At 39.6% G+C, this 71,805-nt stretch overlaps 3 protein-coding genes across 4 annotated transcripts in view; 2 read left to right on the top strand and 1 right to left on the bottom strand.

Moving 5' to 3' along the window:
- Window positions 1-11,635: 11,635 nt before the first annotated feature.
- Window positions 11,636-23,654, bottom strand: XKR9 (XK related 9). Its single transcript, XM_074847217.1, has 3 exons — window positions 23,224-23,654; window positions 13,696-13,919; window positions 11,636-12,632 (listed from the first exon to the last, which is right to left on the bottom strand). Exons 1-3 carry the CDS (start codon window positions 23,496-23,498, stop codon window positions 11,989-11,991), a joined length of 1,143 nt encoding a protein of 380 aa, XP_074703318.1. The 5' UTR covers window positions 23,499-23,654; the 3' UTR covers window positions 11,636-11,988.
- A 10,632-nt stretch (window positions 23,655-34,286) lies between these two features.
- LACTB2 (lactamase beta 2) lies at window positions 34,287-50,646 on the top strand. Of its 2 annotated transcripts, none has more exons than XM_074817547.1 (7): window positions 34,287-34,547; window positions 35,098-35,261; window positions 36,548-36,671; window positions 40,611-40,789; window positions 45,043-45,191; window positions 46,754-46,835; window positions 49,485-50,646. In XM_074817547.1, the coding sequence occupies exons 1-7, from the start codon at window positions 34,426-34,428 to the stop codon at window positions 49,526-49,528; spliced, it is 864 nt and encodes a 287-aa protein (XP_074673648.1). In that variant the 5' UTR covers window positions 34,287-34,425; the 3' UTR covers window positions 49,529-50,646. The 2 variants fall into 2 exon arrangements, with proteins under 2 accessions (XP_074673648.1, XP_074673657.1); XM_074817556.1 differs by having other exon boundaries at window positions 46,754-46,831.
- Window positions 50,647-54,591: 3,945 nt separating this feature from the next.
- TRAM1 (translocation associated membrane protein 1) overlaps window positions 54,592-71,805 on the top strand; it is a 23,145-nt gene continuing 5,931 nt past the window's right edge. The window contains exons 1-11 of the mRNA XM_074817570.1: window positions 54,592-54,858; window positions 57,879-57,942; window positions 58,533-58,654; window positions 58,826-58,942; window positions 59,821-59,879; window positions 60,272-60,356; window positions 64,100-64,170; window positions 66,357-66,461; window positions 67,077-67,220; window positions 68,200-68,360; window positions 71,510-71,805. The exon at window positions 71,510-71,805 is cut by the window's right edge and continues 5,931 nt beyond it. Coding sequence (XP_074673671.1) covers window positions 54,736-54,858; window positions 57,879-57,942; window positions 58,533-58,654; window positions 58,826-58,942; window positions 59,821-59,879; window positions 60,272-60,356; window positions 64,100-64,170; window positions 66,357-66,461; window positions 67,077-67,220; window positions 68,200-68,360; window positions 71,510-71,583 — 1,125 coding nt within the window. The 5' untranslated portion in view covers window positions 54,592-54,735 and the 3' untranslated portion in view covers window positions 71,584-71,805. The remainder of the gene's footprint in view (window positions 54,859-57,878; window positions 57,943-58,532; window positions 58,655-58,825; window positions 58,943-59,820; window positions 59,880-60,271; window positions 60,357-64,099; window positions 64,171-66,356; window positions 66,462-67,076; window positions 67,221-68,199; window positions 68,361-71,509) is intronic.

Consider the following 71,805-nt stretch of genomic DNA (forward strand, 5'->3'; position numbering starts at 1 on the left):
CTAGTCTGAAGAGTTTTGATATAATTTATACTTTTCTGTGAAGGTAGTGAAGTAGCTTTGATCGTGCTTGTCTCCCTATAGGTATCTTTTGTAATCATACTACATTCTTTTTCTGAGATGAGGAAATAAGAACTGCATACAGTATTTGAGGTCAGCACGTTGTGAAGTTGTAGAATGGCATAATATTGCTGTAAAAACAATCCCTTCACAAAAGTGTTGAGAAAAAAATGTTATCTCAGTTTGGAGTTCAACTGCAACTCTTTTGGTTTAAAGAGAGGCCAGGCCCACAGATCATTTACAAAGGCAAGTGATTTACTCAGTAACACAACGAATCTTAAACAACTTAAACTGCCATTACTTAAATTATTATCCCATTCAATCAAACCACTGATCAACCCTTGATCTGTTTGACTAAGCCTTGGGTAATAGGGGTTGAAATAATCTTCTGTAATAATCCAGAGATTCCTACATAATCCTAGGATAATTATAATTCTTCAGGTAAATCCAAGCTCTCAGCCTGTATTTATGTACCTAACCTTCACTGCTTAGATATGGAGGTGCTCAAACCTATGAGTTGAGTACCTCACTAGAATCTTTCTGGCTAATTGCCAGCTCCACTGAAGTTCTCATCTGGGGGAACTAGGGCAGTATAACCACAGAATCAAAACAAAAGAAGCTAACAATTTCTTATCCCACACTCTAACTGACATAAGTAGCACCAATGACACTTCTACCTGGCAACATTTTTAAAAATTTAAAGTTCCTGCTACCTGACCTTTTTCAGGCTGACACGGGTTAACCCGACTTAATAGGACAAGGTGGGTTTAAAGCATGCCATTACCCGTGTTGTAAATTTTTTTTGGATAAAAACAGAAATTCTGCCGCTGGTGCTATCAACCTCCCATCTTTGTAAACCAAGGGAAAAAGAAAACCTTGACAGTTAGAGGGGGAGTAGGGAGTAGAATGGAGTGATACAAAGTGTTGCTAAAAAATTTAGCTTGTGAAATTATTTTTGTCTCTGTATTACATTACTTTCTTTAATAATCACTTAGGCAATTAAATCTCAGAAATGGAGAATGCTTTCTTCACAAACTGAACTTCTGACATTATTACCATGCAATGAAATCATCATACCATGCCCTGATGCCTATTTGAAAGATTGCAAAGCCTTACTAAAGTAATTCCACTAAGAATGTGTTTCTAATGGAAACTGTTTTCCAAATGAAAATAGTGCCTAGATAAAGACAATCAATTGCATGATGAATGCTAGAACTGCTGATTAATAGTTTATGCATGAAGCAGATTAGTTGGTAGGTAACAGACCAAGGATGTCAAGGAAGGATTAGGAAAATGAAAAGCAGCCCCCACACTTATGGTTGCTTATACAGTAAACAGTTACTGCCCCTCACAGCACAGCAACAACCATCTGTTTTCATTATATATGTTAAAGTTTTGTGGCGCTTCTTGCTATTTTTGTTAGTATCATGTTTGCTCTGCTTGTTACACCAGAAGACATCATTGGAAGAGATGTTCTTTTTGTAGTTGGCTATATTGCCTAAAGTAATAGAGGTAGAATACTTAAGATGAAACAAATGCAGACCATACAGATGTATATAAGCCAGGCCATAGGAACATACAGTTAAGTTAAAAAGAAGAGATGTCAGACTCTGGAGTCCTGGAGTTACTGATCCAAACCAGCCCATTCGTGTGGATCAGTGAAGCACTGTAGGAATATTTTGGCTGAAGCCCAGAGGCCCTTACTCACTCTTGCACAGCACCATATCCACACTAACAAACTCTCTGGGCCCCAGGGGCTCACTAAGCAGCTCTCTATAGTACACCTCTTAAAACCTCCCTTCACAAGGGGTTTACAGCTGGTCGCTGTGCCCCTGCCTTCACAGCATGGTCAGTCTGCAGCTTGTGTGGACACCCACAAACAATGAAGATGTGACTATTTGCCTTCACTCTATAGGAAGTTAGGAGAATAGCAACCTTAGAAAGGGTCCTGTGGTATTGGAACAATATGTAGGCTGAGATTTTTCACAAACCATATAAATGAGGAAGACTACACCAGGGTTTTCTACTAATTATTTAGGTCTTGAAAGCCTTGTGAAAGCTACAGCTGTTTCTGGCAATTGGGTCCATGTTATGTTTCCAAATTTTACTTAGAAACATTGAGTACTGTGGCCTGCTTGTGTGTTGCAATGCCATTTCAGGATCTGCAGGCTTTTCATGGTGTGCTTCCTTTTTCAGGTTCTCCCAGCCCAAAACTCCAAACTATATTTATCATGTGATGAACTTCGGCAATAATGAAATATAGACAGAAATTGCATTTCTTACCTCATTTTCACTAGTTATTCAAGATATTATGTGATAGGAATGATTTTTTCCAAAGACTTTTGATTGCTGCTTTTCTATAGTACAGAAATTCCCCAAATGCAGTCCTGCTACAGCTGCAACATACAGCAGTGTTCCTGGCTTGGAAGCCAAGTTGCTATCTGAAAATATTTCTTCTTCAGTTATTACCAGTACCCTTTCAAGATTATTACTGCCAAAATCAGGGGTTTTTAAATGTTCCTATTTTTGTATTGTTTGCTGACCTGCAGATGACTTGACACCGCTTCTGTCTGTCCAGATGTACTATAGTAACTTCTAAATGTCGCAGCTGACTTTTCCCTGAAGTTCAGATGACATGAACCCCTTTTAGCTGGGGAAATTTGGATGGATATGAAAGAAGGTGAAAGGGCAAGTGAAGATCTTTGCATCTGTTCAGATAAGCCACTAATTCAAACACATTTGCAATTGATTATAGATCAAAGAATGGTCAGCAGAACTCACATGTTCCAGCATAGTATGTCTTCTTATCTTATCTTACTAACACCCCAGCTGGCCTTAGGTGGCCCTGCTTGAGCATGAGGGTTGGACCAGATGACCTCCAGAGGTCTCTTCCAACCTCAGCTGTTCTGTGATTGTGACACAGCTGGACAGAAACAGAAGAAATCATAAATGAGTAACAAAATTATGTCAGGGCCAGAAGTACAGCAATGGCATTGCTGTAGGCATTGGAGGATTGAGAAAGGACATGAAAGCATGAAGGAGCAGGACAAGACCTGGGAAAATAAGTGCACAGAAACAGTAAAATGGCTGAGATGGGAGACCAAGAGACTGCCCTAGATAGGAAGGATGGATGCAAAACACACTGGAAAAAAGTTCCTGAAAAAGGTGTTACAGAGCCTCTGGTGTAGAGAGAGGTGAACTATACAACATTACTCATCTGAACGAAGAGGGGAGGCTGCATGGCATTATAATGTGTGGATGGGACACTGACACACAAAGGAAAAAAGATGTGGAAAAGTAGTCTGTATATGTACAATAATCAGGCCTGCAGGAGCAAGGGAACCATGCAACACTCAAATTATCTTTAGATTAGTAGCAGGGTTGAGGTGCAGCAGAAGAGCCTCACTTTGGGGCACTCCTCTGGCTGATGAGCCAGGCTCTGCCCCTTTCCTTCTGAGCAGGAGCTGGGCTCCTGTCCTCTCCACAGACCAGTGGACACTGAGCTGAAAAAGGGGCTCTATGATAGAACAGGGCAGGGACTAACCTTCCTCTTCTCTCCCCCCCACCTTTGTCCCACTTATGTTGTATGCAATATCCTGTTGCCATTTGGCCTCCCCATGCACAGACTGCCTGGGTGTTATGACAAACGCTTATCAGCATGAAGAGCAGAAGCAGAGCTAACTCCTGAAGAAGGACCAGGTAGGCCTTGACAGAAAATGAGGGAGTGAGAGGGACAAGGTATGGGCAAGTCTCTTCTGAAATTATTTTCTAATTGTGATTTCAATATATACCAGGATAGAAGGTGGATGTTGTGTGTGCTGTCTTCTCAAGATGTGCTCTGACTGCCAGATGATAGAGCAATGGTGAATTGCACTTGCTGAGAACCTGCTCAGTAGGTAGCAGGAGAATCCAGTCTTCTGAAATTTATTAATCAAGTGGGGTTTTTTTAGCATGGTACCATATTGAATTGATCAATTTCTTTCCCTGAGCAACACCCATCAACTTCCTGAGATCAGCTACAGCAAACTGTATCAGTAACCACAGATTCTCTCTAATCTACTGCTGAGAAAACCATTTTTTTGAAAGAAAAATTGAGATGGGGGTCTTAAATCATGTAGAATTCTTGGCTCAGTGTATGGCTGTCTGACACATACATGAGATATCACTGACACAATATCATTGGAACTTTTGTAAACAGAAAATAAATTGTTGTTTTGACAGTCGCTCATTTACATGTTTTATTGATAAATGGAAACTGGAAGTGGAAGTCTTAATATTTTAGTGGGATTCTGTTGTTTTCTTCCTAAGTGGTTGACCTGAAAACTCATGCCCTCCTTTCTCAAAACATTCAAGCGTAAGTAGCCATTAACCAGCAAACAAGGGGTCGGTCACCCACCTTACATGTAGAGTTTGGCAACTGCTGAGCCATGAGGTCCAGCCCACTTTGGTGTGGTGAAAACAATTATTGCCCATGACAAGGCCTGCAAGTTTTCATTTCTATTCTCCCATGCACAATCCTTCATTAGCAAAAAAAACCCCACCCTTGTGTTTTTGTTTTTCCTTCTGAGGATGGCCACACACAGGTGCTTTAATTATACTTCTAAATACATGCATGTAAACATTGTCTTTGTCTGGGAGAACATACGTGAGAGGAAGGCTTTTTGGGTTTTCATTTCTTTTTTTCAAAGGAAGGCATAAATTATTTACTGATAGCTACAATTGTTGCTCAAGTCTGATTATAATTATAGACATTAAATCACTAAATATAATTTTATATTCATTTTCTCACACAATAGTCATTCTTATTTGAAACTGCCATGCTTATTTCTTTTCATAAAATTCCCCAGCCTGTTTAACAGAACACAGTAGAAATGGACATGCAACTTCAAAAATAACATTGTTTGTATTATGCTTTCTTGAAAAGCTGTTGATTACGATAACTGTTTGCCAAAGCGCAAGCTCATTAGCCTATGCAAATTCTGATAGTGTCATTTAAGAAGTTGTTTATAAGGGACTTCTGCCATGTTATGTGGCCTAGCCTGTTTTCCCTTGTGTTTATGTAACTATGCCATGCAGCTTTGCAGACTACAAGGTCACACTCAGTTAAGATCACGTAGTCAATGCCGTGGTAGAGAACCCAGGGAGAATTCACCAGGGGTGAGTTCCTTCCACTTTTTTTCTCAAGTGAGAAAATCTTATCGAGTCCTACTAGCAATTTTCACCAAAACAAAACCTACTACAAGTTGATATACATTTAACTTTAAAATACTTGAGATGGTTGTTTACTACACCAAAGACACTAAGTTTCAGAGGAAGTCTTTAATAAGGCTCTCTGAAATGCTAAATGTAAGCCATTATGCAGAAGCAAATGAGATTTGAAAGATCTCAGCACCTCAGAGAAGTCCATGTCTATAGGAGAAAGAAGCGTTCCCACCATTTGGTTTTTAGCTTTTCAATGTTTGAAATAGCCAACTAATATCCCTGTGTTCCCTATATAGATAATCTGAAGAAAGATTCCTACTGATAATTTACTGGGGTTCTGTTACATGTAATAGAATTACTATGCAAAGGGTCAATTATATCACCTAATTTTACCTACCTACACTGCATCCTGTTGACGTTCTTTCTGAAGTCAATGGGAAAGGGCACCTCTAAGGGAGGATTCATCACATCCAAAATCGGTGGCAGGGTAGACAGGATGACAGTCCTCTGGGTGTAATTTTTTTTCCCCTCTGTTGATTGTAGAGGACCCTATGCAACTTAACATCCAATTTGAATTAATTGTGTATGGCAGAAAACTGAGATAAATACCAACCTACAAGGGTACCAATACCAGTCAGATAACACTGCCACACACTAGTGAGTGTGGCAAAGCAGCACAGAGCTACATGAGGTACTGTTTTGCTGCTTTGGAATGCTGACAAAAACAACTGACAGATGTATAAGACTTATCTTTTTAAATCCAAGTTTAGCAATGACTATAGGCCAGCAAAACAAAGCCCAAAACAGCTTGGAAGACACCTGTAGAATGTAATCTTTCTGTGTTGTTGTACCTATTGTATGACACCATTTTCTGGAGACCAGATTATAAAAATATTTTTTTGTCACTCTACCTTTTCATCCAATTCAAACAGTATAACAAAGACCTGATGGTTTACAAAGCCATCAACAGCACACATTCTCCATCATGTCAGGGGCATGTATCCCCACCCAGCATAACTTCAACCAAGCAAATGCATTTCTTGTCTCAGTTGAATAATACAATGTTCATTAAAGATGCATGTCTTTATGTAGGACATAGTTTTGGAAAACCCCAAGTAGAATGATAAAAAACCAACGGTGTTTTTCTGAAGTCTCAAACTTTTATGTGAACTCCCAGCCAAATTCTGATGACTAAACATTTGCTGTTGAAGAACAAAAGCTGTTTTCTAGACCATGGGCAGAATATTCATGGAAACAAATCTCTGAAGGAAGCCAGGCCCTAAAGAAGGTGGGAGCTGAACTTTATCTTACAGTGAAAACCAAAGGGGAAGAACAGATAAGACAATGCTTCTGCACAAAAATATTTGCGCCACAGTACATTGAACATGAGTCACTGAAAGTCATGATGTCATAAAAAAGACAAAAACTGTAATTATGATTTAAAAATAGGATTATAGCCTGTGGACAGAAGAAGTAATCCATCTGATCATCAGTCTAGAAAGCAAGATATACATGATTAAGTGGCTTCATGTGTTTGGCGTTCAGAGAAGTCAGAGAACATGATAATGATCTTCAAATATATAAAATACTGCTTCACAGAAGAAGGAAACCATCTGCTCTGCAAGGCAGGGAGGACAACAAGGGACTCAAACTGCAGTAAAGAGGCTGAACATAGGAGGTTTCTGACTGAAAAGACTCTGTAGATGTGGGGGATATCTAGGGGAGATTACCCTGGGATGTTGTGTTTTTCAGAAACAGAAAACTTCTGCCAGGAATGGCACAAGCACAGTGGTCCTGCTGTAGGACAAACTACAAAATTATATTTGAGGTCCCTTTCTGCTCTACTACAGTATAACATGCTTCAAGTTTGACTGAATGTGTGGAGTATGCTATGTGGAAAATGGCTGAAAAACACCAGCTCCCACTATTTGCTATGCCTTCCTCTCCATACCTTTGTCTTTGCAAGAGACCTTCAAGCACGTAGCTTTGTCATTTATTTTCTCACAGCAGTGGGGAACTGTCCAGGGACATTTAGCCCTTGATTTTCAGTGGTTGCCCTACCCCCCGCAATACAAAGTGGGTAATCATCTCTTTTCCAAGATGTCTGTAGGCTCCCATTAAAAAATACCTGTGCTTAATCAGAAAGACTTAAGATCACTTACAAGTGCTGAGCAGACAAAGCATAACAGAACTTTACTGCCAACTTTTTGTTGCATTCCGGTTGCAACTGATCTATATTCTTCAAAGTATCATCATCCTAGGTACCTGGACAAAATGCCAGTAGTAGTAACAATGGTAACGATGATGAAGATTTTGTACTGAGATTAGTAAAATCACACTAGAGTTTCTGAGGCACGAATGTGTGCTTGACACCCTTCCTATGTTTTCTCAGTTATTTACAGTTGTGTTCCCTGTCAGAAATAAAAAAAGTATACTATAAACAGAAACATATATGGAAAACAGCATACAATCATAGGAAGGCCAGTGTAGTTTGTGGTTTCAACAGGTATTAGCAGGCTAAAGGAAGTTTGGAGCATCACTCCCCATCCCACCAAGGTCTACATTTTACTAAGCTAATGAATGTAAGACTCACATAGTGGGAATCTTCAGTGTGATTTGCCTTTGTTATGTGTTAGCTAATTGGAGGTAAAAGAATAAAACTTTTTTATGAAGGTGGATTCCAAGGGGTTATCTGCACTCCATTCAAATATTGATTGTACAGCCCATCTATTTTGCTACTCTTCTATTAGAAATCTGTAAAATGAAACTAAAGTGCTAGGAAGTAAAGAGCATGAGGAGGTAGAACACAAAAATTCTTCAGCTGGAATGAATGACAAGTACATGTGTTGCCTCAGGTTCAGACAAGATAAGTTGTTTAACCTCTCGAAGCTTATCTTTTTTTGAAAGAATATACACATGGTCAAAACTGGGCAGAATGTAGGTAAGCCTAAAACCAGCTACCTTTCAGCTGTGTGCATGTTTCTACACTGCATAATAAAAAGGAGAGAAGTTAGTTCTGAATCTGTCTTTGAGATGTAGGTCTGTGGTAGAAAAAAGAGCTGGTACTTTAATGTCTAAAAATACAATGGTTAATGTTTGGGCTTGGGGCTTTTAGAAATAAATATGTATAGTACCAGTAACAAGCAAGCGGTGGAACTCAGCACTCTGAAGGGTTAAAGTGAACTTTAATCTTCCACTGATCACCCGCTGGTACTGTGTCTTCATAAATTTCCCCCGTTTATGGAGTGTTTTTGATGGGAGGCAATTCTTTGTTGAAAGTTAAGTGCTCTTTTATATGAATAAATAAAGAAGGCTTTGGTTTGAATGAATACATTATTTTGACAAATGTTTATTGGAAACCCAATTATGGCTTCATAAATCAGTGCTATCTGTGGTACATCAGGTGAGCTCACCCATGCCATCAAATGGCACGTTGAATATTAGTAGGATAATTAAAACAATTCTGTTGAATGTTGTCCCTCTTACCCAAGTCTGACAGTAGTCAAAACAGGAAGAAACTGTTTATTATTTTTATTTAACTTATTAAAATACTTCTTGTAAGATGTAATGGACATACTTAATAAAAAAGAAAAAAACATTTGTTTTCAATTTGCAGTTAGATTAAAATGACAAGGTCTGGCATGATGCACGAACTGAGTGGCAGCTGAATTTTAAGAGTAGTCAGGGAACAGAAGGGATTTGTATGAAGTCTATTGTTTGAACTTTACACCTAGGTGAAGTGGGGCATTGTTTGTTTTGTCTGAAGTGGTCACTGATGATATGAAACGTGTCTACAGTGAATTCACATTCTTCCTTGTCTTCCCTGCTACAGTGATTCTGAGTTAGAATGACCAAATGAATGTGAAGCCATTTTCATAACTATGAAAATGAAGGGAATCAAGTGAAAATCTTGAACTCAAAGTCAAGAAGGAAGGAGGAGGTTAAAGTTAAAAATAAATAAATGTAGACAGAAGACAAGCTAACAGGATTTCCCATCTCTTGAGGCCCTCTGACTGGTGGCAGCAAAATGGAGACATTTACAGTATCTGTGGCAGGACAAGATCCATTTAAGCTTTAAGAAAAGAATCTGCATGATTTCCCAAAGGATCATTTCCCAGTTTTAGGATATGGCTAAATTTATATCCACTAGGACTTGCAAGCATAATATAGGGATTGAAACTTAAGTAACTGGGTTTGGCGTGTATTTGAATTAGTGTGATACAAATAGCCACCTAGATGCCTTTCTTACCAATTCAACTTCAGTGTAACATTCTTCTCAGTGGCACAGAAGAGGGAACAAGGAGACATAAGGAGAACAGAAGACAGCACAGCCTTCTGCTTTTCTCCCACGAAAGAAAATACGTGTTAGGAGTTGGCCAGAGAGATAGCAATGAAATACTTTTATTTGTCAGTTCCCTGAAAGGAAAAAAAAAGAATCACCAAGACAATTTTTTTTTGTTTCACCAGAAACTAACCTTCCTCCAGAGCAACTCAGGCTCCAGATTTCTGGCAGGATGCAGACTACCTGGAGGCCTCAGGGGTGAACCTCCCACAGCAGGACTTCGCAAAAGCTCATATTTCCCCTGAAATCTGCCTCTCAGATAATGTACAAAGTTTGAGGTCTTCTTCCAAATAATGGTTAAACAAAATTTTGTCATTTTCTGCAAGATGAAATAATATTCTCCCTTTTCCACCCTACCCTTCTCAGGATTTCAGATGAACAAACAATAAAGTGTGGGAAGCAATATGGGGATAGTCTTCACTGTTTAGGATCCTATTTTTTCATAGCAAAGTAAGAGCACATTCAGCCTAAAACCAGGCATACATTTTGCTGCCAAGGGGATCATCACCAGTAATAAATACCCTGTTAGATAAAGGAGACAGAACGTAGGTCAATCATGGTGCATGAAGCAGGATGGAGCCTTGGGCTGCTTCTCTTACCTAAGCAGCTGTTCCAGGGCAAACAGATCTGGAAATCTCTTTTCCAATGTAGAGAGAAGTGAAGGTACTGTTTTATATATTTGTTTTGGGAAAACTATTGCTTAAGTCTCATGGATTGTGCTTTTTTAAGTCTTAACTTCTGGACCCACATTCTAGTTAACCCTAAGTGGAAATGAGGGATTTTAGAAATAAACTCTTCTTACTACGCTGCCTTTTCATGCGTATCCTCAGAGAGGCAGACCATTCAGTCCAAGCTATGCACCTAGAAATTAAATTCCTTGAATAGGATTAAGGAGATGTAAGTAGTTGGCCTGGTAAAAGAAAACTGTGAAAATGGAAGAGGAAAGAAACACATTTAGAAACTTCCCTGAGCTCTGCTGAGGCTGGAAGTATAACAAGAAAAAGGCAGTCTGCAGTCCATGGACTTGACATAAAAGGTGCAAGACACAGCTCTTCAGCACCCTAATTATCAGCCAAAGCATCAGCCCTTCCTCCAAAGTTTTAGATGTTTGCTGTCAATCAATAATGCTAACAGATTTGGTTCCTGGCAAAGTTTATCATTTTTTCTTATCTCTGGTCTCTTTTCTCAAACCTTGTTTCCTCCCCTTGCCTGTGGCTACTCTAACTGCAAATGTGAATTATTGGAAGGGGAAAGGAGGGGAGAGAAAGAGCCACAGTTTTCATAATTCAGATTTAAAACACAGCAGATCTGAAAGACTTCCCTTTAGATTTTATTTCAGAAGAAGCTGTGGCTATCAACCTTATTTCCTTTGTTGTTGATTTAGCATTTGAACACAGGACTGAAATGTTGTCTAATTTCACCCTGTCTTCTACCAAAAAATCTTGATGGACAAGCTGGTTATTCCATCATTTCCCAGCCCCTGTGAGTGCAATGCATCAGAACAGTTGCTTCTCTTCTCTTCAGTGACAAAGATAAAAGAATGCACCACTGCATACCTTGCATAGCCTCCTCTTTCAGTGGAAATCAGCATTCAAAATATTACATCTTAGAGCTCAAAGGAGAGAAAAGCTTCAAGGAAGACAGTTCTTCCTTTATATGCAAGACTCCTGTTGCCATCCATAAATCACTCAGGCTGCTATTATAATCCAGAACAACAAGCTGGCATCACCCCTAAATACAGAAGGTTGTGTGAAAGATTAGCAGAACAAAAACAATAAAGGAGTCATTAAAACACCTAGAAGATAAAATGCTTGACAATATCTCCCAAATTTCCTTGTGGCAAGACAGTGATTGAGCCATAAATCAAAGCTGTTCTTCTTCAGGGGATATTTAGGGAGAAGCAGTACAGTTTGTAACTATGCACATCTAAAGAACTGCAGCTCATACACTAATGGGGCAAAGCAGATAATGATCACCGCCTTCAATTATTTCAAATGCACTCCTCTTTCAGCAACAGAAGAAAAGCAAGCCCTGTTTTTAACAGAATCAACATAAATGAATAGAATATGGTTTTAATGCTAGCTTTCATTTGATTAACTTTTAGCTTTTTGTATGTTTTATTTGCATTGCTGAAAACTACAACAATGAATTGTTTTGGATAGATAGATTAAATTGCTTCTTTTTCAAAAGTAACTTTGACCAGCACATAGAGAAATATTCATGTTATAAAGGCTTTGTACAGCATCACAGAAAACAATAGTTATTCAGAGCCAATAACTCTGGTCCATTACATACTACTCAGTGATGATACACAAGAAACAATGACAGAGAAATAGACCGTCCAGCAAGTATTTGCTTTGAAGTCTGCACAAAAAAACCTATACTGTTCATTGCATTATGAAATTTTGAAATCTACCAGTTTTCACTCTATCTTTTTGTCCTGCCTCTCCATCAACTTCATCTGGACATGCCTGTGGTCTGCAATAAGCAGTGGGATGAAAACACCTGTAGTAAACAACAAGAAAAATAATACCTAACACTAGACTAAGAACAGTTAGGATGCTCACTATTGTAAAATGTATTTCCTTGATAATGGCAGGTTTCCAGAACATATATAGAAATAAAATACCCAGAGTTACAACAGTGTGAGTAGCATAATAAATAGAAATGCAAACTTTTGTTTTTCTCCCCTTTATGTTAAAAAAGGTAAAAATTAGAATGATTCCAACAACAGTTCTGTACAGATATTCCATCTTCTTAGATTTGCAAAATGTCGTATGTTGTTTCAAAGTCCAGCTGAAGCCACAGATCCAAAGAAATACCAGCAGAATTACAGAACTTCTAACACTTAGTAAAGTGATCAGTGAAATACTGAGTATCCAAGAAGTGATGGTGAGCAGTTTATAGAAAAGATACACTAACTTGGGAAGCACACGAAATTCATCTTTATCAGGCAGAGATTTTCGTAATGATATCTGATAATCAACTGTTGAAAAGGAGATACCACAAAAAGACACAATAATGGCAGCATCTAAACAAAACACAAGGAAGAATGTTAAATTGAAGAAAAATATACTTATTTTACATTATAATTTCTGGATAAACTTTCAGACAAATTCATGCTTTCTCAGCACTTTCTTTATACCAATTTTATATTTCTTCTGTGCTCCTGAACAAGTCACCTTAATTTTAAGGCTCAGTTTAGTTACCTAAATCTAGGCATCTAATGCTGTTTGGTATGCCTATGTTATCCTGCCCGGACTCTGGCTGTTAATGGTCTCACCAAAGTTCTGTGTCATATTTGCCATCTCCATACACAGATGACTTAGTCCCAAAGTATTGCAAATAGCCCATAAAAACTTAAGTTTCAGCAACTAATACTGTCTCTGGGTTGTCTATAACGTAGAAATCTATAACTAAGACTTGACCCTTCGCATGGTCATATCTGAGATTCGTCTGACCATTTTGTCTGAGTACCTATTGACTCCATGGACTATGAAGGAACACTAGACAGCAGTGCAGGTCTCTCCATTTGGTTAGATAAATTCCATCCCTGAGTAAGTCAATGTCTTGCCAATAATCCTACTAGTTTTAGAGCTGAAAATGGTACTGAGGGTTGAGTCAGTATCTCTTAATCATACTGCATTCTGTGATGCCGACATATCCTTAGTTTTTTTCTGACTCTGTCATTCATCTGTAACGTGGATGATGGTAGTGACAGCGCACAGGGCTGCTCTAAATACATTACTGATTTCAAGATGCCCAGTTAGCAGTTTTAAATGAAACTGTAAGCAAAAAGACATAAAACAAACTACTCTGCAAATTATATACTAATTGTATTCAATACCTTATTTTCAAGTGATGTATCATTATGTTTCTATTAGATATTATGGTTTGTTAGAGTGAAATCTTCCTTCTCATGGATTTAGCAGAACAAACCATCTACTAGACAGAAATTATAACTAAATGCAGAGTAATTATACAGTGGAGTGTATGTTTTTCAAGGTACATTTAAAATATTATCCAATTACATGAGTTATCCTTTTAGGTAAAATGGTACTCAACTTGCAAATTAACAAGAAAGACAGACTCACACTGACAGAAATTATCTTTGCTATGTTCCATGAGGATGTAAATCTGGACAAAAAGTTGTGGTGTGGTCTCAAGAAAAGTGTTGAATACCCTGAGCATGTTAATATCAGTCACTACATCAATGGCTTGTTTTTGAATGAAGTTGGGAGGGTCAGTTTCTGATGCATCTCCACTGCTTTTTTGTTTAAACGCAGCTTGGCAGCCATACTTCAAAGCAAACCAATACCTATAAAAAAAGGAGACTTGATTAGACAGCGTTGTTTAGAAGCACAACTCAATAAAATCATATAGGGTAACAACAATTTTTCCCATTTCATTCTCCATTCACATTATATTTTTGACTGTAATCCATCACCTTCTACTAAGAGAAAATTTTGTCCAATATCTATCTGGTATCACTGATATCAGATAGTAATTTAAGCCCAGAGATACCGATGTAATGTAAAAACTACTAGAACAGAATGAGACTTGGCTGAATAAAGATTACAAGCTTTATTTTGTTAGGTTCTTATTTCTTTAAAAGTACAGCATTTCTGAAAATTCCCTTAGCATCTCTCCTCAGTTTCTCTTTGAGATACTCATTCACTTTCTTTGGATCTTTTTAAGGGTATTAGTGAATATCCTACATCTATAGGATATTATACTTATATAGGTGTACATCCACATCTATATAAGTATAATATAGATCCATAAGCCCCAACAATAATAGCTGATGAATTGCAAACATACAACAGACTTTTAAAAAAAATCACTACAGTGTTATTTTCTAAATACTCAGGAAGGTATTCATTTCAGAAATTGATTTTCAAGACACATGGATTCCTGGGTTGACAAATTCTATTAATAATCTGAGTGGTTTTACATGAAGAAGCCATTTGCCTTGGCGAATGAGTGCACCTGAATGACTTCTAGAACAGTTCTGGCTTATTTTCAATTAAGCCTAAATGAACACCTCCTCTAAAAGAGCAGTAAATGCAAAGATACATGGAATTAGTTAGTCACGACTGGTGTACATCCTCTGTTGTAAAGAACATGTTCTGTTCAGAATATCTCTAACACTTTGCTTAGAGATAAATAAAACGTAGCTGTTATTCCCATTTTCTAGACCTTTGTCTCAGGCCTGGAGGTGGACATAGCACCTCAGAGGGGAGAGAAAGCATAAGTTTTAATCAATAACAATTCTGATAATTAAGGGAGGAACCTGCTATTGTACACTGTAATCTTTACAGCTCTGTTTGGGAAAACAGGATAGTGGCTACAACCTGATGTAGGACCAGAGCTCCAGCTGCTGGAAGTTACAGTATTTCCACTGTCCCTAATGAACTCACACACACATACATGGCCCTGGTGAATGACCTGACTCATTGCAGTAGCTCTTTGGAAACCAAGCAAGGTAGGTAAGGCTATAATAAATGAAATGAGACAATTCCAGAGAAGGGGTTTTCACAGCTTAAGACCTCTTTCCAGTTGAACTGTTCAACAGCAAAGAAAAAATCTTTTGGAACTAGTTAACAAATGAAAGCAGGAGAAGTATCCTCGTAAGTATGCATGTAGATCCTATCTTAAAGCAAAGCAGTGCTTGCTCCCTTCTGTTGTTTACTTGATTTCAAGTGGTCAGTAACACTGACTGTGCAGATTGTAGACAATGCCTTGTAATTCTGCAGTACTGTAGTAGGCACTGTCGTTGCTAGTAACACAGCATAAGCTTTGCAAGGCCTCAGGACTCAGGCTTGCCAGGCTTGCTCTGTTTGAAGTTTTCATGACCTGTCTGTGACTTTGTTTTACTTGGTTTAGCTTGGATTTTCTACAGAAAAATTGGTGATTTCTTCCAATTGACCAGGTGGTTAATTTGGTTTACTTTTGTTTCTTTTTGTGTGGTACAGCTGTAGTTTTATATAGGTAACAGTAACAAGCAGATATTCTATATTGAATGAGATATTTATGACAGACATGATGTAGAATAGAGAAATATAGTCCTGGTATGATAACAGAGGTCCTGAGATGCGGAGGCACCAGATCCAGTGTAGAAGAGTACATGCATAAGTTGATAAGCAATGGCTTGACACTGGAGACTCCACGGCTATAAACAAATCACCAGTGGTCAGTTATAGAAATGCAGACCCGGAGCTGGATGAAACCAGTTTTAGGGGTAACAAAGAGAAAAAAGAAATAGTATCTAACATGCATAAAAGGCACCATAGATACTAAGTTTGGATGTGATGTGAAGCTGCAGAGAAATTAAGAGAAAGCAAAGTCTAAAAGCATGTTAGAAAACATACAAAAAAGACCCAAAGTGGATCCTAAGGGTGAAGAAAAAGAAACCATCAACGTGAACATCATGTTCCTCCCAGCAAGACTCCAGACACTGGTAACACCCCCACGCACCAGAATGAAACTACTGACCTTAAGATCCAGAGGAGCAGAGGAAAGGTGAGCAAAACACAAGGAAAAGGGATAGCAACTAAGAAACACATGTAACAATTTTAACCATATTATTATTACTGAAACTTTTTATGCATAGAAGTATTCTTTCTTTTCCTATAATAAATACATCTAGACTAATAATGACTCTTAGAATTAACTGTTACAATTTCACTTATATTAATAATAAATTCTTGGTTTTATCAGTATATAAATCCTGTGTGTTTTCTCATAAGCGGAATTTTGAGCATAACAGCCTTCAGACATCACTTTCAAGCCTATTTCTGCCTATTCAGTTCCCAGATATCTTGAGCTCCCAATATTCTTCTCCAGTGAACCCATTTTGACTCTAACTGGCAGGCAAGGACAGCAAAAACAGTCCCTTTTCAAGAAAACTCACTGTTATTCAGCCAGTTTTTCTCGCATTATAAACATTGCTAAAAGCTTTCCCCCTCAAGAGAAGAATTTAGTCATCTGGATTATGAAGATTACATCATTCATTCAGATCTATTTTCTTGAGAAATCAAGCGGAACACCACAGACCATCACTTGGTTATCTCACACAGCTGTATAAGCCCGCTAACATGCATGCATGAGAAAGGCAAGGTCCTATGCCTTGGCTTGCCTCCTACTTTCATTCCCTAAGGCTGAATCTGAGATGATTTCAAGATTTATGCTAAAGTGCCACAGGTTCCAGATTCCCTGATCATCCACAGGATCATACGCACTACGGACCCCATGAAACCCATGCAGTTTCATTTCCATTACATAGAAAACAGGGGTCACAAAAATCAGGTGTCATTAGACACCCAGATCTCACAGAATTATCTCATCCCAATATGACATTGGAGCACAGTCACCTTCTGCTTACAAAGGGAGCTAGGAAGAATTCCTGGCTCTTCCAGGTGTCCTCACCATCTTTAAAGACCAAATCCTTTGACCACAGGGGAGACAGTATCAGGGGATCTTCCACAGCTACAAGCGAGACAGCCAGGATTTGCAGGTCCTGGGTTAAGTGCATGCTAGAGGAATCATGACTTATTCCCTGGTATGTTAAAGCATGTCAACCATACAAGTGAGAATTGCAATCTGGAAGCATCAGTAGTAGGTGTAGAGCAGCTACGTTACTACTGAGGAGCCTTAGGGGAAGATCCTTTGCTCTTCTCCTTGCAGAGACTCATAGACTGCAGCCCCCATTCAGGCCATACGTTGATTCTGTGAGCTGGCTCTAGATCCATTATTTACTCCCAAAGGAAACTGTTTTCTGCTTTTATGTTTTTGTGTATTTATCTTACTGTTCTTTGAATAATAGCTCATAAGCAAAGAACTGAACTGTTTGGCAAGGCATCTATAGCTTTTTCAGTTTATAGAACAATTAGTATTACAAAACATCTGGTTCTTGCATCCGAGATGTAAACAGCTGTAGAGTTTGTAATGTTTCCAAGAAAAAACAATCGGGTAGACTGATCTATTAGTTGTCCATGGACTCATTCACCAGAGCCTGTGTTTGCCCAAGCAGGAAGAAGTGGAAACCAGCTGCACAAATTTCGAGCAGCAGAGCTCACAGCTGAGAAGGCAAATGACACACAAGGCAAGAGCCAGGAAAACCAAGAACCTAGTAAAAGGACTATTTCAGCTGGATGCACACCTGAAATCACTTGTCAGTTTTCAGAAGCATATTCATCTGAGTATGGTATACTAGGTTTATATTGTTGCAGGATGGTATGCTATAGTATTTTTCACTAGTTGTAGCAATTTCAGTTAGTCCACATCTGACTTTGAATATTGTATAAAATACATTGTTTTTTCTAGAAAAGTCCAAATACTTCCATTGCTCTCTGACTATGTATTAGGTGAGGTGGTGTTCCCTGAGCTCCACTTGCCTATGTCATTTACTGTAGTTCATGTGACACGTCCTTTATCCCTTAAGAGTATTTTGAGTTTACACTCCCATTCCCATCTGCCCATTTGGCATGCAGTATTCAGACATTTTTGGAAGGGCCCATAGCCAACTTTTAGGCCTAACATTGGACAACTGCATTCACAGCCAAAGGCAAAGTTCAATCTGTACTAAGGGATAGAACAGACTCAAATTTTCTCCTTTATCATGCCCACAGCTCACCTAAACACTGTGCCTGCTATGAATCTATCATAATTATATTCCTATATTAATATATCAATATATCTATTGTCATAGCAGCTCCATGTTTCAGTCTTCATAAACAGAAAAAAAGACTCTAATAAAAATACATTAATTAAAAGTATTGGATTGGTTATGTATTTTAAGTAGACATACATCTTAAACTGAAGGTGAAACGGGTATGTGTAGTGCGTCATTGATACAGACAAATGCAGGATTGCCATTTACTTTTTCTCCTTCTAAATTCATTAAAGAGGATATTTTTTTCATTAATCCAAGGTATATAAGCTACTTGGAAGCCAATAGAGTAAAAAAATCACGATTTCTTTACAGCTGGAATTGTCATATGTGAGCAGTAAAGAATTATCAGTGTTTCTAAATATCATATTCACTTTGATGGGAAAAAAAAAGGTTTCTGCCTTTGTAGTGTTGCCTTGTGGAGAACACATGATAGCACTCCTACTTGTTATAAACAGCTCCACTGTCTCTCTGTTCTTGAGAAGCTCCTACATTTTCATCATTTCATAAGGGTTGAAGTTTGCTTCTGGTCTTCTGTTAAATTAGGAAGGCTTTGGCTCTCCAAGCATGACTGGGAATTCACAGAGGTGACAGATACTTGGTTTTGTTGCTTCACAGCCTTCACATGTCATGGGCAAACTGCCTTGCCAGTGCTTCTGTGTCACCTGCTTCCTCTCAGATTTCTACTGAGGACCTTTCACTACAATCCCAGTACTACACTTCACATCCTGTCTCATCAAACTACACTGATAAAGATTTGGGTGCTGCTTAGAAATTCATGGAGAGAGAGTGTGAGAGAGACCTGGCAGCAGCGAATTCCAAATTCTGGTCATGCAGGCACAGTTTGCAGCATCATATAAATCCTTAATCAAAGGAAAATTATTCTCTGCTGCATGTTAAAATTAATCTTCTAACTATCAAAAGACTTGGATTAAGTCCATGAAACTGATTCAACTAAATAAATACTTAGGACAGTAAATTTATATTAAGAAAATGTGATCAAGCACATATTATTATGTAACCTCTAACTCACTTAAAGTATCATTACAAACTTTCCACTTTTAATTGACTGTACCTCACTGACTTGGTATCTTAAATACCTTTCTATTTATTTTGTCCTGTGGAACTTCTTGTTATACACATAAATTGCTAGAGGCGTGTTGCCAGCTTCGGTCCTTATTTTTGATCCATTCTTGGTTTGGGTGTGACTTAACAGGTGTTAAATCTATACCCATATAAACTGAACATCACCTATCTTGACTAAATTTTTCTCATCACATTTTAAAAACCTGTAATGAAATAGTCCCAGGCTCAGTGAAGCACTCACATTTACTCTGAAGTCTCATGGATTTAGAATTCATCTTTGCAAAAAAGTCTTTTTCATCTGCTCTGTAGGAGTCTGAGCCGCGCTGGGAGAAAGTTAGTGCAGACAGAAGAATGCAAGGACGAAGACAAGGCCAGCAAAATAAGGCTGGCAAAAACACACAAGATAGCAGATAAGTGAGAAACACCTGTGGTCAGCAAAAGCACACAAGTCTGAGCAAAACAGGGTATGAGATAAGGGAGTTTTGGCAAGTTTTGGGCTTTGCGTGCTAATTGCAATTAACCAATGCAAATGCTTGTAGAGGTGCGTGAACAGCGCGTGTAGATGACCTGTAGCCTATTAGAAGATAGATGAGTGCGTGTATGGAACTTAGTAGAATATAAATGTAACCAGAAAAGGAATAATAAAAAAAAAAGATGGACGACCTGATCATCACATTGGTGTTGCGTCGTTTCTGTTCCCGCATGGAGAAATAAGGACCCCGGCTAATGGTGACCCCGACACTGCTCCTGTTCAAAGGTACAAGGCATCTTGAGCCTACCTTTAAGCATCAAGAGACACAACAGCAGCTGCCAATATCACAATGGCTGCTGCCTGTATGGCCGCCTATTCTGACAGTGAAGGTTATTAACTGCTAAAATTTAGTCTTCCGCAGGTGTCCTTGACTGATGCTGCAAACTGCTACACATCAGTGGACTCCAGAATTCATATGGTGCCCCAGGGAAATGTCCCCTTTTTCCACATTCACTGACTGTATTACTGTCTTAATGTTGACTGTTATGCCACAGTCTGTTCTCAATTCTACCAACATCTGTGTGACCCATTTAAAGGGGTCGGGCTGAAAATAATTTTAGTCACCATAGCTAATATATACTTTACCAACTAAATTTTGCTCCTTGCAGAGAATAACATTTCATATGAAATATAATTACAGGTCTACATTCCTTCCAATGAAAGCCTCATTACATATGAAATAATTTTAAATTCATTTTTTCTCTATTTTTAATAGTTATATGTACATAAGTGTATACGCACATATTATTTCCATATTTATTACTTAGCATTGGCAACTAGACTGATTCCCATTGTGCTGTGCACTGTACAGACATAACAACATGAAGTTGCCTGTTTCAAAGATGGAACAAGAGGTATAAAAGACACAGGAGAGAGGGAAGAAGGAAAGAAAGAAAGGAAGAAATGAAGGAAGATAATTTGGTAGGATGTATTCACATCTTATAATTTCAGGCATCCTACGTTCACTGGTGAAATCATATTTACTGACTAGGCCCCTATTTTCCTCTGTAGTGAATGAAGAATATAGGTTCGTGCCCCAGATGACCTTCTGGAGAAAATCAACAAGTATGACCTGACTCCTCACAACATTTTTATCTATTGACTATAGAGATAAGCCTGAGAGACTCATTGTCTAAATTAACTGGATAAATCAGATGACTAAGAACTAGCACAGGAGGGACTTGTACATGGATAATGTAAAAAAACTGTATATAATAGTTGACCACAAAGGTACAAGCCGGATGACAGCTTGCTGTTATCAGTTTATACTTTACAGTATGCATTATCACACTGCTGAATTTTGAGGAGTGGCTGAAAGAACTTTGTAATTTATACATATCAACTTGGAAACTTTTTCTAAGTGTAAGTGGAAGCACAGGAAAGACTATCATTTGTGCAACAGAGAACAGGTGACCAAGTTGACAACACCGTCAGTGCAAAGGGCAAAATCGTGTTTACTAGATAATAAGCCACTCAGAAAAGATGGCACTAATTCTGGGAAGGAAGCTTTGAAAATTATAGAAATTCATGGTAAGAGGTATTCATTCAAAAGGGTATGAGTTCAGCTAAATCCAAGAGTTTCATGGATTACTTTAGAGTTAAGGTAATCCATTAAGATTTGCCTGTAAAAGCAGCATTTTGAATAGATACAAGAGCTGAGTCAAGATTACAGTATCTAGAGTTGTAGATGATCAGAGCTTGGATCTGAATTCTGAAAGTCTGTGTTGAAAGGTGACTTCTTAGCAGTAGGCACTAATCAGCAAGAAATTTTAGGGGCAATCTGGGAGCATAAAACCAAGCCAAAGGTGAAACCAGAATTACAGTCCTGAACAGATTACAGAGAATGAGGTCATGGAAGAGAAAGGGGAAGAAGGGAGGGTTTTGGCCAGACATTAGAAAAGCGGCTTCTGCCATTCTACACCACAACTACTGGCTTAATATTTATCATCAGTTATCAGAAAGAGAGGTCATGGCTTTAATTTCCTTTGGAAGAAACATACTCAGAGCGGCAGGTTTGTAAGTCATGAATACAAGAATGGCACTTCCAGCCATGCTGAAGATGAAAAGTCTTGGGGACAGACAAAAGGGAGAGTACCACAGTGGTCCCCGAGACATCCCCTCTAAAAGGCAGAACCTGGTAGAGTCCCTGTGGCCAGGTCTTGGGATATCTCACATGAACCAACTCATGTCCATGGATCTGGTTAGCAAATGAGAAACTGTCCAGAGAAATTGAAGATAAATTTTCTTTTTCTTCCAGATGTAGTATTTCTAAGTTTTTCTAATACCTGACACCAGAAAAATTAAACCTGTCAGTAAATAGTCCTCTGTGAAGTCTAAAACTTCAGGATTGTAAGAGGGGAAGAAGGAAAGTAAAGCTGATGAACAAAAGGAAAAAGAATATTGAGAGGCAGAAGTTAATTGTGACACCTAAAAGCTCCATCATTTTGCTTAATCCATGATAACATCAAGTGAATAAAACATGCGTATGAGAGGAATTTTTAAGCTGGTGTAAATATATCTTTCATCACTGTCCATAGCATAATATAGAAAGTTAAAGGAGGCATTTTAAATAAGTATTTTATTCAGTGCCTCTGATAAGTCTATATTCAGTCATGTTTCTTGCAATGTTGCATAGCCAAAATAATTAAAATTCAGGACTTTTTGCCAACATCTTTCACCTCAGTTTTAAAACGGAAATAAAATCTATATAATGATAATTTTATATCAAAGCCACCACCGAACGTTAAGCATATGGTATCTTAAACTATTCCTGGACATATGCCTTTTAGCAAACAAAGGTTCCTGTCACCATTAACTCAAGTCCCTGCAGGAAGTACAGCTGCAAGTATTCTTACTAACTATTCAACCATTCATTTCTCTCCTCAATCTTGGTGGTTTTTCTACATATGGTTAGACTCTCAGGTTCAAAAATAACCTCTTACTGCAGTTGTCTCACCCACTTAGTGTAATCATATTAATTCCCTTCCTAACATCATTTTGAAAACTGACATTTATCAGTTACAACAGTATTATTCCGTAAAGCAAGCATTTTATTAAATAGCCCTATCACAAGCCTGATGAAGCAAACAGAGTTAGGCTGTGAATGATAAAAATTATTACTTACAGTTAAACCGAAAGAAGGTCCACATTTCCATCAAAACCTGACATAATTTACCCTGGGATAAACAGACAAAAGTCCATTTGCTTACACGAGGCAGTAATTGTTAAGACCAGAAGTGGTCTTTTCCCTGAAGCCATATTAAGCATTTTTTAATAAACTGTCCTAAAGCAATATGATTTCTCATTTTAAAATAAATTTTTAAATGTGCTTACCTTATAAAAATTCCACACTGAAAGAAATGAACTAGAAAAATCCATTTCAGCTTCCCAGTATCAGTACCTTCCCAGTCATTTTTAAACCACTCATAACTGAATATCTGAGTTATTAATGATGAAAGACCTCTAAAACACAGTATCAATATACTCCAAGAATATTGTCCTTGAGAGAAATATTTACTAGCTACCCAGAAGTCCACTCCAATATCAACTATATAAATTATAATTCCACCAACTAAAAAAATAAAATTCTGCTTAGTAAATTTCATCATGCATTAGACTGTCACTGTTCTCATTCTCTCCTCACTTCATGTAAAGGAAAGTCAGAATTAATCTAAATGCTTTCCTACAATGGAGTCTTTTTCCTGATGATACCACCTTCTCATAGTGTTTTATACAAAAGTAAGTTGGGTTCTGCATTTTTATTATGGCAAAGGGACTTGCATTTTTCTATATTCCTGATTTAAATATTCAATTGACTTCACTGATACATGTCTATTCTGGAAAAGCTAAATGTAAATTGTCTCTTTAATTGGTGGAGTCATTCTTCATTACTGGTTCCTAAAAAGAAGAAGAAAAAAAGATTAGCAGTAAAAATATTTTCTTTTGAAGTATCATACAGCAATTCTCACGACCATCAAACAAGCAAGTACAAAATGCAGAATGTACTGAGATCTCAGTGAACAATCAGCCCAAGAGAAGCTGCACTTCTGAACTTGCTGAGGTCACCCACTCTCCCAACCACCGTAACTCTCCACTTACCAAGCAACTGTTGAGATAACTCCAAATAGTTGCAAAACATTAAGAAACAAGCTTACTTGTTTTTAAAACTAGTTTATGGAATAAAGAAGATTGATTCCTTCCCAGAACTTTCTTAACTTCTGAACCCTTCTCCCTTACTGTGCACAGCACAAAACACTGAGAAAACTCCTGTCTTGAGTACACACCATTGTATCAGAGTACACATCATTATGTCATTTCCAACTGTGTTACTGCATTTGTGTGCATACATCTAGTGGTCTTATCATTTCTGTGTGTTTTTCCATATGCAGCAAGGAAGTGCTGAATAGGATTGCAGCTCTCCTGTTAAAGAGACTTACTTATAAGGAGCCAGACCTGCACCAGTCTACAACTCTGAAAAATGTCTCCCAAGCTGTGTGAGTAGTAGCTACATACAGATGACCTAACCACATAGTCTACTACAAATAGAATTAATTCACAGGCCGAACTACATTTGCATTGCCTAACACTGCAAGGATTCTTGTGACCTCTTTGAGTAGTCCTTACACATCTTTTCTCTGTGGATCTACGGTACTTGCCAGGTGTGATAGAAAAACTGTAAGGCAGTACATTCTTTGCGTCATTCATTTCCATCACTGCAAATCTATAAACATTCAAATTACAAAGGCCCTTATTTCATTTGCATATCTTAGGAAAAAGGTGCTGGCAGCAATCCCAAAGGATGGGATGCAGGACATGCCAAAGCACTGGGTTTGGGCTGGTGCCACCGCCAAACAGCAGCAGACAATACACAGGGAACAGCTGCGCCAGGGAACTGGGGGCAGGGGAAGGGCATGCGGAGGCAGATCTCCTTTGGATTTTTGTGAATTTAGGCACACTGCCACAGAGGAATGAGACAACTGATTAATATCCCATGAACAAAACTTTTGAAAGGTAATGACTATTCTTCACCTGTGTTGACTGGGCTAGACTATGTTGTGACCCAGGTACAAATCCGAAAAAGAGAATGTAAGGTCTTAATTTCCTAATGAAGACAAGTGGGAACATAACAGCCTAAAAAAGGTGCTGGGTGTCTAAACATTATTTCTTTGGATCTAGGCATTAGCCTCTTGTTCTATCTCCTACTTAGTTTTCATGTCCTGGCCTAGAAGAGGTCAGAAAGATCAGGCAACCTTAGAGCTGGGATAGCTGGAATCCTTTCACTGTGCTTTCCCATCCTCTCCAATAAAATACTAGTAATCTCTTTCAAATCACTAATACAATTTATATCCAATTCACAGTCAGATTCGGGGAAGTGGACTTCAGCACAAAGTCCAGCATAAACTGAACTTCGTGTTTACAAATGTTTCATATCTGAAAACATGTGTATGAACCAACTTAAGAGTTTATTACTATGATTCATTCAAAAAATTTCAAAGGATATTGTATTTACTCTGTCTAAGAATGTCATGTCATTCTGCAGCTTTATGTACACCACCTTTGTCAAGCTGTATCCTTTTTTGTGACAAGAACATCATGCACAGTTTTTAGAACAGATTCAAAAAAACACCCCCCAAAAAAACCAGTCAGATTCACTATTTGGCTGTGGCAGGAAACACAACAGTAAAAGGTAAGTCAATAACTGGTTTCAAACAGAAAGTTCTTTGGATAGGCAATTTATGGCCAAAGTAGGTAGTATACCAAGGTTCACATTTAATGAGTAATACTGTACTAGACATTTGAGGGGCAAGGTGTAGCCTCTAATTTTGTACCTGAAATAAACAGGTAATTGGATTCCTCCCTCTTTACAACCTCCCTACCCTTTTGTATCTGAGCACTTGACAAAGAGGAATTATCTCATTATCATATTATCCCTAATAAGAAATGAAGTTTTACAGGGGATGTCCAGACTCCTCTGAAACAACAGGATGAAGAGTAGCTGTGACCCAGGTGATTTCTACTTCCGACACGCATACTGTCCAAACTGCTGCCATGCTGGCAGTCTGCAGAAGCTATCAGGTAAACTGAGATAAATGAGGAGCCACACATTATCAAGAATGTCAGCTTGCTCACAGTCCCATGATTATCTTGAATAAGGAATCTAGTCTTGAAAGAGCCTTGGAATGGCTGGTAAGACTCAGGGTTTACATTTTACTCATGGTAACGTAAAAAAATCTATCCAAGACTCACAAATCTGTGTTCCCGAATGTCCAGTGTCTTACTTCCAAGCCCAAGCACAAATGTCTGCTCACAGGTGCACATGAAATCTCTGTTGAAGATCTCAGCCCTTAATATCCCCTATATTTTATGCACGATAGCAGTCCAAAGAGCACCATGGTCTCATGTACCAGGTACAATTAAGTGCCATGCAAACTAACGTACTTTTACAGAATCATTTTGTGATAAAGCAGAAACAATAAAATGTGATTAGCAAGGCCTTCAGTTCTCACAATACATTTAAAATACCATTACAAAATGCAGACTTACCTTAACACTGGCCATGGATAGAGATTTTTCACTTTAAAAAATTGTAGAATTACATATTCGCATCCATACCTTTACAAGACTTGCAATCCAAGAAAAGTTAAAGGGCTTACTGATATAACAGAAACTGAAACTAAAATCATATGGAAACCAGGTGACACAGTTAATGATTTGCTACCTGTCAAGAACTGTCATTCTTATGAATATATTTTAAAAATTCTATTCTAAAAATTTGGTTTAGAAGTCCCTATCTGTATTTAATACTAAGCTTAGTATATTATAAATTTCCTTTCAATAAATTAATTTCACACTTTACTCCATAGAAGTACCATTTTACCTCTGTATGTTTATAATCTGTGTATGCACGTTCAAACTTAGACTTTAGTTTATTAGACCTGTTGAGCAAAAGCCAATTGGTATTTATGGAAACATACGTGTATATGTGTGTGTTTATATGTATATGGGTTTTTATATATATATTCCTTTATTCATTTATATACATATTTATATATCTCAAAGATTTATGAAAAAAGAACAATCCTTTTGGCTATAGTTGAATGCACTTTAAAATATGTACAAAAAGCTTTTCTGTGCAATGATGCATGAAGACACTGCACGCGACCAGGGACAAGTGATTAAAATTGTTTTCCTCTGGTAACACTACAGGTGTTTGCAAAAGTCTGCTCCAGCTGAGCTGTCAGCACTCAACACAATTTTTATGCATGTTTAAAAGAGCTGCAGGGTACAAAGAGCAGGTGTGTGATTCAGCCTCTGTGACTGTCCTGCACAAGGACATACCCTAAGCCAGAGCAGTCTATAGGTTTTCTAGCTCTTAGGACAGGAGATACACTCCTCTCAAGTGTCTTCATAACAAACATAGTATCAGTGCTTGCCTTTTCTTGTGCTCCTTCCTGCTTCCCCCTTATAGGTTAGAACATCCTAATCCTAAGCAGTTCTTGCAGTGCTTGAAATGCCATAATTTTGATGTCATCACTTGAAGAACAGAATCAATGAATCAATTTTCCAAAGCTAAAAAGCAGCATCTGAATCCAAAGCAGTACTGCAGAACTCCTGGTTCAACTGCACATGGCTCATTCCTGCAAGACAACGCATTGGGAAGACACCTTAGGACATCAGTGGGGCAAGCATTACCCATAACGGCCTTCTGAACAAATGCAGCAGAAGCTTTTCTGCCTGTGCAGAATCATCTCAGTGATTATTCAAAGATAACAGGCCTACTGCCTGCATGCCCAACAAGCTTTTCATAATGGCTGTGGGCATCATGAATGCACTAATTAAAAATGTTATATTTCTTATAAATAGTTGTATATTGCTCCAAAATAAAATCCTCGTGACTTGAGAGAAGCGGCAGCTCAGCAATTACAATGACACCTGTTCTGTTCTATAAATGATCAAATGAATACAAGCATTTGTATTCTGTTAGAATATAGCTTTTCTGAACAATATTTCTTTCAACGTTGGACTAAGCTACTGTGTGCTCTTGCAGCGAACTGAATATCTGATACCAGCATAAACCTATGTAATCTTTGCCCAGAAAAGAGTGATTCATCTTGTCCATCCTGTCTTGTTTTCCCCTGACTTTGTTCCACTTGCATAAAATCCACTGGAATGGACTGGATCACTGGTTCTTCACAACCTTCACTTCACTGGGACCTCAGTGGATGAGACTGCAAGAGTACCTGCAGACAAGTCTGGCAAACTGACTGTGGGCTAGACTATCTACATTTAGCAGCTTTTACCAAGACTGCCCCTCTCCATGGATCTGGGCCAGATTTGAAAAGCAACTGCCTTCCAGTACAACACAGATTTCCTTTAAATCCTAAACAGTCTCTATTGATCTTAGTCAATGATTAATATCATGCCTTCATGTATGAAAAATTTTGGTCATCTGAGATATGTTCTCCCTGAATTATAAAAATATACATAATTTAACAGCAGAGCAATAAATACGTTATATACTGAGTTTGGTATATACTTTGAAATTCTTACACCTCCGCCCTATCTTTTTAAAAATTGTAATAGGTTTTGCAAACTATTTGCCCAAATAGTGACTAAGCTCCTACAGCTTTAAACGAAGACATCTTAAATCAGCCAAGTCACAAACTCATTGCTGTGACCTTTGTTATTATTTAAAAATGACAAAAACTCTATAGCACAGAGAGAGAGACAAGGTTTCTGTATCTGATTCTTGGAGTGTAAATCAAGCAGTTCATGAGCTAAATTACTGGCTGGATTATTTATTTGTATTCTAGTTAGACTTGCCATCAAAGAAAGCACGTCTCTAAATTGTGACAAAACTCCTGTGGCATTCAGTAACTATCTTGTTATCTGGTTCCACATGGGGTAGGAAGGACCTTTTTTCTCTGCTTTGATTAGTGTTAACGGGACATTGGATATTTTATCTTTGGAACAGTGACTTATTCCAGGCAGGAGGAATAAGCTAAGGTCTTCATTAGGACTAGCACAGAAATAATCAAGATGAAGCGCTGACCTGAAAAACCTGGGTATTTCTGAAGATTCATTGTGTAAGTGTCTTTATTTTTGATACTTAAGCTTTGCAGTCAATTAATGGTTTTGCCATTGGTATTAATGGAAGTTACAGAAGAAAATGCTTGTCTTGAAGGAGTGTACTGGCCGATGACTTCACCTCAGTGTAACACATTCCCCTGCTTCTTCATGAATTACTCCAATATACTTGTACAAGCTGTCAGCAGTTTTCTACCACTGCTGCTACTTTGTACCCTGCTACAGCAGAACCCCTGATCGCCTGTGCAGTGAACCCAGAAGTTGAACTCACATGGAGTATTTATGCTCTGAGCAGCATTAACATACAGAGTTCTAGGAGAATCTCACAGTCACAGAAAGGCTGAGGTGGGAAGGGACCGCTGGAGGTCATCGGGTCCAACCCCCCTGCTCAAGAAGGGCACCCAGAGCCAGTTGCCCAGGACCGTGTCCAGACGGCTTTTGAATATCTCCAAGGATGGAGACTCCACAACCTCCCTGGGCAACCTGTGCCAGTGCTCGGTCACCCTCACAGTGAAAAAGTGTTTCCTGATGTTCAGAGGGAACTGTGTTTCAGTGTGTGCCCACTGACTCTGGTCCTGACCCCGTGACAGGACCAGAGGCAACAGCCCTGTGACAGAGCCTGGCTCCATCCTCTATGCACCCTCCCCTCAGGTATTTATACACATTGATGAGATCCCCCTGAGCTTTCTCTTCTCCAGGCTGGACAGTCCCAGCTCTCTCAGTCTTTCCTCACAGGAGAGATGTCCCAGTCCCTTCATCATCCCCCTTAATCATCTCCTACAAACCAGCTGATCTGGCTTTCTACATTTCCTACAAAATGCTGCCTCTCAATGTAGAAATCTTGCAGCCTACATTCCCTCTGCAAAATCTGCTTCACTTCTTTGTGGTTTAAGGTCTCTTTACTTATCTCTGTAACGGGTAACAAACATAAAAACAATGAAATTGAAAGAAAAATTCTGCAAGTACCAATAAATATATGCATATCTTAAAATATGTTTTATAAATAGCAGGTATAATTGTACTAAAATAACATGAAAACCTACCAAGCAAAAATCCTCTCAACAATACTGTCACGTACCAATGTCTATGAAGATAAATATCTCAAGAAATTTTCTATGTACTATTCAACTGTTTCTAATTATCACAGAACTACATGCTTGTGCTTAGATCTATTAAGTTATTACACAGCCACAGTGGAGAGACAATTTATCCTCAACATTTATTCTTAAAATGGGGAAGAAAGCCAAATGCCAGCGCTCAAAGGTTGCTTGAGTGCTAAAAATGCAGTGACCTTGTGGGATTTTCAGAAATACCAAACTGCATTTTATGTATCTCATAGTTGTAGAAAATTAATCCTCCATCATATATCACATTGTATATCACCAGAAATTCCACTTTATGTTTATTGAAACTCTTTTTTTTTTACTGATAGTCTAATATTCCCTGCTTCAGAATATTTTTCCCCTCAAAATTTTGTCTTAACAACATAAAACAGTCAGTGAACCAAAAGAACTTGGGGCTCCACACTGTGAGAAGCTGAAATGTCCTATGACTGTCTCAAAGCTTGCTTGTGTCTGTGCAGACCTCCAAGAGAAGCTGCTGCGGCCTGTGAATCGGTCTGGGGGATGTCGCGAAGAGAAGCGGGAGTGTATTGAAGGATGCACCCCCCCACTTCTTTGCAGTTGCATTGTCAGACTCCGTAGATAAGCCTCAAAGGGACAGAGGTGTGCTGAGCTGGCCCCATCCTGTAGCCGTTTGTGGCTCTATTGTGCAGGCCAGCCACCATGCCTGCATTGCTAATGAACTGACAAGAGGCAAAGGTTCCTGCCCTGAAGCCAGATGCAACAAAACCTGTTGGACCAGAGAAAAAAAAAAAACTAAAGGCGAGCAGATATGTTAATCAGCCGATACGATGAACTTAAAAAGACAGCAGAAAATTTTGTCTGTGTGCATCTACCATTGAAGCTTGATTCGTGTGCACCCACCACCGAAGAACTGAAGACTGAGGACCAACGGGACGCCGCTGGATCCATGGTGGTGACTATTCTTGCAGCCCTATCCCGCATCCTTGCTTTATTTCTGCCTTTTCCTTCCATTCTGTCCTATCGCTACCCCTCTTCACTTCTTTAATAATAAAAAAACCTGGTTTGGGTATACGGCATTTGACCTCGTTTGTGTCTTAATCTCGCTCTTGGGATCGTATTGAAACCTCCCCCGACATTGGATCGGGACACACACTCATATTTGTTTGCAGAGTATAATAGAAAGGCTTTCACTACGTCACTATTAACCCCTGTATTGTAAGGGAAACAACAGATGGGTTTGTGCAGGAAATAAAGATGGTAACAGAACCGGTACGTCGTTCTCCAAAGGCACCCACTGCTGCCACCTACAGACGAAACAGATTCACAGCTTCTGCCTAATATTAGAAAATGTATTCCTTTACTACAGGACAGTAACTTCAATAATAAGTATTCCCCGGGAACAAGTCTACAGTTCCCCAAACACTTCTTAATTTAGAAAAGAAAAAAGTATTGTGATGTTAAAAATAACTGGCACCTTACTACTTCTAAGTTATCAATGACATGTAAAACTTCAGGTAAATCATTTCAGAAATTTTCTCTAAACTTTCAGAATTTTCTTAGAAATGGGAAGCCACTGAAATACACAACTTGTCTTTGCTTAAGTAGTACCTTCTAATGACATAGCAACTAAACTTTACCTAAGGACTGAAAATGGGTTGAATGTACTACCAAATAGGTATACACATGTGCTACAAAATTAGCATAGTATGGTACCTCATGATTAGGTAAGTTCAGGTCTAGTCACAGTTTCTTATAAAACAGTATACAGGAAAATGATATGGGAAGGGACTGGAATATTGTGTATAGGGGTGCCTTGCTTACTTCAGCAGCATACCTGCATATAGAAAGGCTTCTTTCCTTTGACCTGAAACATCCTTTCTGTTGGCTGTAGTTCATGCTTTGATGAGCTTGAAAATAAAAAACAAATATAATAGGTTTATATCTCAAATAAGTAAAGTTTTGATTTAACAGTTAATCAAATAAATTGGCTTGAAGGCCTAAATTTAGGGATGGCCAGTATCTGTACTGTGGCACAGATTCTGTTTGTGGCTTTTGTGATACCTGGCAATTAACAGCTGCAATCAAAGTCCATGCCCAGGAGCAGATTTTTTTAATTGCTGCCTAATATATGCCAGCACAAAGCACTGCTGTCAAGCCTCTTGTGCATCACAAAGCAAACTTTGGCTGAATGGGTGACAGCAAGTTAATGCATACTGTTTATGTAGCTGAAGGGTTATCTAACACTTTAAGTGTACTAACTGTAGCTAAGTTAGCACTGATGAAACAGCCCAGAGGCAAGCATGCTGTTGCTCCCTGGACAGTGAAGATGCAGCGCTGCTGTCTGACCAGGCAGCTGAAAGGCACCCGTTGTTCTCAGGCCTTGGAGGCTAGCTGAAAATCTGGATTTGTGAGTCAACGCTAGCAAGTGTGGCATGGCTGGGCAGGTAGCAGGGCCCATCCTCTGCCTGGCGCTGCCCAGGAAGCCAAATGCCATCAAGTGGGTCTGTGGCAGACCAAGAACCAGCAATAGGGGAAGGACGAAAGACACTACTGTTAGAGTGGGGAACACCAGTTTGTCCATGCATGGCAAGATGCAGAACTTTGTTAGCATGCTGAAGCCTTTAATAGCTCATCTCCCAGCATGTATTGCACGTATTATTTGCCCATGGTAGCATTTAAGCAAACCAAAAAATTTAAACTTTGAAGTTTCATGAAGCTACAAAGCTCTGTTGAAGCCATGAAGTTTCGTTTTTCTGTTCCATGCTGTACTCCGAGTTGTTTGTATCCAACAAGTCTTTTGGAAGTTTGCCTATCAAGATGATATTTGGGGATTTCTGCCCCTTCAGAAGTCTGTTCTGTTTGTCCATGACCATGGATTCTGTTCTGTTTGCCCATGCAAATCCTAGAAATGGCCCCAGATCACATATAAGGGTTGCAACTCTATTTTTGTATCATGAAAAACTATTTAAGCAAAAATTATGCTACCACCAAACACTTTCTTGTGCTTTGTGTTGCTATCATCACCTTATAAATTTACATTTGTTTGTTACAGGTAATATATAGGATCTTATATAGGTATAAAACAATCCGATAATATTTGAAATTCTAATACTGCTAAAGTTCCCCACAATAATATTACCTGCTTTAATTTCAGGTTAAATTACCTACCTTTATTCTTCATTTATAGGGACTTTAGGGAGAGAACAAGTCTGCCTGAATTTCTCTAACAGTGTCAGTTGAAAGGCAATTAAATGAGGGGTTTCAGAGGGGACACTGCAAAGCCAAACAGGTGAATTTCAGCACCTTGCAGGCTCTAGAATGAATGCTGTTTGCAAACACAGTATTGCTACTTTGATGACAGTGATAAAATTTCACAGAATGGCTGAGGCGGGAAGAGATCACTGGAGGTCATCTGGTCTGCCCTCCCTGCTCAAGCAGGGACATCTAGAGCAGGCTGCCCAGGACTATGGCCACACGACTTTTGAGTATCTCCAAGGATGGAGACTCCACAACCTCCCTGGGCAACCTGTGCCAGTGCTCCGTCACCCTCACAGTGAAAAAGTGTTTCCTGATGTTCAGAGGGAACCTCTTGTGTTTCAGTGTGTGTCCACTGCCTCTGGTCCTGGCACCAGGCCCCATGAGAGGACTGGAGGCAACAGCCCTGTGACAGAGCCTAGCTCCATCCTCTATGCATCTTCTTTTCAGGAATTTATATACATTGATGAAATCTCCCTGAGCCTTCTCTTCTCCAGGCTGGACAGTCCCAGCTTTCAGCATTTCCTCACAAGAGAGATGTTCCTGTCCCTTCATGACTTTAGTGGCCCTTTGCTCCACACTCTCCAGTAAGTCTACAATTTTCTTAAAAATGCTGAATCCTAGATAGCTCCTATATGGCATACAGAAGCATGTATAGCTCCTATATGTGCCGTAAGTGGCCACGTTCTCAGAATACACAGCAGATGCAGCTGTCGCTACAACAAATTCCTTCCACCTTTAGGAAGAAGACAGCGGAGCCGGGTCCTACCCCTCAATGCGCAGCAGCGAGGCACCGACCTCTCAAAGGAGAACATCGCCTTTATTCCCCTGAATTACCACAGTTTTCGTTCCTAGAGGCCGAGTTTTAAGCGAAAACCCGCCCGCTCCCCTCCGTAGCCCAGGGGTAGGAGGATCCGCCTCAGTGAGGGCGGCAACTGAGCCGCCTCCCAGCCGCCCCGCCTCCCAGCCGGGCGGAAGGCTGCGCGTCTGGCGCCGGGAGGCGGAGTAGGGGGAATAGTGGTTTCCGCGTTCGCCTTTCGGCGGTGGTGTGAGGGGAGCGGAGCCGGGCGTGTGGAGTGGGGAAGATTTGCGGGGTGCTGCTGCAGAGATGGTGTCGCTGCTGCCGCGCATCGAGCGGCTTTCGTCGCGAGTGGTGCGAGTATTGGGCTGCAACCCGGGGCCCATGACTCTGCAGGGCACCAACACCTACCTGGTGGGCACCGGGCCCAGGTAACGACCCTCTTCGGCGCCGGGGCCGGCCCCTTACCCCGTCGCGCTCGGGGCCTGTGCGTTGCCTCCGGCTCGAGAAGCGGCTACCGGGCTGTTCCGAAATCCCTTAATTAGGGTAAAAAAGAGGAGAAAAACTTTAAAAATACGGCATTAAGTTTTCGGGACCGGTGCCCGGAGGCGGCTTGGGCAGGCGGGATGTAGGAGCTCGGCCGGGCGACGGTTCGGCCGAGAATTCCGTGAGGGACGGGGGTGGGTTCGTCGCCTCGGGCCTTGCAGCTCCCCGGCGGTACGAAACGGCAGCTCCTGCGACTTGTCCGGTAGTTGGAAATGTGCGGACTCCATTTATTATTTATCCTCCTTTGTAAATTGTTATGCTACGGGGGTAGAATATCAAGGAGGGAAGAGATGGCGTCTGGAATATGGAGGCATCCATTATTACAACATTTCCATGCAATGTTGGGTTCTTTTTTTAACATTCTTTAACAGTCACGTGAGCACTCTCAATTCTCTCACTGTTTTTTTTTCTCGCTTTGGCTTTTTCCATGTGTAGAAGAGTCCTTATTGACACTGGGGAGCCAGCTATTCCTGAATATATCGGCTGTTTAAAGCAGGCGCTGTCAGAATTCAACATCTCAATTCAAGAAATTTTAGTGACACACTGGCATCGTGATCATACTGGTGGAATACCTGATATCTGCACAAATATCCCTAATGGTAGGCCAGAGATTTCAGATATTATTGCAAATGTTAGATATTTATCAAGAAAAAACTTTTACAGAGTGCTGTGCAAATCAGCTGGATTCTTCTGGAATCTCCATATAAACTATATGTAATTTCATTATACTGTTGCAATGTGTAGAATGAGAGCAGTAAATAATCTGAATATAGTAGTTGTAGTACTAACGTTTTTCTTCAATACCTGTGCATAGCTTCATAGTGAATTTTTCTTACGTGTGAATAATGACAACCTAGATAGCCATCAGCAGTTTGCATGATATTAAGAGATGTGAGAAAAACTTGATACTCATTCCTTTCTATATTGACAGTAATGACAAATTTACTATTATTTTTCCTTGTGTAAAAACAATAAATAACTCAATCTCTGAAAAAGAAACAAGCATAACTTACAGCAGACCATTAGTAATTGCTGACAAATTTGTAGGCCTCAGATCATGAGGAGGAAGAGGGCAGGGCAGTCAGCAGGTACATTCTGATCTAAAAATGTGCATTTTGTGTTGATAAACAGTAAGAGACATTTCTGCTTCAGTATCTGGGAAGAGAATAAGCAGCATGGATATTGCAGTTCTTATCATCATCGGACTTCATCACAAGCTTTGTCACAGGCTTTGTCAGATTTTGTAAAATTGCCAGATGCTTATGTGCAAAGAAGCCTGGCCATGACTGAAAACAACACTGGTGTCTTTGTGAGGATTTTGGTCTTGTCAACCCATGAGTATGGTTGTAAAGACTAGCAAGGGATATAATTACCTTTATGGGTTGCTATCCATAGCTGTTTCAGCCAAGGCATTTGCAGTTCATGCACAATTCAGAACGATAGACACTGAGGGAAGTTGCAGGTCAAAAAGCCTCCATCCACTGTTAGGCAAACGTTGAATGGTGCTTCTGTGAATCATAATGCAGAGCATGAGTGCAGAAATCTTAGTGATGTTGTAGAAACTTTTTTTTTTGGCTCTTGATGAGTCAAGAAGGAACATTTGTAAAATATAATAATTATTGACATTATTAATTTCACTTGTGCTTTTTCATCTTCAAAATTGCTGCTGGTACAGAGTACAGTATTCAGCTTCAATGGCTTTCACTATTCAGTGTTTGTGGCTCAGAAATAAGGTTGCTTCATAAACATAAAGAATTTCTTGTTTCTTGTTTTTTATTCATACTGTGTAGTAATTAATAGTACTTGTTCAAAAAGTATGCCTTTCTGTGGAATTAGCTTTATTAGTGACAAACTCAAAACATCATTTTCTTTGCTTTCTTTAAAGAGTCTGAATATCGCATCTGTAAGCTTCCTCGTGTCCCTCACCATGAAGAAATAATAGAAGGAGGACATAAATATTTTTATCTTGAAGAGGGAGATGTGATACAGACAGAGGGAGCCACACTCAGGTAAACACCCATTTCTGCAAGTTTGATTTTTTTTCTACAGAATTTTGACACATGTATGTACCCTAACTTCTAATGATTGGCAATCCATACATCTAATCTTTTCAACACTTATGCATGTAGACTTCCTATCATTAACCAGCAGGATATGTTTATATGAAGAAATTGTTTTAATGGATAAAGATTATCGGGAATTAGCCTTTGGTTTTTGGCCTCAGCAGAGAAATTAAGAACAATTCCCTTGAAAAATATTTCCTCTGAGAAAATCAAATAGGACTTAATATACTTTCTCATCACTCTTTGTCGTGGTTTAACCTCAGCCGGCAACTAAGTCCCACACAGCCGCTCACTTGCTTTGGGTTACTTGGGAAGACAAGTACCATAATTCCAAACATCCCCCCCTTCCTCCTTCTCCCCCCAGCTTTATATGCTGAGCATGATGTCATATGGTGTGGTATATCCCTTTGGTCAGTTGGGGTCAACTGTCCCGACTGTGTGAGGTGAGGAGAAGAAAAGGCCTTGGCTCTGTGTAAGCACTGCTCAGCAGTAAAAACGTCCCTGTATTAGCAACACTGTTTTCAGCACAAATCCAAAACATAGCCTCATACTAGCTACTATGAAAAAAATTAACTCCATCCCAGCCAAAACCAGCACATTCTGCACCCATTAGTCCATACCATTTACATCATGCTCAGGTCCCACACTCTCCAATACAACCTCATTAACCAGCACCCCCTTTCCCATCCTTTGATAGAGTACACAGATATCATTCCCTTAGTCTATGGACCACCCCTGTAAAATGTCCACAAAATGTCCACTGAGTTCATTTAGTCCATGACTTTGGGCTCCATCTGTTACGGTGGTCACTCAGGACAGGAGAGGTGGTGTGTTGCATGGAGTTACTGGACACTCAGGTCAGGTCGCTGCCACACTTGGCACTGCTTCTTGTAAGACTTGTCCTCCACTGGTTTGGGTGGTTCCTGCTGTAGTAATTCCCAACACATGCAACTCAAATCCCAGCTTACAACAATTTAAAGGTATTTCCATTACAATCTCCACCCTGGTCCCTTTGAGCCATGTTATAGGGTTTCACGTTGCAATGAACTCCTCCCCTTGTCCTGCTCTGGCTTGGATTTACCCCCAGATGCAATCCCTTAGGGGTGTACTTGCTCCAAGTGGAGCCTTAACAATCTGCCCTGGTCTCTTCAGGGCTCGACCTGCTGCAGTGTAGACTTACACACAGCCACAGTGGCCTTGAGGTGCACCTGTTCCAGCGTGGCTTCTCCATGGGCCACAATGCCTTCAGAGAAATAGCCACTCCAGCCTGTCCCTACCCACAGCCACAGTCCCTTCAGGAGTGAACCTGCTCCAGCATGGCCTTACCCATGGCTGCAGGGATGTGCCTGCTTTCTTGTGGGCTTATCCATGGCCACACGCTTTGAGGTGCTCTGGCGTGACCTCATGCACAGCCACAGATGCTTTGAGGGGTACCTGTGCTGGGTGCCAAAAAGGACTGTCGCAGTTTAACCCCAGCTAGCAGCTAAGCCCCACGTGGCTGCTTGCTCACTCCTCCCTGGTGGGATGGGGGAGAGAACTGGAAGGGTAAAAGTGAGAAAACTCATGGGTCGAGACAAAGACAGTTTAATAGGTAAAGCAAAAGCCATACACGCAAGCAAAGCAAAACAAGGAATTCATTCATCACTTCCCATCGGCAGGCAGGTATTCAGCCACCTCCAGGAAAGCAGGGCTCCATCACACCTAACGGTTACTTGGGAAAAAAAACACCATAATTCCAAACATCTCCCCCTTCCTCCTTCTTCCCCCAGCTTTATATGCTGAGCATGACATCATATGGTATGGAATATCCCTTTGGTCAGCTGGGGTCAGCTGTCCTGACTGTGTCCCCTCCCAAATTCTTGTGCACCCCCAGTCTTGTTACTGGTGGGGTGGGGTGAGAAGCAGAAAAGGCCTTGACTGCTCAGCAGTAAGGAAAACATTCCTGTATTAGCAACACTGTTTTCAGCACAAATCCAAAACATAGCCTCATAGTAGCTACTGTGAAGGAAATTAACCCTCTCCCAGCCAAAACCAGCACACTTACTAAAATTGATATATTGGGGAAGTTTATGGTAGTCTGGATGGATTATTTAGCATGCATTTCTTTTTACTTTAAAAATATTTCTCAGACACTAAAACTTTTAATACTTAAGGGTTTAAAGTTTCAACGTTTTAACCTGTCAGGTTCTTTGTAGGGTGCCAATTTGGAAGGGCTTCTTCCGAGAGAGCAGCATGTTGCCTGTCTTGTTAGCTTGAATGAGTCTGAAACAGAAAGCCACTCTGCCTCACACAAACACACACACAAAGAAAAGATCTGACTGCTCTTTTCCAGAGTTCTGTCATTAACAATGCATTACTCTTCTAAGGACAAATTTTGCTTGTTTTCCTCAGTTTAGATGTGAATTATATCCCACTTGTAGAATATGCCAGCTGGCTGATTGGAAGAAAAAATGTAAAAACAAAGGATATATTTGACCAAAAGCATTTTATTTAAAAAAAAAAAAAAAAACAACATGGAGAGTATTATGTTGACTAATGAAGATCTATCACTACTCTAAGTGGCCCATGTTTGGACAGAATCAATTTAGACATGGAAAACAACTTGCTAAATTTGAATCCAAGTCAGACAGGGGTGGCACATTTGAAGTTTGGGGTAATGCAGCCGAACTTTATGCTAAAAGCAGGTGTTCTCACCTGGTCAATTCAGTAAGCACCTTAAGGATACTCTTAGATCCACCACTGGTTCCAAAATAGCAGTATCTGCATGTTAAATTTTAGTTAGCGATCTTCAGATTTTCAAGGTGTGCCAGGCAGCGTTGGGTTCTTTTTCCTTTGTTTTTCCATGTTAGTGGTTAAGCTTCCTGGTAATGTTTCATCAAGAACTGGAGGATACCACTTCAGATGAGGGCAAGATGCAACCCATCAGCTTGATTTTTATGTTGCCTCCGCAGGACAATGGCTCACTTGCTTTCTGCTGAATTCCAGTAAGAGCTGGAAGTCATTGCAGGAGATGGTGCTGTGCTTGTGGCCTCCCAGCCCTGCACAGATGTGGCTGGGTGCTGCTTTGCTTGGCCTGTACACCACGCTTGGCACCAGCTCTGTTGGTTCCTGATCGCTGCTTTCATGCATCTGCCTTTAAGAAGAAGATGCTGCTGAATTTCAGCAGGGATGCTGGTCTGAGTTGTGTTACTTTCACTTGGAATCAGCCTCAGCATGAGGCCTTCTGCCTTTCAAAAATCATAGTGAAAGGACACTGCGGTGCAGCTCCTTAGCAACTCAGGTTGCTATGTACATATCAATTATCTGTTCACCCTTCGCTGCGTTGGAATGCAGTACTCCTTCAAGCTGTGGGGTCCTAAGTCCTTACCATTCAGATGTTTAACGATCTGCAGGTAGAACAGCTAAAAGACCATGATTCCTTGTATTTGACAGCTCAGCTGCACTGTGTCATGGGGCTTTCAAGGAAAAATAAATTTCTGTCTCCTGAAGTGCAAGGTGTATGTCAAGAACTTCACACGTTTCCATCTGGAGATAACGTGTCAATTTTTCTTTTTTAAAACTTCAGAGTAAAGCCCTGTGTAACACAAATTCTACATGACTAGCCAGCTCCCTTAATGCCCTTTTATTATGATGCATCATGTAAGTAAAAGCATGTTAGAGATGGTGAGCAGTGTTCTCTACATAGTATAAGAAAATGGACTGGGATTAGACCAAGTGATACCCTGTTTGCATCGACATTTCAGCCTTTTTTGGTCTATTTCTTTCTGGTTCTTGTTGTGGGCTACTTCGTAAGTGTATGATTTTTATCATGTGTTTCTAGCTTCTGAAAATGAAGCATATATGCAGTATGAAAAACATGCTTTTTTGTTGTTGTTCTTTAAACAGAGTGTTATATACGCCTGGACACACTGATGATCATATGGCTTTACATCTAGAAGAAGAAAATGCTCTGTTTTCTGGTGACTGTATTTTAGGGGAAGGAACAACTGTAATTGAAGACCTGTATGATTACATGAAAACTTTGAAAAGGTTGTTACAAATGAAACTAAATTTAATATATCCAGGTAAGTGGTTCTATTTTTAACTGCTCTGTTTTACTATATAATTTTTAATATCTCCTCTAAGATTTTGAGAACTTTTATTAAAATTACTAGTGTAACAATTCACGTTCATTACGTAATATGTGTCTAGTGCTAAGCTAAGATGACTTTATGGCAAGACTTGAAAATTTTTCAATGGTAGATACCTTTCCTTCCTGAGGTTTCTCCATTTGAGGGTGAATCTTGTGCTTCTGAGCCCAGAGCATACAGAGGCCAGAATCTTTCACTGTTGGAATCATGCAGCAACTTTGGTTTTCTTATATTACTCTATCCACACACCTTAATGTTACCCTGGAAGCAAAAATAAGAGTCATTCTTTTGGTCCTTTGCATCCCCACATACACTACAATGTGAGTAACCTAGTAATGTTTTTTGAGGGGTGTCTGTCCTTTGCAGCATAAATCAATCTCGGAAAGCTGCAGAACTGTCAGATGGTTGTCTTAGTTAATGACTTAGCTTAAATTTGAACAAGAACCAAGAGGTCAAACGTCATGTTCTAAAAATAAGTTGCTGATTCATTCAGTCTATGACTTTGCTTTAATTTTTTTCCTCTATCTCCCCCAAACCTTGGGAATGTATTTACTTTTCATATAAAGCACTTACCTGTTTGACAAGACTGGATTTTAAGAATTCATTATGTAGCTAAGGTTTAAGCTCCTTATTTGATTTTTCAGAGCTACATCTCAGGATTCTTTCTGATTTATTCTGTTTCATTTTCTTCAACTTATTCTGAGCAACTGTGTCTACATTCTCAGTTCTATCTTCCTCCATTAACCATCTATGTTTAGCCTACATAACCAAATCTCTTTTGTGTTCATTCTTAAGATATGCTTGTTTTGAAGTAGGTGTTCTTTAAGTGCTTTAAGATCTAATCATAAAAATGCTATTTAAGAAAAATACCACTATAGATATTCCAGGGATGTGGAGGCTGACATCGACAGAAATAGTGACTTGCTCATAGTTATTGACTTAACTACTGGTAAAACTAAGAATAGCCTTCAGAATCTCAGTCTCTTGATGAATTAAATGTTCTATTTTATTTCTTAAATACCTACAAAACAAAGTCTGTTGCTCTAATTGAATTTCTGCCTTCCAAAACCCAATATATGCCAAATTCTATTGGGTTTATCGGTTTTATCTGTTGTATTTCCCTCTCTCCCTAATCAATATTTATCTAGATTACACATTCACAAAGGTTGAATATTTGTGCCATTTATCTGTAACTATTTGCTACACTGTTGTAAGTATGTTCATGCTGTAGGTGCCATTAGGAAGCCAGTTGGATATTATGCATTTTCAGTGATGAGTAGCTAAGTATTGAGATGGTTTGGAGCTAATCCATGCATCACAAAATGTGCGTGCAATTGTGTAAAAGATAACTATTGCCCAATCAGAACAATTGTTTATATTATTGGTGTCTATTACAGTAAAATGGTAACTATAGCAGAAGGTGGTTTGCTTTACCAGTTCTGTATAAACTCAGTACTTTGACTTTATTGCAGTTTTAGGTCTTCATAATTCTTGAACTGTTTGTCTGTTCTCCATCCATGCTTTAGCACTTAAATTGCAGCCTCAGATTAGATGTAGAGGAGCATGAATTTTTGTAACAAGCTGACTGCTGGCTAGGTGTGAGTAGCTGAATTTTGCCCAATCCTTCCCCTTCCATGTTTCTTTTTTATTTTAATGTGAAGATGACTTCAGGCAGGATACTCATGACAGTCTATTTACAGCCGATAGTTGATGAGAATCCTTGGGTCCAGAAAAGGGCATTTTAGTCAGCAGAGGGCTCCCCATCCTGTAATAATAAACGATGCTCCTTGATAATACAGAAAAAACGGTACTGGAGTTAGGAATCTGTGCAAGGTTTCATAAGCAAATTATTTTTATCCTTTGAGCTTTAATTTACTGTAAAGTAAGAGAAATCTATATTACTTCACAGGGTGTTATAAGAATAAAAACTTACTGTTTCTGATCATCTGGGCTATACAGAGGTCTGAAATAATATAAAGCTGTCTGATATAAAGTCTAAACTATTGGAAAGGCAGTCATATTTTGAGAGATCTATTTCACAAACTCAGAAACATTTTACATTTATGCAGATATTTATTTATTGGTGAAGTTAATTGTGTTGCTGTCCCTGAAAAATTATGGATGGGAAAGATCCACATGTGGATTTAGTTCCAAGCTTTCTGACATAATTTTAATGTATGCATATGCATACGCAATGGCTGTGGATCAGATGATGTAATGGATATTAAATGTTTTTAACTTTTTAAAACGTGTCTTCCATTCCAGGTACTGACATTGGTCTTGTAGTCTAAGTCAATTAAATCACTTGGAAGAGCAGAGACTGGTTTTAAGACTGCCTTGTGATTCCGTGTGCAGGCCTTAATTTGAATACTTTAATATGACTTCTGTTATTAGAGAATGCAAGAGAATGGACAGTTACCATTATAGTCTCTGCTCTATATATCTTGATGTTTTTTTCTAAATTTAAACTTTTGTTTTTCTAAATGGTAACATATGTACTAGAGATACTGTTATATTTGTAATTTATTTTGTAAGGAATAATAGCTTCAAATTAAAGATGTTTGAAACCATTAAATATATGTGCCTATGACAGAATAATTGTATATTTACATGTTACATATCTTTTATTATTATTATACTATCTTTACACTCTATACAAGGTAAGCTTCAGTGTGTATTTAGTAATTTCAAATCTGCTGAAGTGAGTGTATAAGTTGAGATACACATAAATATTTTGACTTGCTGAAGGATAGGTTTCCTTTGACACTTATTTCACAGATAGTCAAAACATGAAAAAGTAGTTGCTCTTTTTCTGTAAGCTGCCTGTCCTCAGGCAGAATAAGCTCTAGTTTTAAAAGCCTTAAAACTAAAAATCCATTTAGTCAGTTAACCCAAAAGTACAACTAAAGAATATGATGATTTTTTTTAAATATTCAGAGAACCTCAAAAGAAAATGCCTGATTTGGATGATACCAAATGACTTCTAAGAGAAAGCTATGTTTTTCACAGTAGTTTCTGTTCTCTCATTTTATAAATTATTTGGAGTTTAGACTGGCAGAGCTGGAAGTTTCTGCTGCTACTTCAAGTGAGGTATACAGGCAAAGAAATAGGAAACCTTGCTATAAAAAGCATGATGAATATTCATGTAAGTAAATTTCTCTATAGGTAAAACATTAAGTTTAATTTCTGTGCATGTAACTCATGTCTGAAAAACATTTTAATTTCATCTGTCATTTTAGCGTATCATGAGGCAGTATTTGATTTTTCCACAAAGCTTAGTGCTTTACCAATTAAGCCTTTTTCTAATTTGATTCAAAGACCTTTCAGTAAGTTGAACATTTCTGATCTGCCACAGTAAGTCCAGGAAAAAACGTGTGTTTTGTTTATTAACCAGCCAGATAAAAAGGTCCACACACAACCTTCCTTGTGCATTGCTTATTTCTGCTCTGACACATTCCTATTGGCTCACTGATTTGTCTTCAATTAATTTTTTTGATCATACTTATGAAAGTATGTTCTTAAGGGTATAAAGTACTGTGTGTGAGTCAGTTTGGAAGATCTGTCCTGGAACATTTATCTGTCGCAATTAAAGATGTTACTTCTGTTGCCCCTGTGTTTGCTAGATAGCCCCACAACAGGACAGTAGTACATGAGTCCTTCACCTCAGCCACTACTGTTCAAAGACCAGTATCAGTTGAAATCATCAGTATCTTTTGGGGAGAGTGAGACAGGCAGACAGAGGTAATATAGTAATCTGAATTTCATCTTTAAAATCTGTTCAGCAGTGAACTTCTTTCCTTTTTTTTTTTTTAATAGCCTGAAGTAGTCTTCCCTTGCTTTCCTTATCTCATCTGAAGTATTCCCTCTCCCCATTCACACTTTTCAGATCCTAATGCTTCCTTTCCATTGTAATGCTTTTCAATTTCAGACTGTGGTGCAGAAATTCAAACTTAATTTTAGCCTATTTATATGCAAAAAACCCCAAACCACCAAACCAAAAAACATGCAAAGAGTGTCTTGCAATTTAACATCAAGGTTACTCTGACAGGGTAGTATGTACAGGTGCTGCGCCTTTATTATGACTTTTAAGTCTACCAGAGTTTACATAAGAATGAATCAATTATTCAATAGCATGCTTAATTCCAAATTTAAGTGACAAGTGCTCTGGTACATGTGTTTTGATTTAGGTCATGGCCCAGTAGTACATGATGCAAATACTAGAATCCAAAGCTACATTTCTCACCGAACAGCACGTGAACAGCAAATTCTAAGTGTTTTCCAGAAGAATGCTGGAAAATCATATACATCCTCGGAGCTTGTAAAGATAGTATACAAGGTAATTGTTGATAAAAAGTTTTTAGATCAAACTAAAGAAAATTGAGGTTATGTTCATAAAATTGTATGTAACAGTTTAAGTGTTTGAGTGAAGACCATGGTGGCTTTTTAAAAGAGAAAAAAAAAAATCTGCTTGTTCAGATTTCATAGATGACTTTGCATTTAAATTGTATTGTTTAAGCACTTCATTGGAGTGGGGCCTGGATGATTCTTACAAACTTCTTATTTCACTACCTAGATGGTCCTAAGCACAGTTTCATAGGACCAAGCAAAAATAAAGTTGTAGTGCTTGGTTCTAAGTGAAAAGTATGAGATGACTGTTAATTGTTGATTTGTCAAAGTGTGTTTGGAGTCTCCTGAAAGATTGTTTAGAAATTCTAGTTCCTGGTTTATCCGTCTGCAGGAGGGTGCAGGAGGACCACAGTTCCACAGAGATGGATATTGTGCTCAGAAGTTGGGTAGCTTGTGTCATTAGGCAGACATGAGAGTACTTATTTGCGATTTCATCATTCTTCATGTAACCTCAGTAATTTGTACATGTGATATGGGGGTTACCCCTCCTAGCAAGTAGAGATAAAAGTTACAGCATTTGCTTCAGAGGAAGATGTCTAAATTGCCTGTGGCAGTGGCCTGTGAATAGGTCTGTAACAGCTTCACAACTCATTTTTCATGGTTCTGCTGATCCCCAGTTTCCAAAAGAATTGACTACACCACATTGAACATTTTGCAGTGCTGATGTACCCGTTACCTGTGGCTGTTTAGCTCCTGCAGTTTTCCTGCCTGAACAACAACAGCTTTTAAGTATAAGCCATGCACATGTTCCTCTAAATCACAAACCACTTGTCCCTATAGGATAAGAATTTTCTCAGTACTACTAAAGCTTTCATATTAAAAATGAAAGTGTATTCTTTTCAAGCTTTTTGAAGATTCACAATTTATTGAGCTAGTTTTCTAGTGAATTTTCCTGCCAGACTCGTGTTATTTGGAGGAGAACTTTTTTAATTTTCAAAAAGAAGGCTTTGCTTTTAGGATGATAGGGCTGGAAAGGAGGATTTTGAGAAATCTAATTGTTTTTTACCTAGTGGGCATTACAAATTTTAAGAGACATTTTGTCCTCCTCAAGCTGTTGTATTTTTAAATTGTTCACTCATTTATAGATGCTAATTGTTAAAGGATATTTAAACCCATGCAAATATTGTTGTGGAATAGAAGTGATAGGTATCGGTGGAGAAATGCATCTCTAAATTTGTCTTTAAAAATGCTGACCCAGTGCAGACCAAGCTCAGAAGAGCACAGTCTTAGTGTTGGCCAAAGTTTGCATAATACAAATGGATAATGCAAAAAAACGAGGGAAGTAAACTAAAGTGTGTTTTTAGGCTACTAGTTTAACGGTGTAAAATTGATTTACTCATTTCAGTTTGTTGTCATTATATAACTAACTGAATGTTCAACATAGCAATTCAGAAGAGGAAGATCTATGTTGAACTATGAGTTCCATATATTGAAAAAAATAATTGGGAGATATTTAAACAAATACAAAATGCGTATTTGTGTTCCCATTAGGAGATCCCTGAAAATTTACTTCCAGCAGCAGAAAATAACCTCCTAGTCCACTTGAAGAAGTTGGAAAAAGAAGGAAAAGTGTGTAAGTTGTGGGTAGAGGGTCATTTTCATTTTGATTTTCTATATACTGTTTCTCATTATATTTTAGTGCATTATTTCCCAGGGGGAAAAAAAACCTGCAATTAGTTGTAGTAGCTGTCCTTCAGACAACTGAAGTAGAATTATATACAAAAAGCCTCTGGCTATACAGTATTTCCAAACTTTTAGAAAATATTTTATAAAGTATTTGTGACATGCTTAGAGCACAGATTACTGCAATGCATATACCTTTACATTTTCATTTAAAACATACCATGGAATACATTCCTAATGCTAGTGTTTATACATCTCTGTATTTTCTGAAATTCATAGCTAAACATGCATGTACATAGCATTTTATGGGATTACATTTTACGTTTCTGCCTTTCCTAAATGCATATTGTTGCATGTATGTGTTCTAGGGATGGTTAAAATCATGCGGTGTAAATTTTTACAATTTCCGATTAGTGCAGTACTGAAGTAGAGCAACTATATTTAGTTTATTGTTTTTACATCGTGCCTTTACTTTTAGCGAACAAGGTGAAGTATTCTGTTTCTGTAATGGCATGCGCATGTGGAGAAGTTATTCAGCCAGAAGCTAAGGAAAATACTTCTGTCTGTACATTACATAACTGCACCCAGGACTGTCTACTTAAATAATTACATGAATATTTACAACTGTTTCAAATTTTCGGCATTTACCGATCTGAGTAACAACTTGAAATTAGTGTATTTTTTCCAACTTAGACCTTCTGTTTATTTTAAGGATAAATCAGCTACTACGTACTAATTGTGTGAACAGTTGAGACTTAATTTTTGTAGTAATGATGACCTGCTTCTAGAAAATGTCTAGAGTCGCATGAATACAGTCATTACTGAAGTTCAGAAAATGATATCTTCAAGTATATTTTGTGCAGAATGCCATGAAGGCTTACCAGGATGACACTTACTGCACCAGCTTTTAAATGTGATCTCAATTTTTGGTTATTAACGTTATTGACCTACACATTTCTCCAGTTTGGCTCCACAAGATTCCTCTGGGGTATCAGATGCTGTTGTCTATTTATCCCTTCCTTTCACTACCAAAGTAGCTCAAGCAACAGCATTTTCTGTTTAGATGAAGTAGTGGATAAATTAGCTTTCTCTGTAAAGGTAGACTTGCAGTCTTCCCTACAGAAGACTGTGTGTATGCATCTTAAAAGTCCAGGAATTAATTAGAGTGAGCTAGTGACTTTCATCTCTTAAGCCAGGGGGTCTTCCCTTCCCCTTCTCCCAGAACACCTTTCTCATGCTTACTGGACAAAACCAGCTCAGTTTTCCTCAGAAATCACCTTCGGAGACAGCAGATAGGGATCTTCAGGCTGTTCACAAAGTAGCAACTGCTTGAAATTATTAGAAAGTTTAAATAGCTAGAGGAGATACTAATTGGAAGAATTATTGTGACTCTCCTACTCCAGTTGGAGGGCCTTGCTTCAGCTGTGTGCTCCTGCTCTCCATGAAGCACAAGAAATGTGCTTTAAAGTTTTTTGGTTTATTTTGTTTTTTAATCTTCAATTTGAGCTCCCAGAGAGGGAGGAAAGCAATCTCATCAGAACACTTGGGGTTTTTCAGTGCTGGTCTCTGTTGTGTGAAAACAGTTGCTTAATTTCTAAATACAAGCTTAGACCCAGATCTGTGATAAACCCTTAACATCATGTGACCTTTGTCAGTTTTTCAGTTCAAATTAAGGACACCTGGGAAGGAAAATTGATTCTTTTGTTTCTGAGCATGTAGCATACAATGTTTGTGTACCAATAGTAGTTGTTCATTTGGTTTTGATATGATGTCCTTTCCACATAGTCCCGAGTTGCAGTATTTCAAGTATTGTTCTCATTATGGAAGACTCAAGTTGCAGTCATAACACTGTCTGCTTAATTTTCACAAAATATTTTTCCAAAGAACCATGTTGTCAGTATCCGTAATGAATGTGACAGGCATATTACAACCTTACAAGAGAGTTACTCAGTACAAATTACGGCCATATGCTGTCTGCTGCAGTCATTAATTCACCACTTCATTCTAGAAATTGCAGTTTATGTTGGTACATAACTTTTATAACTTGAATTAGGAGTGATACTGCCTTTACAGATTTGCTTTTCTCACTCAGAAAAATAATGTCTTGAGCATGGTACGATATGGGCATGTAAGCTTTCTCCCATGTTTGGATATAAGTATCTTGGTCATTGTTTCACGTTTTTAAAACACAGCTGATGAAGAGAGAAAAATAATTTGACTGTTCTTAATTTGGCAGCACAAATTTTTTTCCTCTGAAGTTCATAAATTTCAGAAAATGCAACAATTGTTCTGCTACCTCAAATTTCTTAATATCTAGAATTTTTAATATTCTGAACTTTCAATAACTGTGGGATTATTAAACACTTTTTTATTAATCATTGTTTATATTGCTAGGTTACACTGTGAAACAGTTAATGTTTATCACCTTCCATTAAAACCCAACACTGGCCTGAAGGAAAGTATTCCAGTAGTTTTAATAAAAAATGCCATGTATAGACATGCATATGCATGTACAGGTTAAGTTTGAGATAGTCTATAATGTTTATATATAGCATCTAAGTGTTACTTTGTGACTAATTTGGTCTTTTTTTCTTAACAGCACATGACACGTCTCCCAACTTCAGATGGAGAAACAATTTATAAATTACGCAAGATTGCTCAAGAATATTTTTAATCTGCACAGTTGCTGCATGAAAAAATAGAATGATGAGCTCAGATGATATGTAAAATAAATACTAATTCTTCCTTTTTTTTAAACAGTGGCAACACCATTTCAAACCAATGTTACAGTCAGTTAAATAATGTTTTTCATATTCTTCTTTACAGGAATTTTCAAAATGACCTGATAAGTACTGAGCTAATAAAATGGAATGAGTGTGAAGAACTGAATGTTACCTCTGCTATAAAATATCCAGCTTTATCAGTGGTGGCAGAAAACAAATAGCAGGGTCTTATAAACTTAATATTACAATATTATAAAGCAATATTATAAACTTAGTAAATCAGATATATAAAAAATCTCTAGTAACAAGAATAGAAAAAATGTTATTTTAAACCTGTTTTCATTTGCTTGTGATTTTCAAAAAGTGATTTTCTAACAAGTTATCTGTACATTCTAAAAACCAAGTTATTTTTGTTAACAGATGTAAATACTGGGGTTTATATTCCTTTTCTAATTTAGCTGCCTGTGCATATATTTGCTGGTTGCTCACTGCAATAGGTTTTAACAAACACTGAAAGTAATTCCAGACTTCTCTGTTTTCTGGCGGAAACACCATTTCTGTGGAATTCAAAGTATACATTCATTTTACCTAATCCATGTCAAAAAATGTGCAGAGTTGGAGAAGACGCTTGAATTCTTTACCTTATAAGATTCTGCAAGAATGTGATTAAAAAGCTGTATAAATTGAGATATGTATTACCATATGAAGTTGTTTGTCTATCATTTTGTAACTAACAAGCTGTTAAATCCATTTAAACTACAAATATTTTAACTAAAGGTTGTACTTGGTTGTAAGATACTGTATAGTGTTTTAAAATACAATATTTGAAGATTAAACTGCAAGTTCTGTTCTCTGTGTAGCTTAAACTTTCAGAATAGTGTACGAATGTTTGCATTACTTTGTGTATTCGAAGTGTGTGAAGTTTTTATGATGTATACACTTCTTTTAATTCTGGCTCAACCTTAAAAAAAATCAGATATGAGATGTTTGAAAGTACCAAAGAGAAATATATATCCTTGAAAATCTTCCACTGTTAAATCCTGTACCTTCATTTGTGAGACATCCATATGTTTGGGTATTTAAGGCATGTCTTAATAATTATTAAGCCTAATGGGTTGTTAGGCGTTGGAATGGGCTGCCCAGGGAGGTGGTGGAGTCCCCATCCCTGGAGGTGTTTAAGAGTCAACATAGCGCTGAGGGATATGGTGAGGTTGGGAACTGTCAGTGTTAGGTTAATGGTTGGACTAGATGATCTTCAAGGTCTTTTCCAACCTAGACAATTCTGTGATTATTTTATGAAGTTATTGACATTTGTTCTAATCAGCTGAGCCAAATCCAATACAAAAGACTCCCAGGAACAGCAATCCAAAACAGAAATCATACTCTGGAGTAGTAACCAGCCCCCTGAAGAGGGGTAATAGTAACTTTTTGCTCTATGAAATAATGCTTTTTGCAAACCGTTGATCAGATTTTTGGCCACGTAATGACTCTTGCTCACTTTTAACTTTCTGTGCACTGTCATTTTAGGGTCTTTTTCAGGTCTCCTAGTTTTTCTTTTTTATTTTCTGTTTATTTGTATTTTTCCATTTCAGCCACTTTTTTTTTCCTCCTCCCACAAACCTTATTTTTTTTTTTTTATTTCTTTTGGATTGTTTCTCTCTTCATAATTACACAGAAGGTTTCACATGGACTTCATTAATAATTGTTTTCCTGTAACTATTTCATGAATTTATAGTTACTTTTTCCATTATTAGGAATGAAAAGGTAATTATCACTGTTTTCTTTCTTAAAAACTTAATTCACATGCTCCAAATGATGTCATTTTCCTTCAGGAAAACAGAAGGATCAGTGAAATGGCACAATTTTCTGTCGTGAGGTCTGAGAACCAAGCCAGGAGGAAACTGGTATGAAGAGGTGATTGTCTCTTTACCTTTCTGAGCTAAAGAAGAAATCTACCAGCAGGCAAAATGTCACTGAACCATTTTCTTCTGTTTTACTGTACTTCATTTTTAAATACAAAGAAGTGGCTTTAGAATTCATTTAAAAGTATCATTGAAATTTGCAAGCAGCAAAGAAAGTGAGAGGATACAAATTGGAGAATTCCATGTTCTGTGCTGTGCTGCAGCAAACACCTGACATTCTCAAAAAATGAGGGAAATTGCAGTTTTAACCAGAAGGAGTTAATTGTAAATTAATAGTAATGTCATTAATTGTAAGTCAGAAGGAGTGTTTATTTAAAAATAGAGTGGTAATGTAAGCTATATGCCATGTATCTATAAAAAATGAGCATTTTCCTATTTACATCCCTTGTATCAAATACATTCATCTGTGCAAAACGCTTTAAAAGTCAAGAATAAAACCAGAAGGGACAATTTCTGTCTCATCAAGCCAGAAGGGCAAATGTCATTCGATGCATGAACTTTCTAAACAGCTGGGGACAAATTGTATTTCCAGCCTTCCTGCCAGCTAATTCGAAGATCCTGTGCATCGTCATTTATTAGTCTTAAGACCTAGGAAATAAGTTTGATGGTAGTTAGGACCTTTTGGGGGTTTTCAATTCTGTTTCTTGCTAACTTGCTTATTTACACCTCATTTAAAATGTCATTCTTGGTTATATCTTTAAGCATGTTTGATGACGAGGGAATTCAGGAAAGGTTCCCAAATAGGAAGGGCATTGTTCTGTTTGTGTCTGTTACTGCAGGTACAGCACGTCCCCCACAGTCTTGCCACCTGAAACAGTGTATTGGGTTTGCGGGGCAAGGTTTTGGTAGCGGCAAGGGCACAGGGGTGGCTTCTCTGAGAAGGTGCCAGAAGCTTCCCCCATTTCAGACTCTCAGGAACTTCCTTCCTAAATGATGTGATCATTTTAAAGCCTAGTATTTCAAAGTATGGACATCTAGAAAGAAACCTGGCAAACAGACCAGTAACCTATTGGCAGGAAGCAGACAGGGCTGACAGTCTCGGGTGTTGTAGATGATCCCACTTTGCCTGAAGAGCCCTAAGAAACATTGTGTGGCAGAAGAGGAAACTCCAGTAAAAGGAAGGTGTGAAAACTGTTCAGATGAGGCAACAGGTTGCCTTGTTTTCGATTTCAGTACAGCAGTTTGCACAGTATCATCAGAACAAACAAAAGTTGAAACAAAGGAGCTCTGTGCCTGCGTGAGAGGACTTCTAGCCAGACACTGGAGGCACGTGCTGACTATAGCGTGAGACAAGGATGTCTTGTCCCAGTTAAGTCCTGTTTGTTATGTCTGTGGAGATGACCTGATTTCTTTTAAGGCTGAGGTGGGAAATAGATGCAAGACTACATTGCAAAAAGGATTCTCATTTTCATCCCAACCCAGTGTACTTCATGGGTTCAGTATGTTACACCCATGACTACACAGTATGCAATCAGGGATATACTTTCACATTGTTGCTGTTGAAATAATGTTCTGCTTAATTTAGAGTTAGAAAATATTGGTGTGGCCAGGGGATGAAGAGATTTCCAAGTTATAAAACATCTTGGGACTGAAATATGAATGCTTGTTCTGTTTAAACTTTTATATTTTTTAAAAAAATCTCCAGCTGTGAAGGGAAAAATTTCTGTAGGTTTTTCTGTATTTTTAAGTACCCCAGATCATCTCCAGATACCAAATATCCCTGTCTCCTGATTTAATAAATATGTGCAAAACCTCTGAGCATCTTCACAGCTGATGAAAGCATTTCATAGTTGAAAAACCTGGTCATCCACTAATCAGTCTGCTTCATGAGTAGGTCCCCTCAAAAACCTGGTCATACACTATCCACTGCTCTGTATAGTAGGAAGAAACCAACCTATTAAAAAGAGTTCATACAATGTATTTGGTGCACACTCTCAATTCTGGCACAGCCAAGCCATACTGAATAGTTGCATCTTAGTCTCCTACCCTGTATTCATTAGCAAAAGCTGTTCTAACAAGACTAAACCTCAGCCATAAATTACTCCTTTTCTTGATCTTTCTTCTGCATGCATCCACTGAGAGTACCTGTCAGCTAGAAGCTTTAATGAAAGTAGCATGAATTTTGGGGGGTTTGAAGAACAGCTCAATTTGGCCTGGATGTTTTCTGCATCAGTGTTGATTTCTCAGATCTCATCATTCATGTTTTTAACCTGGTAACAGCCTTCTGCGACCGGGCTGGTTTTTTTAATCCCCATCGAGCCTCCCTTTTATTGTCTCTTCTTCCATACTTCCCGGTTAGCTTTTCTTCCCTTCTGCTTTCTTGTCACTGGATTCCTCGTTACTGTTCCTCGGATAACGTGTGTTATTCCTGGCTGCACAGCACCATGGAGGCAGGCGGGCTGGCGGGAGCCTGCTGCCGGCACAGCCAAAGCCGGACCTTGCGGCTGCGCCTCGGCCGGGACCGCAGCGAACCCGCGGAGCGCGGCTCCCCCACGGCACGCTTGGGGGTCCATCGGCGACGACAAAACTCAGCCAGAGCCCCAGGGGGAGGAGCGAAAAATCACAGGTGAACCCGCGTGGCGGGGGGTGCCGGGGACCGGAGCCTGGCTCGGCTCTGCAAGCACAGACCGCGGCGGGGGCAGCCCGCTCTGACCGGCCGCCGCCCGGCAGGGCGCGAGCCCCGCCTGCCCCGCAGCGCAGCCGCCTCCTCCGCCACCCCGGCGCCCCCCCCGCCCATTCTCCGCCGCCGCTGCCTCGGTGGGAGAAGGAAGCCGAGCCGGCGCCCAGCGCGGGCTCCGGGCTACCGCCAGCGCGTAGCCGGCCGCCGCGGCCGGGCCCGCAGCACCGCGGCCCAACTCTGCTGAGGGGCCCCGGCTCGCACCGCCGCCGGCGGCCTCCCGGGGGCGGGGAGGCGCCCGCCGCGCCGCCGTTGGTGGGTTTGAACCGCTGGGCGCTGCCCCTCGCCGCCCCCGGGGCCGGGCGGGAGGCGCCCCGCCCGCCGGCCGACAGGGGCGCTGCTGGCGGCGGGGGCTGCTCCCCGCGGCCGGGCCGGGCTGGGCCGGGGCGGGGCGGGGTGAGGCGAAGCGGCGACTGCCATTCCTCGGCTGCGCGGCCGCCTCCTCCCCCTCCGCCTCTTCCTGGCCGCGGCGAGAGGAGCTGTGCTGGCAGCGGGGAGGCGGCGGCGGCGCCCAGCTCCCTGCCCGCCATGGCGATCCGCAAGAAGAGCAACAAGAACCCGCCGGTGCTGAGCCACGAGTTCATCGTGCAGAACCATGCGGACATCGTGTCCTGCATGGCCATGATCTTCCTGCTGGGGCTCATGTTCGAGGTGAGGCGGCGTCGGCGCCCCCGCCCCCGGGGTCTTCGTCCCCCTTCTCCCCCTCCGCCGGGTGCTCTCGGTGCTGGGCGGGGAGGGCGCGGGGGTCCCGACGCCCCGGGGGCGGGTGGGCGGCGGGTCGCTGCGGCCGCCGCCCCCCCGCCCCAGCCAGCGTGAGCACCGCCCGCCGCACCTGCCCGCCAGCCCACGCCCCCCGCGGGCCGCGCGGCCCTGGCTGTGCGTGGGGGGAGCAGCCGCCCCCCCCCCCCCCCGCCCCGCCACACGGCCGGAGGACCCGACGCGGGCGCCCTTCCCACGGCTCATCCTCGCCTCGCTGGGCCCGGCCCCTCGGCGAACGCCCTCTTCCCCGTCTTGGCCCGGAGAGGCGCAGCCGGTGGCTGCCGCCAACACCTGGCTCCCGTCTCCGCTCGCCGCCTGTGAGGGGAGGCCGTGACCCGCAGCACCCCCCAGCGCGGCGGCGCCGCCGTGAGGGGACGGGGAGCGGGGCGGCGCGGCGCGCTTCCTCCCGCGGCGGCGAGTTCCTGCTGGCGGCGGGGTTACGTGGCAGTCGGAGCGCGGCGGCCGGGGGAGGAGTGTACGGGGCGGGGGGGGGGGGGAGTGAGGCCCAGCCGCCACAGACGATCCCCCGCTCTTTGTGTGCGCGGCCCGGCCGGTCCCCGCCGGCACTACGGCTCCCGGCAGTCCGCGCGGCGGGGAAGGGGTCGAGCGGTGACGTGTACATACGGCCGCCGGGCGGGAGAGGGCGGTGGGTTCCCCTTCTCACCCCCCCCACAACACCCCCGACACCCCCACACGCGGGGCCCGGGGACGCGCCTCGCCCGGCGGGGCCTCAGCCCCCGGTCTGAGAAGCCGTTAGCCCACAGAGGGTCGATCCGGGCGTCCCGGCTGGCTCCGAAGTTACCCCCGTCTCCTGGCCCCGCTCCCGCCCCGGCTGCGGCCGGGTTTGACAGGAGCCGGCGGTGGCTCTGCTGCTGCTCGGGCGCGCTTGCAGGGCAGGCGCTCTCGCGGGGCCCCATGTTGGATGGAGATGATCCAAAATGTGCTTTTTTGGCTCTTCTCGGTTACTTTCCGAGAGAACCGGAAACGTAATTTACCCGTGTGACTTCCGAAATGTTCTCACTGGTGTCCCGTCGAAGTAAGACAATTCTGGTTTTGCTGGCTAAATATTTATGGCTTTTCAGTGTTTTAGCCATTTGTTTAGTGGGCTTTTTTATTATATGGATGTTTTTCCAGAATAATTTTATCCAGCCATTGATACTGCTGGGCACTAAAGGCCAGTGAAGTTCGGAAGAAAAAAATACATATGGAAAGAAAAAACAGGGCAGACGAAGAAAGCTCTTATGTTTGGGTTTACTATCAAAAATCATCAAGACAGTCCTTATATGGTGGTTTTCTGGGGATTGAGGTTAAAGAGATGGACTTCAATCTTTACCTTTTATGTCTATTTCTGGCTTACTGTATTTATAGTCTTACTGGTAGGGTTGGAAGTTTTGGGGGGATGGGATGTGCTGAGGTCTTTTGCTTCCAGTTTTTTCTGTCCAGGGTGTTTTCTACCCCAGTGTCGAAGGGCCGTATGCCTTCGTTGGTACAGATGTGGTACAGCTGAGAATTGTCCAGTTTTTTTAAATGCTTTGGTATAGGTCTTGGAAATCACCTCCTGTGGTTAATGTTGGTCTGGGAAGGCATTTATACTGCCTGACTTGTGCAACTGAATTAGGACTGTGAGTAGGTGACAGAGCCTTCACAGGGCAGTTCAAAATTGGCTAATGTTTTGAATTGTCCTCTGAAGGCTTCCTTGGTGAATAGGGAGCCCTAGGCAGCTTCACTCATTCAGGCAAACTAGGTAGATTCTCTGAAGTTACACGGAGTGAGCAGTCCACTGTGTATTTGGGGATTCCTAGAAAATCTAGGGCTTGTTTACAAAGCACTAGTTTTTAAAATAAATAAATCTTATTTCTTGTGAATGATCATAAATGCTGCTAGTAACCTAATAATTATCTTCAGATACTGAAGGTATCCTTCCAAGATTCATAAAGGAGCTTGGTTTTTTGATGGAGTTTTTTTTGTTCTTTTTTTGTCGGTCCTAGAAATGCAACAAGGATGCTAGGTTTTTACAGCGGCGAGAAACAATCAGATCATAAATATTGGAAAGCATGATTATTTTCCCTTCTCTGTTAAGACATGTTGATTCATGTTGGGATTCAACAAAGATGTGCTAAAATTGAAAATTATTTTATGCTTATTGACAGACAAGAACTTGTGCTGCTGCCTGTTTATTGGGGTTTTTATAGTATCGTCACTCCCCCCCCGCCCCCAACCCAAAAAACCTTTAGAACAAACTGCCCACCCCCCTTTCATCCTGCTTTTTCTTACTGTCCATCATAAAGGAGTAGTACCACTACTGCTAATTTTAATTTCTTTTGTTTTACACTTCTTGCTAGAGGATCCCCAGGGTCAAAAGAATGCTAATTGTATTGAGTTGGTATGCAGCTAGCCTGAAATGGTTCTCCATTCTTTATGCCTTTTCTCTTTTCTTGTCCACGTTTTCAAAATTGTCCACAGATTTTTGAATATGATATTGACCTTCAAATTTTGTCAAATTAAAAAGTAGTTTTAAATGGAGTTTATTCTCAGCCATTGCTGCATGCATCATGGTCTGGGGGTTACACGATATTGTGCATTCTGCTAATGTAATAATACATTATGGACCGGAGAAAGAATCGCAGCGTGTGTTTTTGTTTTAATGTTGTAGAAAAGACAATTTGTAAGTAGCATTTTCGAGGAGGTTTGATTCAGGAGACTGGGTATTCTGTAAACAAACCTGTAGAGATCGCGCCGTATGTTCTGCCTTTAGAAGGTCAGGTGAAGTGGTGTGATAATGTGAGTTGAGCAGTTTTGTGGGAGGGGGCAAACGTGCTGGGGAAGGGTGCTAAAACTATGGGCAAATGTTTTCAGTTTAATACAGTTTATTTCAGTGAGAACTTACAGCACTTTTTTTTTTTCTCTTTCAGTTTACAGCAAAAGCAGCTGTCATTTTTGTTACACTTCAGTATAATGTTACAATTCCTGCCACAGGTACGTATGTTGCAGGAGGCTAGTTATGAGATAGTGTATTCAGACATTATTAGTATGCTGTACTTTCTAGACTGAGGGTAAGGGAATTTGTCAATTTGAATAGATAATGAGCAATTTTCAAGGACTTCACTTTATTTTTAATAAAACTCCATTTTAAATAATTAGGTTAGAAACGATGTTTCTGTTCTGCTGGATTCATCATTAGTCCTAAAACACCATCTGACTGGTAGATAAGTTAACATTAATTCTTGGTCTAGTTTTGCAAGTGACAATCTTTACTAGTCAAAGCGGAGTGATACTTTAACATAATTTTATTGTCCCCTTTCAATGCATTTGGGTAAGCTTCCTAAGTGCACTTAAGTTTTCATTTTTATGGTACATGTTTCCAGAATCAAATTTAGTTCGTGATGTGATGGAGAAGATGACTGTAAACAATCGAGTGACCTAGCTCATGATGGTGGTTTAATTTGACTTCTATTTGTTCAGCTGACTACAAACTACTTCTGTCTGAAAGGTTTCACTTTGAGAAGCAAACTTATTAGCCATTAAACTATATTTGTGCCTAACAGCTAATTCTGTTTGTCTTTTAGACGTACAATCTGCAGAAACAATCTCTCTTTATCACTATGGCATCAAAGACTTGGCTACAATTTTCTTTTACATGCTTGTAGCAATAATCATACATGCTATAATTCAGGAGTACGTACTGGATGTAAGTACAAAATATTAATTCCTTTCATCAAGATAATTAGACTTTAAGACTGTTAAAAGCAAACTTTTACACAGCTTTTAACTGTGTAACTGAGACTTAGATGTTGTAATGCAGTTAACAGGTAATTGTTAAGTACTACAGCATATAAATAACAATGGACTTTCATTTCAGAAAATTAACAGGAAAATGCACTTTTCAAAAACAAAGCATAGCAAGTTCAATGAGTCTGGACAACTTAGTGCATTCTACCTTTTCTCCTGTGTTTGGGGAACAAGCATTCTTGTCTCTGTAAGTATGCTGTCTCTTTTGTTTGTATTACGAGATTTCAAAAATTTTGCTTATGATGATCACAAATAAGTTTTTGGCTTATTTTTCAGTTTTTAGCTGGTTTTAATATTAAAGCAGGGACAAGTTTAAGGATTCTCTGTAGGTTGTAGTCATAACTGAGTATAAAGTCCAGTAATGTTACTGTTGCTCAGTCTGAGTTGGTTTACTGTCAACTGAATAAGGTAAAACTTTTTAACTGTATTATGGTACTTCATTCTCTGTAATTTTTCTGTGTGGGCTTATTATCATAAAATAAATGTTAAAAAAGCATCATACATAGTATTTTGGCAGCCTAGGGAATGGGTGTATGGACAGATTGCTGTAGACTCAGGTGAGTGTGTGCTTTCAGATGACGTGCTCTTTACTAGTGGCTGAATGTGTATAAACTTAGTTTCAAAAAAGGGGAAGAGTATGATTTTTTTTTTTTCCCCTTTAACATAATGATTCCTGAAAAAACTTTCCTTCTCTTAGTTAAGCTCAAAGTTTGTCAGCAGTTTATAAGGGAAGACTTATGGCTGTAGTGATGCTGAGATAAACTCCATCTCATAAGGACACTCTATCTTGAATGAATGCTTGGTTTGTTTGGTTGCTTTTTTATTTTTCTAAGCCAATACAGCTGTCTTTTGGTTTTGGGGCTTGGTTTTTGGTGGTGTTTGGGTTTTTTTGTAAAAGGAAATATTGATCTGCAGCTTTGACCTGTGTGTGTAGATGTGTGCATGTTTGTATGTACACATGCATGTATACATAAATACATACATGTATGTATGTTCATTATTTCTGACTAGGAAGTAGCATCTTTGAGGGTTTATTGGGTTTTTTTGTGTTGTGTTTTTTTTTAGGAGAACTATATATCAGATCCAACCTCTCTGTGGAGGGACTATCCGCACACTCTGATTCCGTAAGGCCTCTTCCTCAGAGGATTCTTGGGGAGAGGAGGGAGTGTTTTAAGCTTAGGGTGTGTCATGTACAATCTGTGTAGAATAAGTAGTCTGTAAAACTGTATTAGTCACTAATGTATTTTTGCTCATTTATGGGGGAACTTGGTTTTCTCAATTTGTAGCATACAGAGTTCTCTTTCTGCAGGCTATTTTTTAAAGAATTACATTTTTGCGAGCTTTATTTATCGTAACAATTTCATTTTTTAAAAATCTTTTGAGTTGGCTGGCAGGAAGGATCTCTATTTTTCTTTCTTTAGAGACAGTGATTAAATATGTTCACTAGAAAGCTTCTGAAATGTTTTAACTTCATTAATGAAAAGTAATATTCTTCAATTCTTGCTGTATTGTACAGGTTTCAAATGAAGTTTTTCTACATCTTACAGTTGGCATACTGGTTTCATGCTTTTCCAGAATTGTACTTCCAGAAAACTAAAAAAGTAAGTTCAAAATGTAAATCAAAAGAACTCCAAAGCAAGCAACTTGGAACAGTGGAATAGTTAATTTCTTTTGGACTTCCAGAGTAACATGTTATCATAGATTTCCTACCCTGTGCTTACTTGTGTTACCCACTTTTCCTGATGGAATTTTGGGCGCTCAAATATCCATGGTAAAAGGTAGTGGTTTTTCTTTTCAGTTAAATCCTGTATTTCTAATTGCCATAACATTGCTATATATCTATTGTGTAAATAAAAACTACTGGTGGTTCTCATCTACTAAAAGAATTTTCCCTTGAGCAAATGAATGTGAGATTTTCTTTTCAAACTCTTTTTTTTGTTTGTTTCTTGTAATTAGTAGTGTGAATAGTCTCACTGAAATCACAGTTGCTTCATGAATCATGATACAGGTGTAGAATATAAGCAGTGAATAATTTCATAAATCCAAGGAATATTAAACTCTGGGATTTGATTTAAATACCACTGTCCTCAGCAGAAGTTCTGGTTAGTTGTGTATTGAGATCTTTTTTCAATGCTCAACTTCTAACGGCATCCTTTTCCCCCTGAGGATTTTCTCTGCTGGGGTTCTCAAAACACCGAGTTTACAGTAGATCTTTTCTTGTAGCACACTTTTTGCCTTCCTGGACCTATTATGTAGTCTTTTCGCATAGGCTCATTTTGCATATGTAGCTTCCTTTTTAAATTTTTCTTTTTTAAACTCTTCAACACGGCTTCACCAAGGGCAGATCATGTTTGACCAATTTAGTGGCTTTTTACAGTGGAATGACTGCATCAGTGGATGAAGGAAGAGCTACTGATGTCATCTACCTGAACTTCTGTTAAGGCTTCTGATGTGGTCCCCCACACAGCATCCTTACCTCTAAATTGGAAAGAGATGGATTTGATGGATGGAGTGTTAGGTGGATAAGGAACTGGCTGGATGGCTGCTTCCAGAGAGTTACAGTCAGTGGCTCAACATCCAGCTAGAAACCAGCAACGATTGTGTTCTTCAAGAGTCTGTACTGGGACCGATGCTATTTAATATCTTCATCAATGATGTAGTCAGTGGGATCGAGTGCACCCTCAGCAAGTTTGCAGATGACACCAGGCTGAGTGGTGCAGTTGATTTGCTCGAGGAAAGGAATGCGATCCAGACGGATCTTGACAGGCTTGAGGATTGGGCCTGTGTGAACCTCGTGAAGGCCAAGTACAAGGTCCTGCACCTGAGTCATGGGAATCCCCAACATCGGTACAGGCTGGGGATGGAGGAATTGAGGGCAGCTGTGCAGACAGGGACTTGGGGGTACTGGGGGGCGAAAAACTGGACATGATCCAACAATGTGTGCTCGCAGCCCAGAAAGCCAGTTGTATCCTGGGCCACATAAAAAGAAGTGTGAGCAGCAGGTCGAGGGAGGTGATTCTCCCCCTCTACTCTGCTCTCATGAGACCCCACCTGGAGTGTTGTGTCCAGCTCTGGGGCCCCCGACATAAGAAGGACATGGACCTGTTGGAGTGAATCCACAGGAGGCCATGAAGATGGTCGTGGAACACCTGCCCTAAGCAGAAAGGCTGAAAGAGTTGGGGTGGTTCAACCTGGAGAAGGGAAGACTCTGGGAAGACCTTGTAGTGGCCTCTCAATATTTGAAGGAGTCTTATAAGAAAGAGGGAGAAAGACCTTTTTATCAGGGCTTGTAGTGACAGGATAGGAGAAAAAGATTTTAATCTGAAAGAAGGTAGATTTAGATTAGGTATAAGGAATAAATTCTTTACAATGAGGGTGGTGAGACACTGGAATGGGTTGCCCAGAGACGTTTTGGATGCCCCATCATTGCAAGTGTTCAAGGCCAGACTGGATGGGGCTTTAAGCAACCTGATCTAGTGAAAGATGTCCCTGTCCGTGACAGGGTGAGTTGGACTAGATGATCTTTAAGGTCCCTTCCAACCGAAACCGTTCTGTTGTTGCTCTGTGACTAGACTGTGTCTCTGCTGCCAGAGTTCTGCTCTATTCAAGAAAATGAAACTGACGTGTTACGTAACCATAAGTCTTTGTTCAAGAGCCTGGAAGAGGCTTGGGAAAATAGTAATGAGATGCTTTGTTTTCATACTGATCAGACTCAGTATAAACACTGAAGTTTTGCAGATACACTGCAGCTGATGTTCCCATATTGTGCTAGTGATACCTCTTGAATTTGTCTTCATATCCAAGTGTTGAGGTTTTTTTAACATAACTTCAAGAAAGCTGTCACAAGTGGCAGAAGTTCTGTATGTTGAATAGTAGTGTTCTGCTGGGTCACTCCTTGGAATTTTGGCCTCTGACTTTTGCACTAAGTTTTAAGAGTAATAGTTCATTTGTTTTAGCAAGTTCATAGTTGATATTTCTTTCACGACAGTTTAACCTCTGCCATCTTGGCTTCTCTGCCTTATTCCTTCTTTTGAAGGAGCTGGCTTTCACTCAGGTCTAACTGTCTGTACTGCTGACATAGACAAGAAAAGAAGTTCTTAACTTAGCTTTCTGCATAGCAGTGTATACCTCTACCTGCATTATTCCAGTAGGCCTTCAGTCTCTGACAGTTTGTCTAAGCAGGCAGCATGGGCTGTTTAAATGTTACCTCAGTTCTGAAGATAAAGTGCAAAAGGCTCATCCTGGTAGTACTTGGAGAAACTGAGCATTTATACTGACTATTCTCTAATTTGTCTGAAAGAACTCATTTTTTGTTTTGTTTCAGATCATTTAGAGTAGGTCTTTATCAGTTTTCTTGCTCTTTGTGTATATGTGTGGTCTTTGCTGTTGTCACAAGTGTTTGGTTCTGTGCTTTTGTTGGCTTTGAGATGGAGTATTGCATAACATAGGATAGATCTTACAAGATAAAATTTTTAGGCCTTTTTTTAATTACATGTATACAAGATAAAGCTGAAGCCCCTTGCTTGAAGTTTAGGGAACCTTTCCTAAAACTGGAGAGTTTCTTAAGCACAACTGAATATACTCTGCATACCACTTCAAGACAGACTTTTATTGTGACGTAGCATACTTCAGTGATTCTGTTCACAGATGGCACCTTCTGCTTTCCGTGTGCTGTGTGTCTATACTTGAATTCATGTCTCTTCCTCTTTATTATTTCATATCCATGAAGTGTTCAGTCCAATAGGGCTGGCTAAAGCCTGACTTGAACTGTGACCATGTGGCTTAGCATGACTGGTTAATAACATTATTCTCTGTATTTGCTAGCAACAGTGTGCCAGAACCTTGGATGATCTTGGAATTTTTAAAATAGATGTCAACACTTGGAAACCTTTTCATTTTGGTTCATAGACTGTTATTTTATTTCTGTAGCAATCTGATGGGCAGCAAACACATGGAACTGTAGGAAGTTAATCTGATGATACAGTAATACATACCAAATAAATATTGTAAGGGCTAGTACAAATTCACAGTACTCGCATCAAATAAAAACGGGACTTTTTAAAAAGCATCTTTGATGCATTTTCTCACAATAGCATATGTGTAAGACACTGGATGTTATTGGTAAGTAAGCAATAAGTTATGTGTGGAATTAGATGATTGAAGCTTAGTAATTCAGTGCCAGAACAGGCCACATTAAGGTAGCTGATAAACCAAGCAGAATTTCCAAGACTACAGAATGGTTTGTAATAATATATAACATTGTACAATAATGTTTAACGTTGTGTATAACGCATAATTACCTTACATTGTGTATAACGCATAATTACTTTTTTCTTCCTCATAGGAAGATATCTTTCGCCAGATTGTCTACATTGGACTTTATCTCTTCCATATTGCTGGAGCCTATCTCCTGAAGTAAGTCATAGAATCATAGAATGGTTTGGGTTGGAAGGAACCTCAATGATCACCTAGCTCCACTCCCCCCCTGCCATGGGCAGGTACACCTTCCACTAGATCAGATTGCTCAAAGCCCTGTCCAGCCTGGACATGAACGCTTCCTTGAACGCATCCACAGCTTCTCTGGGCAACCTGTTCCAGTGCCTCACCACCCTCTCAGTAAAGAATTTCTTCCTTATATCTAATCTGAATCTACCCTCTCTCAGTTTAAAACCATTACCCCTTGTCCTATCAACTGCGCTCCCTAATAAAGAGTCCCTCCCCATCTTTCCTGTAGGCCCCCTTTAAGTACTAGAAGGCTGCTATAAGGTCTCCCCAGAGCCTTCTCTTGCAGGCTGAACAACCCCGACTCCCTCAGCCTGTCTTCAAAGGAGAGGTGTTTCAGCCCCTGATCATCTTTGTGGCCTCCTCTGGACCTGCTTGAGCAGGTCCATCTCTCTTATGTCAGGGACCCCAGAGCTGGACACAGCAGTCCAGGTGGGGCCTCAGAAGAGCAGAGTAGAGGGCGAAAATCACCTCCCTCAACCTGTTGGCCACACGTCTCTTGATGCAGCCCAGGATATGGTTGGCTTTCTGGGCTGCATGTGCACATTGCTGGCTCATAGTTAGTTTTCCATCCACTACTGTTTCCAAGTCCTTCTCCACAGGGCTGCTCTCAATCCACTCATCACCCAGCCTGTATTTGTGCATGGGATTGCCTTGACCCATATGCAGGACCTTGCACTTGGCCTTGCTGAACTCCATAAGCTTTGCACGGGCCCACCTCTCAAGCCTGTCGCGGTCCCTCTGATGGTATCCCTTCCCTGCAGCATGTCAACTGCACTACACAGCTTGGTTTCGTCGGCAGACTTGCTGAGGGTGCACCAATCCCACTGTCCACTTTGCCAACAAAGGTGTTAAACAGCCCTGGTCCCAGTGGTGCCCCCTGAGGAATGCCACTCGTCACTGGTCTACACTTGGACTTCGAGCTGTGGACCACAGCTCTTTGAGTGCGACCCTCCAGCCAATTCCTTATACACTGAGTGGTCCATCCATCAAATCCATGTCTCTCCAATTTAGAGACAAGGATGTCATGCAAGACAGTGTCGAAAGCTTTGCATAAGCCTAGGTGGATGATGTCAGTTGCCTCTTCACTTATCAATCAATGCTGTAACCCCATCGTAGAAGGTCACCAAATTTGTCAGGCACAATTTACCCTTAGTGAAGCCATGTTGGCTGTCACTAATCACCTCCTTATTTTCCGTATGCCCTAGCCTAGTTTTCAGGAGGATCTGCTCCATGTTCTTGCTGGGCACAGAGGTGAGAATGACCAGCCTGTAGTTCCCTGGGTCCTCTATTTCCCTTTTTAAAAATGGGGTTTATGTTTCCCCTTTTCCAGTCATCAGGAACTTCACTGGACTGCCACCACTTCTCAGATATGATGAATAGTGGCTGAGCCACTTCATCCGTCACTTCCCTCAGGCCCTGTGGATGCATCTCGTCAGGTCCCATGGACTTGTGCACCTTCAGGTTCCTTAGATGGTCTCAAACATGATCTTCTCCTACAGTGGGTGTTTTTTCTTTCTCCCAGTCCCCACCTTTACCTCCTGTGTCTTGGGTGGTCTGGCTGGAGCACTTGCCAGTGAAGACTGAGGCAAAAAAGACGTTGAGTACCTCAGCCTTCTCCATATCCCAGGTGACCAAGTCTCCCTTTCCAGAGAGGGCCCACATGTTCCCTAGTCTTCATTTCATCACCAATGTACCTATAGAAGCTTTTCTTGTTGCCCTTCATATCCCTGGCCAGATCTAATTCTACCAGGGCTTTAGCTTTCCTAACCTGATCCCTGTCTCCTTGAACAATTTCTCTGTATTCCTCCCAGGCTACCTGTCCTTGCTTCCACCCTCTGTAGGCTTCCTTTTTGTGTTAGACCTTGTCCAGGAGCTCCTTGTTCATCCATGCGGGCCTCACGGCATTCTTAGCTGGCATTCCTCTTTGTTGGAATGCATCACTCCTGGGCTTGGAGGTGATCCTTGAATATTAACCAGCTTTCCTGGGTCCCTCTTTCCTCTAGGGCCTTATCCCATGTCAACTGTAAACTTTTGCTGGCTTCATTTTCTGTCTTGAACATCTAACAAAATGTCTGAACATTTGTTTTGTTTGATAGACTGACCCATCTTGGACTTGTTCTTCTAGTATTGCATTACTTTGTTGAATTTCTTTTCCACATATCCCGTCTCTTCTACTTCAGTGATGAAAGATACCAGAAAGGGTAAGTAGTCATTATCTTTTAAATTCATGTAATTTCTGTCTCAAAGCCTTGTGCATTTAACTAACCAGAAACCAAAATAACAAGGAAGTTCAAACAGTATTTCCTTAGAGGCCATAGTTCTCCAGACTAGTTTTAGTATTTATATCTCTAAAACAGCTATTATTTTACCTCATTCACCTATTTAAGTAAATGTTATTAGCGGTATAAAATGAAATAAAATCTGACACTATATACTAATATTTTAAAAAAAAGGTTTGTAGAAAAAGGAACAACATAGGTTGCTAATACAGCCTGTTCTATAGGAACTACTAGCATGCTTCTGTTCTAATAGAAAGCACTTTCTGTTGAGTTGAAACTAGTTCTCAGAACATACTTTGGTTTGTAAAAAAAAAAAAAAAAAAAAAAAAAAAGATTGTGAGGCAGGTCTTTTCTTCCTTTTTGTCTTCTACAAGCACTAGAAACGTAAGACTAGGATAGGTGCAAAATAATGAGTTTAGCAAAGTTCTTAAGTTCTTAAATTTCAAATGGATTCATGTTATAAAGAGTGAACATTTGCATTGTTGGTACTTGTGAACGGAAAATTCATTTAGTGTTTGTGGTGTTTTTTCTTTGTAGATTTTCACTGTGGGCAGTTCTTTTTGTTTTGGCAAGGCTTCTCACCTTGATTCTCTCAGTCCTTACTTTTGGCTTTGGACTGGCAAGAGCAGAAGATCAGCAGCTGAATTTCAGTACTGGAAACTTTAATATCCTGGCTGTTAGGTATAGTAAACTTGGAACGGTTCTTAAGCATGAGCTATAAACCCGTGCTAAATACACAATATAAATGGTATGGTATTAATGCTAGTAATTATGAATGGTTAGGTGTTTTCATGCAGCCGATGGGATCAATAGGAATAGCTTATGTAACAAACTTGTAAGGCACAGTGAAATGAAGCATTTACAATCTACAGCTGAGAAATCTGTACCTGGTTACTTGATTTTTTTGTCAGAAAAAAAAACAGAATTAAAGGGAGTAGCTAATTACAGAGATTACTTTCAAATATTTTAGTTAGTGAGTTGAATTCTAGATACAATTGCAGTGAGTTTATCTATAGAGGTCAAGACATTAGGCCCAGAGCATCTTTGGTCCTGGTTGAAGATTCTTACCTCTTTCTCTGCCTTTATTATGGCTCCTGTTGCTGCTGCGTGATGCAGAATGTTCAGCCAACCACCTGGCCTTTTTATTAATTAAATCCAGAAAATTAAGTTATTAAAATATTGACAATGTCAGCATTATCCTACAGAATTGATACTCAGAACTGCAAGACTCTTTTAAACAATTTTCAGCTGTTACTACCTGCTACCTTGAAAGTAATCCTGAGAAAGGAGAAAAGAGGAAAGAAGTCTAGTACTTCCCAGTTTTGATGGAGGGGCAAAGACTTCCCTCTCACTATATCTAGTATATCTAATTTTGTTCAGCTGTGCTAAGCCCAGTCACCTTATGTGAGCTAACTCTTGCATGGCTTAGAAAATTGATGTTACTGGATGGGGGGAAGTCACAAAAAAAAACCCAGACAAAACTGAACTTTTACAAATTCGTGTTATCTAGAAGGAATCACTCTAATGTGTTTGAAGAACCTGTGTAAAAAGGCGATTTATGACATGAAAAAAACTATCTGAGGTGGTGTTCTACTTTCCTTTTCTATTTAAATAATGAGAGAAACTTACTGATAAACCTTTACCTGTGTTTTGTTTCTAGAATCAGTGTGCTGGCCTCCATCTGTATGGCTCAAGCATTTATGATGTGGAAGTTCATTAATTTCCAGCTTCGGAGGTGGAGAGAACATTCTTCTTCTCAGCCTCAGTCAGTGAAAAAGAAGTTCGTAACAGCTAAAGGAAAGACTTCCAGAAAAGAAAGAGGTTAGTATTTTCAGTTTTTCTGTTGCCTTGACTTCTCAAAAACAACTTTAGGTAATGGAGAGCCTTTTTTAATATAATTGTTAAAGAAACATTTTATGTCTAACTTGCAAGTGAGATGACTCAAGTTACAGGAACAGTATTGGTGAATATTGTTGTGGGGTTTTTTTTAATTAAAAAACCCACTATATATTAATTGTTTGTTTTTTCTCTTCTAAGTGGCTGAATGAAGGAATTACCATTTCTTAATGCAATGTGAGATTTTTATTATGTCTAATTTCATTACTTGAGCAAAATGTGTCATGCTTATGTTTTATTCTCTTATGAAAAGAGAACAGACGCATTTTTAGATCTGTTCTCATAATCAATTACTTCTAAATTTTTCTTGGAATGAATTTCAAGCTTGTTTTTCATTGCCACTAAACTCTGAGTTTTTAGCGCAAGGAGATGGTTTGATGATCCATCCAGTAAATAGGCTTATGTTGGACTGTTCTTACTAAAAATAGAATTTTGATACATCTTTTAAGGGGAAGTAGTAACTACTTACTACTCTAAACCTGTGTAGAAGCATGTGAAAATGAACTAATGACTCCAGGTTTGACTTCTTGATTGCATCACAACTATTTTTATGGAGAGGGCATGAAAGGAGAACTGAATGCTTTTTCCTCCAAGGAAAATTATATGCTCCATTTGGGAAAAAAAAAAAAAATCCACACACTTCAGTATTTCTGTTGTACCAACAGTTAAACTTCTGTGTATCTAATTGCTATCTTGAATAACTTCTGCACTTTTTTGAAACTGCTTCAGTAATTTCAAAAGCTTATCTCAGCATGATAATCTGCTACCAATCATGTATTGCCAACATGTTCCACTTTTTGATATACTGAACCTAAGGCGTTGAAGACCATTTGCATTAAGAACTGAGATTTGGTCAGAGATCAATTCAGTGATTTTTAATTTTTTTCAATATTCTTTTTTATTAAAATGATGTGGTTTAGGGTATTTCTGTACTCCCTTTTGATTATTTGTATTTATCACAACTCAGCTTTTGTGTGTTGTTGAAGTTTTTTGGTTTTGTCAGAAAATCCAGTTGGACTGTTTTTTTAATTGAGTGAAGGTAGCTTCCTGTGTAGGTGTCCTACTTAATCAGAGCTTTGCGTTCATTGTGTCTTACTATGAGTTTTTTTGTGGAATTAATGACAAATATCTTTAAAGCATAAACTTAAATGGTATTTTAATCAGTGAACTAAAAATGTAGTAGCTTTTTAACAACTCTTATCATTCATGTAATTCGATGAAGTTGCTGCTTTTCACCCAACTTTAATGGAGACTTGCAAGTGGTAAACAAATAGTGAAAAAAGCAGTTAATTGGAATTGTGGTCGTATTCACAAAATAATTGAGCTATGCCTGTTTTAAAGACTGGGGAATTTTACAGCTTATTTTAAATGGAAAGAAAAGAACTTTAAAATCTGAAAGGTTAGTGTTATTTCATATTCTTCTGTTTTGAAGAATCCTCTAATGTTATCTGTTCAGAACACCTGCACAGTATATAGCAAGGCAATGTTTTCAAAAGAGTAATATATGCAATTAAATGGTTTTAAAATGGTCTTTTTTTTTCCTTTTTTTGTGTGGTTGGATGGATTTTTGGGAGCCAGGGTACAATAAAATGTGCTACTTTTAGACTATACCAAAAGCAAGAAATGACAGTAGAAGAATCCTACTGGTGATGTAGGTGGGGTACCCAGGCACATGCTGATTCTTGTTCTTTATTTTACTTACACTTGTTTTGACTTAACTGGTTAAGAAAATACGATTTCAATTAGCTGGCTTGGATCTAGCTCATTGTTTGTGAGCTTCTTGATTTGAGAATAACACAAACTTTTTGAAAATTATCCAAAGACCACCTTATGTAGGCTTAAAATGGTGGTGTTGCTTACAACCAAATATGTTGGATAGGCTTTGACTGTTTCTGTGTGACTAATTGGTCCCGTGTCTGGTCTCATTCTTATGTATGTTTCTGATTTTATTATTTTCTTTTAGTTGCTTGTTTGAATAAATGGGAGCATTTAGGTGTAGTGGGGGATAGAGGATGACTAATGGTTGGTTTTGTGGATTGGCCACACGGTGGTGATCTGCAACACACCTGCAGATGGAAAACATTAATTTAACCAGTTCTAATGGTTGCTTGAAGTCACAATGATACTGTAAGTTGAAGCAAAGATGTTAAGCAGCAAGCATTATAGCTGGATAGGCACTCTGCTCTTCAGATCTGTTCTATAAAGTTAACTGTCAGGCAACATCTCTACTTCCTTGGGTTACGGTGACACTGAATAAAGGAGATACTTTTAATTCACAATGGTATCATGTTGCTCCATCTTACTCTTAAGTTGTGTGCATTATAAATCCACAGATTGTGGGTCATTGTTCTAGGGCAAACTTTTGCTATCAAATTGTCACTGTGGTACTTGAACAGATTAAAACACTTGAGACCTTTAAGTTGGCTCATAAGTGGGATAGACATAGAGAGTTGCAGCTGGTAACACATTCTTACTTTGTATTGTTAAGATAAGTGCCCGGTCTTGCATTTGAACTCCTTCCCGTGTACACATACTCCTCTCAAATCTAACTAGTGTTTTACTTCTGTCCATCTTATCTACGTAAATATCTTCATCAGAACATAAATGAATTCTAAATCTTAAAGTGTATACTTAAAAAAATAGTGTGTGTATTTGTATATAAATATTTTCTATATATATGAAATGTTTGTGAAGGAGTGTAATTTTAGGAAGAATTAAAATATGAAATAGGTGGGATAAACAGTAAAGACCTATACCAGGGAATTGTGTACATACTGTGTGTCTCCAGAATTTCACAGGACAGTCTCATTTACAGGTTGAGTATTTTACTTTTTAAGAGAATATCTTCTAAAATCTTATAGCTGGTCTTGATTTTCAGTCTACATGTATATAATGCACACATTTCAGTGTCAGGAAACTGGACTTTATCATAGCAAACTTTAAATTTTGCACTTTGTAAAAACAAAAGATACATCAGAAAAGAGGTTAAAAGACTGTTTGTATAGGACCTACAAAAATGTAATAAAATATAAAGTGTCTTGTTGTATTTGAAAAATGTTTCTTCTTTTTTCTAGAAAATGGAATAAATGGAACAGTGACCTCAAATGGAGCAGACTCACCTCGTAGCAGGAAGGATAAATCCTCGTAAAACTGGGTTTTATTAAGTTAATTGACTAATGTCCCCAAAGAATCTGCTTTTTACATGGATGGCCCTTCAGCACTAGAGATGTTACAGATTAAAGAAAATACAATTCATGTTTTTTGATTATTGCTGTTGTTTTGAGAAACTTTTTTTAAAAGCCATTTTGACTAAGAAAAAAGGTTTATCTGTCTTCAAATACTTGGGGGGGGGAATACAACACTTTTTAAA

The sequence above is a fragment of the Strix aluco genome, chromosome 1 (assembly GCF_031877795.1).
Source record: "Strix aluco isolate bStrAlu1 chromosome 1, bStrAlu1.hap1, whole genome shotgun sequence".
Lineage (NCBI taxonomy): Eukaryota > Metazoa > Chordata > Aves > Strigiformes > Strigidae > Strix > Strix aluco.

Bases quoted from the DNA above. Each gene is read 5' to 3' on its own strand.
- XKR9 (XM_074847217.1), bottom strand. From the start codon at position 23,498: ATGATGAAATTTACTAAGCAGAATTTTATTTTTTTAGTTGGTGGAATT. The intron at 13,920-23,223 runs GTAAGCACATTT...CTTTTTTTATAG, and splicing joins CAGTGTGGAATTTTTATAAG to GTATTGGTTTGCTTTGAAGT. The intron at 12,633-13,695 runs GTGAGTCTGTCT...TGTTTTGTTTAG, and splicing joins CAAAGATAATTTCTGTCAGT to ATGCTGCCATTATTGTGTCT.
- LACTB2 (XM_074817556.1), top strand. From the start codon at position 34,426: ATGGTGTCGCTGCTGCCGCGCATCGAGCGGCTTTCGTCGCGAGTGGTG. The intron at 35,262-36,547 runs GTAGGCCAGAGA...CTTTCTTTAAAG, and splicing joins CTGCACAAATATCCCTAATG to AGTCTGAATATCGCATCTGT. The intron at 46,832-49,484 runs GTGTGTAAGTTG...TTTTCTTAACAG, and splicing joins AGTTGGAAAAAGAAGGAAAA to CACATGACACGTCTCCCAAC.